This window comes from Somniosus microcephalus, chromosome 12 (assembly GCF_052327205.1).
Source record: "Somniosus microcephalus isolate GS21.2 chromosome 12, FLI_Smic_1.0, whole genome shotgun sequence".
In the NCBI taxonomy this organism is placed as follows: domain Eukaryota; kingdom Metazoa; phylum Chordata; class Chondrichthyes; order Squaliformes; family Somniosidae; genus Somniosus; species Somniosus microcephalus.
The window spans coordinates 200,453,632-200,519,083 of NC_140998.1; the positions used below are offsets into that span (position 1 = coordinate 200,453,632).

At 48.7% G+C, this 65,452-nt stretch overlaps 1 protein-coding gene across 7 annotated transcripts; it reads left to right on the forward strand.

Moving 5' to 3' along the window:
* Positions 1-19,707: 19,707 nt before the first annotated feature.
* Positions 19,708-60,265, forward strand: LOC147109884 (uncharacterized). Of its 7 annotated transcripts, none has more exons than XR_015080365.1 (5): positions 19,708-20,190; positions 45,023-45,133; positions 50,076-50,216; positions 52,934-53,256; positions 56,286-56,303. XR_015080365.1 is itself a non-coding variant. In XM_086003912.1 (5 exons), exons 1-5 carry the CDS (start codon positions 19,713-19,715, stop codon positions 56,344-56,346), a joined length of 879 nt encoding a protein of 292 aa, XP_085860038.1. In that variant the 5' UTR covers positions 19,708-19,712; the 3' UTR covers positions 56,347-60,265. The 7 variants fall into 7 exon arrangements, 6 of the variants coding, with proteins under 6 accessions (XP_085860038.1, XP_085860040.1, XP_085860042.1 ...); XM_086003912.1 differs by having other exon boundaries at positions 52,934-53,021; positions 56,286-60,265; XM_086003914.1 differs by having other exon boundaries at positions 53,195-53,256; positions 56,286-60,265.
* The last annotated feature ends 5,187 nt before the right edge of the window (positions 60,266-65,452 follow it).

Here is a 65,452-nt window from a genome sequence, read left to right on the forward strand (position 1 = left end):
TTTCACAAAAGAAGAGCACAGCATGGAAGCGAACGCCGTTTCGCTAAAGCTACCGCAGTTCTGGGAGCAGCAAGCGCCCTCGTGGTTTATTCAGGTCGAGGCCCAGTTCGCCCTGAGGAACATCGATGCGGATCAGACCAAATACCTTTATGTGGTCTCTGCACTCGACAGCTCTACCGCCTCTCTGATCGTCAGCCTCCTCGAAAACCCCCCAACGGAGTGAAAGTATGAAACCCTCAAAGCGCGGTTACTGCAGGTTTTCGGGCTCACAAAATCGGAGCGCGCCCGTCGATTACTCGCTATGCCCGGGCTCGGGGACTCCAAGCCTTCAGAGTTGATGAGCCAAATGCTCACACTCCTGGGCTCAGAACGGGAATGTTACCTATTCCACGAGATTTTCCTCAGCCAACTGCCTGAACAGGTACAAGCTGCCCTGGCCAGATCTGAAATTGAAGACTGCGCAACACTCGCTGCGGAGGCTGACAAAATTGTCGCTGTAACTCGGCAGTACTGCGCCACCACGAGGCGCCCATCCCCCGCAGACGCCGCCCCAGCTCGTCAGCTTGCTGGGCTGTGTTTCTACCACGCGCAGTTCAGCGCTAAGGCGAAGCGTTGCCGCCCTCCCTGCAGTTTTCCCCGAAAAAAACCAACATCTGACATTGCGACCACCGAGGAACGGGTCTAACGGGCACCCCGCGGCTGTGATGGCGGTCGGCAACGCGGGAAAATTGCGGTTCATCACCGATACTCTCTCCGGTCATCATTTTCTGTGCAACACCGGAGCGCAGTGCAGCATTTTACCCGCATCCGCCCTCGATGTGCAGACGGGGAATCACGGCCCCGCCCTTGAAGCAGCCAATGGCGGAACTATTCGGACCTTCGGCAGACGGCGAGTGGAGTTGTGCCTCGGGGGGGGGGGGGCAACGTTTTCACTGGGAGTTTGTTATGGCCAAAGTTTCCCAGCCCCTCCTTGGCGCGGATTTCCTGTGCGCCAACAGCCTCCTGGTTGACGTTAGGAACCGGCGGCTGATCAACACAGCAACTTTTAATTCTCTTCCGTGTTACCGCAGTAATACTACGTCACGCACCGTCTCCTGTGCATTCCCGACTCCTGAGGAGTTCACTCGCCTGCTCAGCGAATTCCCCGACCTGACAAGACCCACGTTCTCCTCCACAGCCACGAAACATGGTGTGGAATGCCACACCACCACTAACGGCCCCCCGGTCTACGCGCAGGCCCGGCACCTGGAACCTGGCGGTCACAAAGGCGGAGTTCACAACCATGGAACGGTTAGGGATTATTCGCCGGTCGAATAGTCCCTGGTCTTCGCCCCTCCATATTATCCCGAAGTCTGGCGGCGGATGGCGGCGACTATCGACGCCACCACTCCTGATCGGTACCCCATACCCAGGATTTCTCTGCCCATTTGGCAGGGAACAACATGTTCTCTAAAGTCGACCTCGTCCGGGGCTACCACCAGGTCCCAGTTCGTCCAGAAGACCGCAGTCATCACCCCATTCGGCCTCTTCGAGTTTCTACGAATGCCGTTTGGGTTAAAGAACGCCGCCCAGGCTTTCCAACGCCTGATGGACTCAAGTGCCTCTTCGTGTACTTAGATGACATTCTAATTGCCAGTCCTACTAAGGAAGAACATACCTGTCACCTATGCACCCTTTTTCGACGCCTCAGCCAACACAGCCCGATTATCAACCCGGCCAAGTATCAGTTTGGACTGCACCAAATTGATTTCCTGGGGCATTGCATCACATCACCTCCGAGAACGGTTCCTTTACCTTCGAAGGTAGAGCCGGTGACATCCTTTCCACGCCCGCAGAACATAAAGGCCCTGCAGGAATTCCTAGGCATGGTAAACTTTTACCACCGTTTCGTGCCTAAGGCTCATGCAGCCCCTGTACGAGGCCCTCAAGGGCAAGACTGGCAAGAACCCGGTAGACTGGACGGATGGCATGGCCCGAGCGTTCGCTGACACCAAAAGCGCCTTAGCCAACGCGACTATGCTGGCGCACCCGCTGCCAGGAACCACCATCGCCCTCACCACCGACGCGTCGGACTATGCAGTCGGTGCCATGCAACAGCAGTGGGTGAACGGGACGTGGCAGCCATTGGCATTCTTCAGCCGTCAACTACGGCAGAACGAGAGAGCATACAGCACGTTCGACCGGGAGTTGCTCGCCCTTTTTCTGGCCATCCGCCATTTTCGGTTCCTTCTGGAAGGACGTCCTTTCACCGCCTTTGTGGACCATAAGCCGCTGACCTTTGCCATGTCCAAGACCGCCGAACCGTGGTCAGCCCGACAGCAGCGTCAACTGACCTACATATCCGAATTCACCACGGATATACGGCACGTGGCCGGTAAGGACAACCTGGTGGCAGGCTGCCTCTGCCGCGCGATCGTCAATACGGTTCATTTGGGTATCGACTACGCCCTCATGGCAGCGGACCAAGCCTCAGACCCGGAAGTCCAGGCTTACAGAACGGCCATCACTGGCCTCCCCTTGGCCGACGTCAAGTTCCATTCAGCAGGTACCACGCTGCTGTGTGACGTCTCTGTACAGGATCCTCGCCCTGTCGTGCCAGTCGTCTGGCGCCGCAAAGTGTTTGACGCAATACATGGGTTGTCACACCTTGGAATGAAGGCCTCTCAGAAACTGATGTCAGCGAAATTCGTATGGCATGGCATGGACAAAGATGTCCGCGACTGGGCCAACACCTGCATGGTCTGCCAAAAGGCCAAGGTACAGCACCACATCAAAGCTCCGTTGGCCGCCTTCACAGTTCCGGAGCGACGTTTTGACCATGTCAACGTGGACCTGGTAGGACCACTCCCACCCTCCCATGGTTTTGCCACACATCCTGACCATGGTTGACCGCACCACCAGATGGCCAGAGGCGGTCCCCCTGTCATCCACTACTTCGGCGGACGTGGCCAGGGCGTTCATTTCCACCTGGGTCGCCCGTTTCGGAGTGCCCGCAGATATTTCATCAGACAGGGGACCGCAGTTTTCCTCCAAACTCTGGAATGCAGTGGCCCAGGGACTCGGTGTCAAATTACACCGCACCACAGCCTACCACCCACAGGCGAATGGCCTCTGCGAACGCTTCCACCGTTCAATGAAAGCTGCCCTGAGGGCGAGCCTCCAGGACGCTGGCTGGGCAGACAAGCTACCGTGGGTCCTGTTGGGCCTTCGCACGGCCCCCACAGAAGACCTTCACTCTTCATCAGCGGAGCTTGTCTATGGTCAGCCGCTGCGAGTCCCAGGGGACTTCCTACCAACATCAACAGAGCCATGGTCCGCGTCTGCCCAGCTTGCTAGTCACCCAGAGACGGCCAGATGTTTCGCACCGGTGCCCACTTCGCACCACAGGCTGCAGAGGTCACGCGTTCCCACGGAGCTTCACAAGGCGGAGTACGTTTTTATTCGCCATATTCCAGTCCTTTCCGCGTGTTGGAAGCAGGGGACAAAACCTTCACGGTAGATGTTGGTGGTAACCCGGACCACATTTCGGTCGACCGCTTAAAGCCAGCGCATTTAGACCCCGACCGCCCCGCCGAGACGGGGTCGGCCACCCATCGTCGTTACGGCAGATCAAGTGCGACTGCCCGCCAAACCGCCAACCAGCCTCGAGAGTACAGGAGTTGTTCTGACAGGCTTGTCAGACCCCCTCACCGTTTGACTTTGTCCGTTAAAGCTAATTCTGGAGGGGGCCGCATGTGGCAGAACCACTCAATGACTCTGGATAACTGTATATAATTCTCTTTAACGATGTTCTAACACCAGCCTAAACTTGTACCATTGTGTTAGGCATTACTGTGTTTTGTATATAGAGTTTGCATGTACGGGGCGTGGCCCCTTTAAGAGCACGGGAAAACGCGGGCAACTCGATGACGTCACGTCGCAAACCACAGGGCTGCCCAGGCAGTCCCTGTGGCATCTCTTTTGAGTAAAGACCTGTTTAATTGCTCTCCTGCGTCGATCTCAGTTATTCATAGGAATTCGTTAATTCCTACAAGACCAATTAAATACATATTTTGGTTCTGTCTTCACAAAGGAGGACACAAATAACCTCCCAGAGATGTCGGGGAACATAGGGTCTGATGAGAGGGAGGAACTGAAAGAAATCAGTATTTGTAGGGAAATGGTGTTAGGGAAATTGATGGGATTGAAGGCCGATAAATCCCCAGGGCCTGATAATCTACATCCTAGGGTACGTAAGGAAGTGGCCCTAGAAATAGTAGATGCTTTGCTGATCATCTTCCAGCATTCGATGGAATCTGGAACAGTACCCATGGACTGGAGGGTAGCTAATGTTACCCCACTATTCAAAAAAGGTGGTAGAGAGAAAATGGGGAATTACAGCCCGGTAAGCCTGACATCGGTAGTGGGGAAAACGCTAGAGTCCATTATAAAAGATGTAATAGCAGAGCACTTGGAAAACAGTGACAGGATCGGACAAAGTCAACATGGATTTACAAAAGGTAAATCGTGCTTGACTAATCTACTGGAATTTTTTGAGGATGTAACTGGTAAAATAAATAAGGGAGAACCAGCGGATGTGGTGTATTTGGATTTTCAGAAGGTTTGCGATAAGGTCCCGCATAAGAGATTAGCGTGTAAAGTTAAGGCACATGGGATTGGGGGCAAGGTATTGACTTGGATAGAGAACTGGTTGGCAGACAGAAAGCAAAGAGTTGGAATAAACGGGTCTTTTTCCGAGTGGCAGGCAGTGACTAGTGCGGTACCGCAGGGATCGGTCCTAGGACCCCAGCTATTCACAATATATATTAATGATCTAGACAAGGGAACTAGATGTAATATCTCCAAATTTGCAGACAACACAAAGCTGGGTGGGCGTGTGTGCTGTGAGGAGGATGCCGAGAAACTCCAGGATGATTTGGACGGTAGCACGGTGGCATATACTGTTGCCTCACAGCGCCAGAGACCCGGGTTCGAATCCGGCCTCGGGCGACTGTCTGTGTGGAGTTTGCACATTCTCCCCGCGTTTGCGTGGGTTTCCTCCGGGTGCTCCGGTTTCCTCCCACAGTCCAAAGATGTGCGGGTTAGGTTGATTGACTATGATAAATTGACCCTTGTGTTAGGGGGATTAAATACGTGGGGATAGGGTGGGATATGTAGGGGTTACGGGGATCGGGTGGGATATGTGTCGGTGCAGGCTCGATGGGCCGAAATGGCCTCTATCTGCACTGTGGGGTTTCTGTGTGTGACACGTTGGGTGATTGGGCAAAAGCATGGCAGATGCAATATAACGTGGATAAATGTGAGGTTATCAACTTTGGTGGCAAAAACAGGAAGGCAGATTATTATCTGAATGGCAATAGATTGGGAGAAGGGGAAGTGCAACGAGACCTGGGTGTCCTTGTGCACCAGTCACTGAAGGTATGCATGCAGGTGCAGCAGGCGGTTAAGAAGGCAAATGGTATGTTGGCCCTCGTAGCGAGAGGATTTGAGTACAGGAACAAGGATGTCTTGCTGCAGTTGTACAGGGTCTTGGTGAGACCACATCTTGAGTATTGTGTGCAGTTCTGGTCGCCTTATCCGAGGAAGGATGTTCTTGCCATGGAAGGAGTTCAGCGAGGATTCACCAGGCTGATACCTGGGATGGCAGGAATGACATACGAGGAGAGATTGGGTCGATTGGGCTTGTACTCGCTGGAGTTTAGAGGAATGAGAGGGGATCTCACTGAAACTTATAAAATTCTGACAGGACTGGACAGACTAGATGCAGGAAGGATGTTCCTGATGGTCGGGGAGTCCAGAACCAGGGGTCACAGTCTAAGGATAAGGGGTAGGCCATTTAGGACAGAAATGAGGAGGAATTTCTTCACCCAGAGAGTGGTGAACCTGTGGAATTCTCTACCACAGAAGGCAGTAGAGGCCAATACATTAAATATATTCAAGAAGGAGTTGGATATATTTCTTAAGGCTAAAGGGATCAAGGGGTATGGGGAGAAAGCAGGGACCGGGTACTGAATTTGGATGATCAGCCATGATCGCATTGACTGGCGGCGCAGGCTCGAGGGGCCGAATGGCCTACTCCTGCTCCTATCTTCTATGTTTCTAGGTTTGTCTCTTCCTCGACTCATGTCTGCATTTCTCAGTCTTTCTCAATTTGTTTGCATTTTGTCTGCACCTTACAGTATCTTGCTGCCTGCACCTCTCGACCTGTCTGCTTTCTCTCGGTCTCTCACTCACTTTATACACACCTCTCTCAGTGTATCTTTACTAACAGATGGAGTTGGCTCACAGTAAATGGTGCATTTATTTGAAAGGTGCTTGTACCAAAGTACCCAGGTCCCAGTGATGCTGAAACAAAGGCCCTCGAGCTCCAAGCAATAGTCCCACTGATTTATAAACTGATCCGCAATCACTCAAGGTAAACCTCACCTTAAGATGGAGACCCACATACTGCTTGTGTGTGAATCAGGGCTTTTCCTTACCAATGTTGTGACACACACTGCATGAAAAGGAAAACTATAAAAAGATAGAATAAATCAGCAAATAATCTGCTCACCTTTTTAAGAACCACTAGCAAATCTCCTATGGTGTTCCTTACATTAAGCTGGAGATTGCACTACTTTATCACGACAGGTGTAACCAAGGGTGACAGGGAAAGTGTTACAGGAAATAACACTTACAAGTGCACACTACATGCAAAACTACACAGTGAGTCAAAGGATACATTCCTTTGTCACATTAGGGGCATCAACAAGTTGTGACCGGAAATGTGGGACAGGGAAAGTACGAGGAAGCAAGTGTGACACAGAGAAGAACTCTTTCAAATATATTAGATCGTGGTCTCTTGTGCCAGTACGTCAGAGTGGACAGTCTCTCTTCAACCTGGCTGGCATCTCCAGGTTACTGCTGCTCTCCATGTCTACTCTTCAGCTTCACACTTCCTTTCTCCGCTTTACTCCTTCTCTCCGTATTTCTCCACTCTTCCCTCTCCATTTCCTCCTTTTCGGTGGGAGGTGATGGCTGGCAAGGAGCTGCCGAAGGTCACAGCCAGGTCCCAGTTTCTGGTGGTGAGTACTCATCAGGGAAGGCAGAAGTGGGCAGCAGGTATGGGTGGTGAGGGATCCATCCAGGGAAACAGAGTGACAGGTTGTGAGTGGGAGGGTCGGGGTGTGAGGGACACACACAGAGACAGGTTGTGAGTAATGTGGAAATTGACATTATACTTAGCATGCTGGGTAGAATAAAATGGCCAAGTAAAAGAACAAACTTGCTTAGGTTGTAGCTAAAGCAAGAAAAAGTAAATGTGTCACAGTGTCCAGGACCAAAAGATCTTTCATAATACCCACCCACATTGAGAATGTGATAACAGCTATAATTGACTCACTAGCACAAGGGAGGCACAAGGCTACAGAATAGATAAACTATTAATGATTGTCACTAGACAAAGAAGCAAAACTATTGAGTAAGCTAATCATCTTGGTAACAAGATGATCAGACATGAGTAAGTAAATCATTTTGGTAACAAGATTCAGACAGAACCTCCTGACAGAATATATGATTAACTAACCTTCTCTGGAGATATTTCTGTCCTGCTGACCTTTTGATTGTCCTTGTACAAACTCTGAATTTGTTTAAAATGATCCATAAATCATGTGTAATGGTATTGTATCGCTTGCTTGTTTGAGTGTATAAATATGCTGCATTCGCTGATGTCCTTTGGAGATGTTGGCCTAGCCTTTGTCCAGACAGCTCTCCCCTTGTGCAAGTAAAAATAAACTAACAATCTGACGGTACTGCTTGTGTTTTAGAGTCTTACTCGGAGTCGAGATTTCGACAGTGGGAGGGTCGGGTGTGGTTAGAGACACACACAGAGACAGGTTGTGAGTGGGAGGGTCGGGGTGTGAGGGACACACAGAGACAGGTTGCGAGTGGGAGGGTCTGGTGTGAGGGACACACACAGTGACAGGTTGTGAGTGGGAGGGTCGGTGTGAGGGACACACACAGTGACAGGTTGTGAGTGGGAGGCTCGCGGTGTGAGGGACACAGAGACAGGTTGTGAGTGGGAGAGTCGGGTGTGAGAGACACACACACAGAGACAGGTTGTGAGTGGGAGGGTCGGGTGTGAGGGACACACACAGAGACAGGTTGTGAGTGGGAGCCCAGTCAAGTGAGGGACCCAGCCAGGCTGCTTTGGGGTGGTAGTTCACAAGACATCCAGCGAGGGCTGCAAATCAACTTCACCATCACAGGCAATGAGATATCCCCAGCCTCAATGAAGAGAGGTTCGAGAAAGCAATGTGAAGGGGGCAGGGCTGTTACTGGAACCTCCTTGCCCGTTGACTGCTCCCCAGCCCTCCAAACCATCTCTTCCAGATGCCCAACACGGTCTCCTCCCCTACTTCTTCTGCCTCCCAGTGCCCCATTGCTCCCCCTATCCATTCTCCATCCTACTGCCTTTTCACCTCCCCTCATCATCCCTCCCTCCCCACCTACTAACTGCCCCTTCACCTCCTCTCTTCCACTTCCAATCACTGCCGAACCTTCAATCTCATCACACTCTCATTGAAACTTATAAAATTCTAACAGGACGAGACAGACTAGATGCAGGAAGGATGTTCCCGATGGCCGGGGAGTCCAGAACCAGGGGTCACAGTCTAAGGATAAGGGGTAAACCATTTAGGACAGAGATGAGGAGGAATTTCTTCACCCAGAGAGTGGTGAACCTGTGGAATTCTCTACCACAGAAGGCAGTGGAGGCCAATTCATTAAATATATTCAAGAAGGAGTTAGATATATTTCTTAAGGCTAAAGGGATCAAGGGATATGGGGAGAAAGCAGGGACAGGGTACTGAGTTTGGATGATCAGCCATGATCTCATTGAATGGCGGAGCGGGCTCGAGGGGCCGAATGGACTGCTCCTGCTCCTATCTTCTATGTTTCTGTGTCATCCTCTATCCTGCCCACCCACCCCCCATCCCATTGTAAAAAGTGCATATTGTGCCATAAACCTCCTCACTCCACATGCTGTCTTGCCCTGGTCAGCTTCCCCCTCCTTCATCCCTCCAATCCCGCTCATCTCCAAATGCCCTTACCCACCTCACCTCGCTGCCACTCCCTCTTCCCACCAGCCTGACCATAGCGCAATGAGCACTTTCAAAGACAAACTGTGGCACAACAGCCAGGAAATAGGCACCTTGCTCCAGGATGGCAGCAAGAGGAAGTGGGCGAGAAGGCCTTGTGGCGTGGAGCCCAGGCAGGGGGCAATGTTTTTTTGCATCGGGCCAGCAGCAGTGAATGCGGAGCCGCAGGGGCTGGATTTTGGAGCAGGCCCAGATACATTTCTTTTCATTTAGCAGGAGATTTGACAGAGCGGTTTCAAATCATGAAGGATTTAGATAGAGTAAATAAAGAGAAACTGTTTCCAATGGCTGAAGGATTTAAGGTGATTGGCAAAAGAACCAGAGGTGACAGGAGGAAAAACTTTGACACGACGAGTGGTTAGGATTTGGAATGCACTGCCTGAAAGGGCAGTGGATACAGATTCAATAATAGCCTTCAAAAGGGAATTGGATAAATACTTGAAGGAGAAAAAATTGCCGGAAAATGGGGAAAGAGCGGGTCAGTGGGACAAACAGAATTGCTCGATCGGCCTCCTTCTGTGCTGTACTACGCGATGATTCTATGATTTTGGCCAGAGCCAGGGCTAGAGACGGAGTGGAGAGGGCAGTTGGGCTTATTTTTAGGCCGGGGAGGCAAGGCACATGTGGTTAGCACTGTTGCCTCACAGCGCCAGGGACCCGGGTTCGAATTCGGCCTCGGGCGACTGTCTGTGTGGAGTTTGCACATTCTCCCCGTGTTTGCGTGGGTTTCCTCCGGGTGCTCCGGTTTCCTCCCACAGTCCAAAGATGTGCGGGTTAGGTTGATTGGCTATGATAAATTGACCCTTATTGTTAATGGGATTAAATACGTGGGGTTACGGGGATAGGGTGGGATATGTGTTGGTGTAGGGGTTACGGGGATCGGGTGGGATATGTGTCGGTGCAGGCTCGATGGGCCGAAATGGCCTCTATCTGCACTGTGGGGTTTCTGTGATTCTCTGTGATATAAAATGTGTCAAGGCCCAATAGGAAGGAAAGATGAGAGTTACAGCAGAGCAGCTAGTGACGACAGGCCCGTCATTACAATATGATCGTCAGGTGTTGACATAGGGTTTCTCATTATAACTTATAGGAGTTTTACATTAAAATAAATAGTATTTAATAACAGCCCCTTGATTCCAGCACTTTATATCAGCCCTTATAACAGCTTGCATTTATGTAGCACCTTTCACAGGTTAGTAGGATAGAATAGATTGGGAGAACATAAGAAATAGGAGCAGGAGTAGGCCATTCAGTCCTTCGCGCTTGTTCCGTCAATCAATAAGATCATGGCTGATCTTCTACCTCAACTCCACCATCCCCATATCCCTTGGTCACCCCCTAGAGTCCAAAAATCTATCGATCTCTGTCCTTAATATACTCAATGACTGAGCATCCACAGCCCTCTGGGGTGGAGAGTCCAAAGATTCACCACCCTCCGAGTGAAGAAATTTCTCCTCATCTCAGCCCTGTTCCTGGGACTAGGGACAGGGTCACTGGCAAGGTCTTGGAAGCTAAGCAGAGCCAGGCCTGGTTAGTACCTGGAGGGGTGACCATCAGGGATAGACCAGGTGCAGAAGGTCACGGAAGGAGCCCCGAGGAGGGGCGGTTGGTGAGGTCACGGAAGGAGCCCCGGGAGGGGTGGCTGGTGAGCAGGCCCGGGCGTTGAGCTGAAGATTGTCGGACAGGAGGAATGGTGGAAATGGAATGGCGGCGCGCACAGACGCAGCGGCTTTGCTTCTCCCAGGACGGTGCTATTTACGTTTAATGTTATTTGTACTGGACTCATGGGAGCTTGCAAGATCACATTTCGTTGTTCATTGTACAATGACAATAAAGTTGAATTATTATTATTATTATTAAATGGCCGACCCCTTATCCTGAGACTGTGACTCCCTAGTTCTAGACTCCCCAGCCAGGGGAAACATCTAACCAGCATCTATCCTGTCGAGTCCCTTAAGAATCTTATACCTTGAGATAAAGGCCAATATTCCATCAGCCCCTCCGACTACCCTCTGCACCCTTCCACCAACCCCCATGATCTGTATAGCTGGATACCCAAATCCCCTTCCTCCTCCAGTTTCTTGCCATTAAAAATAAAATTCCGATCCGTCTTTCTTGGATCCAAAGTGGTTGACCTCACACTTGCCCACGTTGAACTCCATCTGCCACAGTTTTGCCCAGTCGTGTAACCTGCCTCCGTCCCTTTGCATCTTCCTGCTCCTGTCTGCACAAGACACAAAACCGTTTCCACTGGCAGGAAGGTCAAAAACCAGAGGACAAAGATGAAAATAATTGGCAAAAGAACCAGGGGGAAGGGGAGAAATTTATTTTATGCAACGAGCCGTTATGATCATCGCATCAGAGAAATTTACAGCACAGGAGGCCACTCGGCCAGTCGTGCCTGTGCTGGCTCTTTGAAAGACCAGTCGTGCTCAGTCCCACATCCCCGCTTTTTGTCCGTAACCCCGTAAGTTCCTCATCCTCAACTACCTGTCCAACTCCCTTTTAAAATTATTGGTGGAATCAGCTTCCACCAGCTTTTCAGGGAGAGCGTTCCAGATCCCGACAACTCTCTGAGTGAAAAACTCTCTCCTCATCTCCCCTCTCGATCTTTTGCCAGCGATGTTAAATCTATGACCCCTGGTTATTGACCCACTCGCCAGAGAGAATCGTTTTTCTCTGTCTACTCTATCCAAACCGCTCATCATCTTGAAAACCTCAATTGGGTCACCTCTTCACCTTCTCTGTTCCAAGGAGAACAGTCCGAACTTTTCCAACCTCTTCACGTATCTGAAATTCCTCAACCCTGGTAACATCCTGCTAAACCTCCTCTATATCCTTTCCAAGGCCTTGATATCTTTTCTGCTTTTACATTCCATTCCTCTAGTTATAAACCCAAGTAACCTATTTGTTTTTTTTAACCACATTATCAAGTTGCCCTGCCATCTTTAAGGATTTGTGTATATGGACACCAAGGTCTCTCTGCTCATCTGCACTTTTCGAAATCGTGCCTTTTATAGTGTACTGTCTTTCCATATTAGTCCTCGCAAAGTGCACCCGTACAACCAGATTTAGGAACAGCTTCTTTCCCAGGGCTGTCATCCTACTGAACTCCACAAATAAACACTAAAGCCTGCACATCTGCCAATGCACTTTATTATGGTTATGTTTATGTATTACAAGCCAAATGAATGTTGAATGTTTAAATGTCTTAATCTAAATGTACACTCTCGGGAGCCGCAAGCCTACATTTCGTTGCACTGCACCTGTGCACTAACAATGACAATAAAGTTGATTATTATTATTATATCACTTCACACTCCTCCGCATTGAACTCCATCTGCCCTGCTCCTGCCCATTTCATCATCCTGTCTATGTCATCCTGAACCTATAACTATCTTCATCATTATCTAATACTTTGCCAAGTTTCGTATCATCTGCAAACTTTATAATGCTGCTCCCTTCAGCCGAGATTAGGTCGTTTATAAAAATGAAAGAGTAATGGACCCAAAACTGACCCTTGGAGAACACCACTGCAAACCAGCTCCCAGGCCTGAAAAACACCAGCCGCCACCACCCTCTGCTTCCCGTCACCGCATCCAAAATGTCACTTTCCCCTTAATTCCGTGGGCTTCCATCTCCTTAACAAGCCTCCTGTGTGGCACTTTGTCGAATGCCTTCCTGAAGTCCGTATATACATCAACTGCACTACCTTGATCAACCTTCTGTTACCTCAAAGAATTCAATCAATTTAGTCATTTTGCCTTTAACAAATCCATGCCGACTCTCCTTGATTAACCCATGCCTTTCCAAATGAAAGTTTAGCTTGTCCCGATAATAACTTATTCTGCGGCGAGTGTCTCACCTCCTGATGTTAGGCCGACAGGCCTGTAGTTTACTGGTTTATCCCTCTCCCTTTTCTTGAATAGTGGTATAACATTAGCAATCCTCCAGTCTTCCGGCACTACTCCTGTATCCAATGAGGATTACATAGAAACATAGAAGATGGAGCAGGAGTAGGCCATTCGGCCCCTCGAGCCTGCTCCGCCATTCAATGAGATCATGGCTAATCATCCAAACACAGTACCCTGTCCCTGCCTTCTCCCCATATCCCTTGATCCCTTTAGCAGTAAGAAATATATCTAACTCCTTCTTGAATATATTTAATGAATTGGCCTCCACTGCCTTCTGTGGTAGAGAATTCCACAGGTTCACCACTCTCTGGGTGAAGAAATTCCTCCTCATCTCTGTCCTAAATGGCCTACCCCTTATCCTTAGACTGTGACCCCTGGTTCTGGACTCCCCGGCCATCGGGAACATCCTTCCTGCATCTAGTCTGTCTAGTCTTGTTAGAATTTTATAAGTTTCAATGAGATCCCCTCTCATTCTTCTAAATCCAGCGAGTATAAGCCCAATCGATCCAATCTCTCCTCATACGTCATTCCTGCCATCCCAGGTATCAGTCTGGTGAATCTTCGCTGCACTGCCTCCATGGCAAGAACATCCTTCCTCAGATAAGGTGAACAAAACTGCACACAATACTCAAGGTGTGGTCTCACCAAGGCCCTGTACAACTGCAGCAAGACATCCTTGTTCTTGTACTCGAACCCTCTCGCTACGAAGGCCAACATACCATTTGCCTTTTTTGACCGCCTGCTGCAGCTGCATGCTTACCTTCAGCGACTGGTGCACAAGGACGCCCAGGTCTCGTTGCACTTCCCCTTCTCCCAATCTATTGCCGTTCGGATAATAATCTGCCTTCCTGTTTCTGCCACCAAAGTGGATAACCTCGCATTTATCCACATTATACTGCATCTGCTATGCTTCTGCCCAATCACCCAACCTGTCCAAATCATCCTGGAGTTTCTCAGCATCCTCCTCACAGCACACACGCCCACCCAGCTTTGTGTCGTCTGCAAACTTGGAGATATTACATCTAGTGCCCTTGTCTAGATCATTTATATATATTGTGAATAGCTGGGGTCCTGGAACCGATCCCTGCGGTACCCCACTAATCACTGCCTGCCACTCGGAAAAAGCCGTTTATTCCAACTCTTTGCTTCCTGTCTGCCAACCAGTTCTTTATCCAAGTTAGTACCTTGCCCCCAATCCCAAGTGCCTTAACTTTACACGCTAATCTCTTATGCGGGACCTTATCGAAAGCCTTCTGAAAGTCCAAATACACCACATCCACTGGTTCTCCTTTATCTATTCTACCAGTTACATCCTTGAAAGATTGTGACCAATGCCTCTGCTATTTCTACCTTTGCTGCTTTCACCAACCTAGGAGGCATTCCATCCGGACCAGGTGACTTACCAACTTTGCTAATATTTTTAGTACGTCTTCTCTATCTATTACTATCCTGCCCATAACTTCCCTCTCCTCTTTTAGTGTAACCTTCACATCATCCGCTTCCTTTGTGAAGGCAGATGCAATGTACTCATTTAACACTTTAGCCATATCCTCCGCCTCCACATGAAGATTTCCCTTTTGGTCTTTAAAAAGCCCAACCTTTTCCCTAGGATTACCCCATACACTTTAAATGTTTTAGGGTTCAATATAATGTTGCCTGCTAATCTTGTGTCTCAACCTCTCTTTGCCTCCTGTATTAACTTTTTCCAATTCCCTCCTGTACTTTATATATTCTAACAATATTTCACATTGGCCCCTATATTCTAACAATATTAAATATCAGTTGCTATACATTATTAAATATCAGCCCCTATATTTTAATATTAAATATCGGTCCATATGTTCTAAAGATATTGAATATCGGCCCCTGCCTTTAACATAGTACTCTGGAACTCACTGCCTGAAAGGGTGGTCGAGGCAGGAACCCTCAACATTCAAGAAGCATTTAGATGAGCACTTGAAACGCCACAGCATACAAGGCTACGGACCAAGTGCTGGAAAATGGGATTAGAATAGACAGGGCTTGATGGCCGGTGTGGACACGATGGGCCGAAGGGCCTCTTTCTGTGCCGTCTGACTCCATGACTCTAAAATGTCCCAAGGCACTTCACAGGAGCGATTATCAAACAAAGTTTGACACCGAGCCACTTAAGGAGATATTAGGACAGGTGACCAAAAGCTTGGGCAAAGAGGCAGGTTTTAAGGAGCATCTGAGGAGAGACAGAGATAGAGAGACCCTATATTCTAACAATATTTCAGATCATCAGACCCTATATTCTAATATTAAATTGCAGTTCCTATATTCTAACATTATCAGTCCCTAAATTCTAACAAAGGAGCAAAGGGATTTGGGTGTTCATGTCACTAAAAGCTAGTGGGCAGGTACAAAAATTAAAAGGGCTAATGGATGTTGGCCTTTACCTCGAGGGCTGGAATACACAGTGACATAAGAAAACTACCAGGCACTTGGTCGGAGTATTAAACAAGGCTTTAATCAACTGTTTCACAACATGGAGGTCTAGTTGTGTCCTTCACTAGTTCCTGTTTACAAAATGTCCTGAGCAAGCTGGGCCCACGCCCGAGTATTTATACTCTCCCTGGACAGCGCCACCAGCAGGCTGCCCAGTATTATTTCATAAGTCATTTCTACATGAATGGCAAGATTCATGTCACACGGGTGGAAGTTATGTTACAGCTGTACCGAGCTCTGGTCAGACCCCATCTGGATACTGCGTTCAGTTCTGGGCACCGCGCCTCAGGAAGGGTATCTTGGCCTTGGAGGGGGTGCAGCACAGATTCACCAGAATGATACCGGGGCTAAAAGGGTTAAATTATGAGGAAAGGTTGCATAGGCAGGCTGGATAGACCAGTTGGTCTTTTCCGGTGAAACTTGGCTTGAATTCCCTTGCATTCAGAAGGTTGAGAGGTGATCTAATTGAGGTGTTTAAAATAAAAGGTGTTGATAGGGTAGATACAGAGAAAGTATTTCCTCTGGTGCAGCGGGGGGGGGGGGGGGGAAAGGGGGAAAAGAGTCCACAACAAGGGGACATAACCTTAAAATTAGAGTTAGGCTGTTCAGGGGTGCAATCAGTAAGCACTATTTCACACAAAGGGCAGTGGAAATTAGGAACTCTGCCCCAAAAGCCTGTGGTTACTGAGACAATTGACATTTTCAAGACGGAGATCGATTTTTGTTAGGTAAAAGGTATCAAGGGCGGGTAAATGGAGTTGTAGTACAGATCAACCATGATCTAACTGAATGGCAGAATAGGCTGGAGGGGCTGAATGGCCTCCTCATCTTTCTATGAAAACATTTAAAACAGTATGGGAATGCATAGAAACATAGAAGATAGGAGCAGGCCATTCAGCCCCTCGAGCCTGCTCCACCATTTAATGAGATCATAGCTGATCATCCAAACTCAGTACCCTGTCCCTGCCTTCTCCCCATATCCCTTGCTCCCTTTAGCCTTAAAAAATATATCTAACTCCTTCTTGAATATATTTAATGAATGAATTGGCCTCAACTGCCTTCTGTGGTAGGGAATTCCACAGGTTCACCACTCTCTGGGTGAAGAAATTCCTCCTCATAGGTTCACCAGGCTGATACCTGGGATGGCAGGAATGACGTATGAGGAGAGATTGGGTCGATTAGGCTTGTACTCGCTGGAGTTTAGAAGAATGAGAGGGGATCTCATTGAAACTTATAAAATTCTGACAGGACTGGACAGACTAGATGCAGGAAGGATGTTCCCGATGGTCAGGGAGTCCAGAACCAGGGGTCACAGTCTAAGGATAAGGGGTAAGCCATTTAGGACTGAGATGAGGAGGAATTTCTTCACCCGGAGAGTGGTGAACCTGTGAAATTCTCTACCACAGAAGGCGGTGGACGCAAATACATTAAATATATTCAAGAAGGAGTTGGATATATTTCTTAAGGTTAAAGGGGTCAAGGGGTATGGGGAGAAAGCAGGGACCGAGTACTGAATTTGGATGATCAGCCATGATCGCATTGAATGGCGGAGCAGGCTCGAGGGGCCGAATGGCCTACTCCTGCTCCTATCTTCTATGTTTCTATGTTTCATAGGACTAAAAGGATAGCTCTTTCAGTGAGCTAGCACACGCATGAGGGCTGAATTGCCTCCCTCAAAGCTGTTAAAAGGAAAATCTGTGGTTGTTATCGAGGACAGCAGAACCACATCCTTCAGGACTAAAGCAGGAATCCTACCGTTTGTGGTCAGACCGCTATCAGAAGGACCACTGCAACTGTAGCTTGACAACACCCTTAAATCATTGAGATTCCCTGGTGCACCCATTAAACCCCCTCCTCCAACTGATAGCCATGGAACAAGAGCACACAGCAAACATCCCCTGGGTACGGAATCCTGCATAATACCGTGTGTAATGTGAAAGAGGATGTGTAGCCAAGTACCTGCCCTCGAAACAGTGCACACACCATCGGGATAATGTACAATTGCATCCCCCATAACAATGAGTATCCGCGATGCAGAACTGGCTGTACAATGTGGCATGTTCAAAACGCACACATTGCATGCAACAATAAAAAAAAAAATCACCTTTAGAAATTCGAGGGTTTAATGCATGTGGAAAGGGGGTTTGAAAGACAAAAACATCAGCATCAAAACAGACACAATAATGCACCTGGGTCCATTCAAATGCTCCTTTGCAAATAAAGAGCCGGGTTTGTCGGCAATGGGATTTGCCGCTTTAACTGCAAAGAAAAAACAGCGTTAGGAACAAAAGTAACGAGCCTGCCCCGCCGATTACAGGGACATTATGCTGAAGTTATTAAGGTTGCATTTCTCCAGCTCCCGGTGAATTACAATCCTGGGAATCTCGGCGGCCGAATGCACCACTCGCTCCCTCCCTGCCTTTCTTCCTCTGCTCTGCACAACAGCGGAAAGCTCACAACCCCCCAATTCCACACCTTTTAATTGATTTTTGAGGGGTAATATACAAGGCATTAAATTCCGTCCCTTGCCATTGATTTTCTTTCGTAAAAAAAAAAAAATATTTATAAACGAAACCTCCACGCGTTCCTGCGACCGAATGAATTACACTTGTTTGGCACCATTAAACCTACAAAATTATGTGTGCTCGTTCCATTACATTACATTACTTTCTAAAGTTTCATTAAAAATCCACCCTCAGAACGAAATCGTAAAAGTTTAGAATGAAATTAAATCCCATGCACAGACTACTTTAGATTAGATTCTTTGATCCTGGACAACACAATAACTGCTGATAATCCACCCAATCGCTTATTTCTATATAATAAAAGGTTGTGTCGCATCATACTTGGTTTGCATTCCACAGTAAAAGCACGCTGACTTCATCTATTGCAAATATTTTAATCTGTTAAAAATGTTTTTTTTCCCCTTTCCCCCCCTCCCAGCATCATTTTGTTGCAAGACATAAAACACCTCAGAGCTGGAGCAATCTCTGCTTAGCAACTGGAGAAGGAGAAAGCGTCCCCGGCTCCTGCATTAGCTAGTTTTTTTTTGGTTGGGGGCAATCAATAAAAAGGCGCCCTAAATTATGCAAAGAGCAGATATTAATATGCAAAAATTAAGAAGATAGGAGAGAGTGCACATTACCGGCGCTTCCATCGGTGGGCGCTGATTCCATTCAGGGCTCGCAAGGCGCCAGAGCCCGCCTCTGGCCGCGCGTCACCCGGCAACGAGCTGTCAATCACCGCCTCCCGGGACCCGGCGGAAAATAATCACATGCAAATAGCGTGACGTCGGCCATCCGAAACTCCGCCCCCCCTCCTCCACCCACGTCATCAATCGATCGATCGCTGCACGTCAATCACCTCCTCCAGGGACCCGGCGGAAAATAATCAGATGCAAATAGTGTGACGTCGGTCAGCTAAAACCCCGCCCCCCTCCGCACGTCATCAATCGATCGAGCGCTCGCGGCCGGGCCGGACCGCGCAGGCGCGTCCGAGCGGGCAGCTGAGAGGCTGGAGCTTCATGAAGGGGACATTAAATATATAATTTTTTTTTAATTTTTTTTCGCTCCTCAAAATCTTGTTTTTGTGAAACTCTGTGCCGGATTATTTCTGTGAGGCCGGGGAGCAGAAAGAGAGAGGAAAAACGGAAAAAACAGCGAAGGAGGACCGAGCAACGCCACAGCCACCCATCAACCTGTCGCCGCGGCCCCGGCGGCCGTTAATAACGGAAATAACAGTTTGCTTTTAAACTGCGCCAGGTCGACGTCACAGAGGCTGGTCGACGTCCTAAAGAGGGGGAACGCGTGCGCAATAAAAGCTTAAGACCCGCCCCCTCGCTCCCTCGGAGCGCGCACGCGCAGAGACAAGCGGCGAGCGAACGCATTCGCGGAGTTGCGGGTTTGGCGCATGCGCCGCAAGGACGTCTGGGAGAGAGAGGAGAGAGAAAAAAAACAAGACGACGACGACGATCCCCGTCGGAGCCGAAGCGCGATCCTGAACTCGACTCGAAGCCGAGCCACGGCCTGAGGAGAGCCCGAAGCCGAGCCGAGACACGGCCTGAGGAAAGCCCGAAGCCGAGCCGAGACACGGCCTGAGGAAAGCCCGAAGCCGAGACACGGCCCGAAACCTCCCCCGATCGGGCCCGAGAGACGCAACCAGCCGAGGCCGAAGCCGCGGGGTGGAGTGGAGGATGGCGGCCGTCAAGCGCTCACTGTGGGACGAGGAGGAGGCGCTGGCCTACTACCGCATGCTGTCGCTGCACCAGATGTTCGAGCTGGTGGGCTCGCAGCTCAGCCACGGCGACGTCGAGGCGCTGTCCTTCCTGCTGGACCAGGCCTACCCGCCGGCCGAGCCGCCGGAGCGGGCCCTGTGGGCGGCGGTGGCCGCTGCGGAGGAGGAGGAGGAGGGTGGAGAGGAGGAGGAGATGGGGGACGAGGCCGCCGCACCGACACCACCACCACCGCCGCCGCCGCCACCACCACCTTTGGACAGCTGGCTGGAGAGCGGCGACTGGCTGCGGCGGCCCAAGAGCGGGGTGCGGCTGCTCTTCGAGCTGGAGCGCCGGGGCCTGTGCGACGAGAGCAACTTCCGGCACCTGCTGCAGCTGCTCCGGGTCCTCACCCGGCACGACCTGCTGCCCTACGTCGGCCAGAAGCGGGGCAGAGCAGGTAAGGGGGCAGCGGCGGCCGGAGCCAGTAGCCACCACTGTACTGTCTAATATTGATATTCACCAAGAGAAAGGCTGAGCAGGCTGACCTGATTGAAGTCTTGTCAAATTATAGAAAGGGCTTCAATCCGTAGAGAAGATGTCTCCACTTGTGCTGGGGTGGGACCAGAACTTGGAGCCATCAACAACAATTTCTTAAGGCTAAGGGGATCAAGGGATATGGGGAGAAGGCAGGGACAGGGTACTGAATTTGGATGATCAGCCATGATCTCATTGAATGGCGTGGCAGGCTCGAGGGGCCGAGTGGCCTACTCCTGCTCCTATCTTCTATGTTTCTATGTAACAGCAATCTGTATTTATCCTCTTCTTAGGCAGTCCCTCGGAACCGAGGATAGAAACAAAGAAGATAGCAGCAGGAGTAAGCCGTTCGGCCCCTCGAGCCTGCTCTGCCATTCAATGAGATCATGGCTGATCATCCAAATTCAGTACCCTCTCCCTGCCTTCTCCCCATATCCCTTGATCCCTTTAGCCTTAAAAAATACATCTAACTCCTTCTTGAATATATTTCATGAATTGGCCTCAACTGCCTTGTGTGGTAGAGAATTCCACAGGTTCACCACTCTCTGGGTGAAGAAATTCCTCCTCATCTCTGTCTTAAATGGCTTACCCCTTATCCTTAGACTGTGACCCCTGGGTCTGGACTCCCCTGCCATCGGGAACATCCTTCCTGTGTCTAGTCCTGTTAGAATTTTATAAGTTTCAATGAGATCCCCTCTCATTCTTCTAAACTCCAGCGAGTATAAGCCCATGGGTAGCTAATGTTACCCCACTATTCAAAAAAGGTGGTAGAGAGAAAACGGAATTATAGACCTGACATCGGTAGTGGGGAAAATGCTAGAGTCCATTATAAAAGATGTAATAGCAGAGCACTTGGAAAACAGTGACAGGATCGGACAAAGTCAACATGGATTTACAAAAGGTAAATCGTGCTTGACTAATCTACTGGAATTTTTTGAGGATGTAACTGGTAAAATAGATAAGGGAGAACCAGTGGATGTGGTGTATTTGGACTTTCAGAACGCTTTTGATAAGGTCACGCATAAGAGATTAGCGTGTAAAGTTAAGGCACACGGGATTGGGGGCAAGGTACTGGCTTGGATAGAGAAGTGGTTGGCAGACAGGAAGCCAAGAGTTGGAATAAACGGGTCTTTTTCCAAGTTGCAGGCAGTGACTAGGGGGGTACCGCAGAGATCGGTGCTAGGACCCCAGCTATTCACAATTTATATATTAATGATCTAGACGAGGGAACGAGATGTAATATCTCCAAGTTTGCAGACGACAAAGCTGGGTGGGCGTGTGTGCTGTGAGGAGGATGCCGAGAAACTCCAGTATGATTTGGACAGGTTGGGTGATTGGGCAGATGCAGTATAATGTGGATAAATGTGAGGTTATCCACTTTGGTGGCAAAAACAGGAAGACAGATTATTATCTGAATGGCAATAGATTGGGAGAAGGGGAAGTGCAACAAGACCTAGGTGTCCTTGTGCACCAGTTACTGAAGGTAAGCAAGCAGGTGGTAAAGAAGGCAAATGGTATGTTGGCCTTCATAGTGAGAGGGTTTGAGTACAGGAACAAGGATGTCTTGCTGCAGTTGTACAGGGCCTTGGTGAGACCACACCTTGAGTATTGTGTGCAGTTTTGGTCGCCTTATCTGAGGAAGGATGTTCTTGCCATGGAGGGAGTGCAGCGAAGATTCACCAGACTGATACCTGGGATGGCAGGAATGACGTACGAGGAGAGATTGCGTCGATTGGGCTTATACTCGCTGGAGTTTAGAAGAATGAGAGGGGATCTCATTGAAACTTATAAAATTCTAACAGGACTAGACAGACTAGATGCAGGAAGGATGTTCCCGATGGCGGGGGAGTCCAGAACCAGGGGTCACAGTCTAAGGATAAGGGGTAAGTCATTTAGGACAGAGATGAGGAGGAATTTCTTCACCCAGAGAGTGGTGAACCTGTGGCATTCTCTATCACAGAAGGCAGTTGAGGCCAATTCATTAAATATATTCAAGAAGGAGTTAGATATATTTCTTAAGGCTAAAGGGATATGGGGAGAAGGCAGGGACAGGGTACTGAGTTTGGATGATCAGCCATGATCTCATTGAATAGCGGAGCAGGCTCGAGGGGCCGAATGGCCTACTCCTGCTCCTATCTTCTATGTTTCTATGATTGAAGTCTGTCAAATTATGAAAGGGCTTCAATCCGTAGAGAAGATGTCTCCACTGGTGGTGGGGTGGGACCAGAACTTGGAGCCATCAACAACAACAATCTGTATTTATCCTCCTCTTAGGCAGTCCCTCGGAACCGAGGATGACTTGCTTCCACATTAAAAATGAGTTCGCAGGTGACTGATGAGTCCAATGCGGGACCTACAGTCTCTGTCACAGGTGGGGCAGACGGTGGTTGAAGGGGCGGGTGGGTGGGGTTCTTGGGTTGACGTGCGCTCCTTGCGCTGCCTGCGCTTGGCTTCCGCTTGCTCCCGGCGAAGAGACTCGAGGTGTTCGGTGCCTTCCCGGATGCTTCTCCTCCACTTTGTGCGGTCTTGGGCCAGGGATTCCCAGGTGTCGATGGGGATGTTACACTTTTTCAAGGAGGCTTTGAGGGTGTCCTTGAAGTGTTTCCTCTGCCCACCTGGGGCTCTCTTGCCGTGCCGGAGCTCCGAGTAGAGCACTTGTTTTGGAAGTCTCGTATCGGGCATGTGGACGATGTGACCCGTCCATCGGAGCTGATCGAGCGTGGTCAGAGCTTCGATGCTGGGGATGTTGGCCTGAGCGAGAACACTGACGGTGCGCATATCCTGCCAATGGATTTGCAGGATCTTGCGGAGGCAGCGTTGGTGGTACCTCTCCAGTGCTTTGAGGTGCCTGCTGTACATGGCCCATGTCTCTGAGGCATACAGGAGGGTGGGTATCACTACTGCTCTGTAGACCATGAGCTTAGTGCCGGGTTTGAGGTCCTGGTCTTGAAATACTCTTCCTCAGGCGACTGAAGTCTGCACTGGCACACTGAAGGCGGTGTCGTCGACGTCTGCCCTTGTTGACAGTAGGCTCCCGAGGTATGGAAAGTGGTCCACATTGTCCAAGGCCTTGTCGTGGATTTTGATAATCGGGGGGGCAGTACTGTGTGGCGGGGGCAGGTTGGTAGAGGACCTTTGTCTTACGGATGTTTAGTGTAAAGCCCATGCTCTCGTACGCTTCGGTGAAGGTGTTAACGACGGTTTGGAGCGCCTGTAACGTAGTAATACATCCCAAGGCGCTTCACTGGAGTATTATAAGGCACAAAATTTGACACCGAGCCACATAAGGAGAAATTAGGACCGGCGACCAAAAGCTTGGTCAAAGAGGTAGGTTTTAAGGAGCGTCTTAAAGGAGGAAAGCGAGGCGGTGAGGTTTAGGCAGGGAATTCCAGAGCTTCGGGCAACCGAAGGCACGGCCGCCAATGGTTGAGCAATTTATAATCCGGGATGCGCAAGAGGGCAGAATTGGAGGAGCGCAGATATCTCGGAGTTGTTGGGCTGGAGGAGATTACCGAGGTAGGGAGGGGCGAGGCCATGGAGGGATTTGGAAACAAGGTTGAGAATTTTGAAATCGAGGCGTTGCTTAACTAATAGAATCGTAGAATGGTTGCAGAATGAAGTTCGTCATTCGGCCCGTCTTATTATAGGCTACTATTGAACCTGTATCCACCACCCTATCAGGCAGTGCATTCCAAATCCTAACCAATTTCATGTCGCCTTTGGATCTTCTGCCAATCACCTTCAATCTGTGACCTCTGGTTCTCGACCCTTCCGCCAATGGGAACAGTTTCTCTCTCTCTGCTCTGTCCAGACCCCTCATGATTTTGAACACCTCTATCAAATCTCCTCTCGATGCGCTTTAAAATCGAAATGACATAAACTAGGGTTCTGTTCCCTGGAATATACAAGGTTGAGGGGTGATTTGATTTGAGTTTTTAGGATTTTGAAAGAAATTGATAGGCTAGATAGAGAATTTTTTTCTACTGGTGGGGGGAGTCCAGGGCAAGGGGATATAACCTTAAAATCAGAGCTAGGTCATTCATGAGAGGAGTTAGGAAACACATCTTCATGCAAGGGGTGGTAGAAGTGTGGAACTCTTTCCCCCCCCAAAAAAAGCAGTAGATGCCAGCTCAATTTAATTTTGAAACTGAGATCGATAGATGTTTGCTAGACAAGGGTATAAAAGGATATGGAGCCAAGGCTAGTGGATGGATTAAGATGCACACCAGCCAGGATCTCATTGAATGGCGGAATAGGTTCCAGGGGCTGAATGGATTCCTCCTGTTCCTAGGTTCATAGACACTCTGACTGTGTAATCTTGAGGTTAAGCATGGTTAGAGATGAAATGTACTTGGGACTAAGTTTTTTTTTATTGATGTAGATTTATAATATGCATGTTCAATCTCTATTTTAAAATCATAGAATCTTACATTCACCGTCTTTTTATTTTTGTTTAATACTTTGAGTTTGCATTATGTATAGTTAAATAGGCAAACTAACAGCAATTTGTGAAGCAGAGAAATAAAGGCCCAGAATTTGCGGTGGGTAATAACAGTGGACGAACAGCGTTCGCTGTTGTTGCCCCTTTGAAACTGACCGCAACGTCGGGATGTAGCGCATGCGCATCCTAACGTGGAAATCCTGAAGTTGCGGTCAGTCACTGGCTGCGCTGTGGAGTCCCCTCCCCACCCCCAAATAGCCGGCAATCAGTGTACAGGAAACTCTTTATTATACGGCACCGACGGGACCGGCGTGGTGCCGGTTTATCAAAAAGTCCGGATTACAGAGAGGTATAGTTTAAAAGGTACGAGAGCTCCGTACACAGCAACAAATCCAGGCTTCCCTGTTGCTCAGCAACAGGTGCAGGAACTCCGGCCCCAGACCAAGCGTCCCTGTTGCTTAGCAACAGGTGCAGGAACCCCGGTTACACGGCCACAGATCCAGGAACGGCCACTAATATGAAGTAAAACTTACCTGAACCTACTCCTGAATTTTGCCGGTTAACAGAGAGTTTCTTGTAATCTGTCAAATTAGGGAAACTGACGTAAACCTTGGCTCTTCCGCAGTAATATCGCTGTTAAATACCCCGTTAAAGGTTAAACCCTTTTGGATTAAGTGTAACTGGGGTTTTAACAGAATATTGACTGCTAAACAAACCTTTTCCCCCATGAGAGCCCCAATCTTTGGAAAAAAAAGTTAGAACCAAAAGCGCTTACTCACTTCCTGGTTCTCGGTCTGTGAGAATTCTGCATCGTGATTGGCTGAACGACAGCTTGTTGACGTCGCAGCAGCTCGCGTTCGGGATTCCCTACTAACCGGCGCTGATTTCGATTGCGCGACGGGAAAACCGACCTCCTCGCCTCCGAGATTGCGAGATCTTTGTGGGAAGCTCACTTCAGGGCCGGCGGCGAATGCCTTTGCTTCGCCACTGACTGCAAATTACAGGCCAATGTTTTAAGTGCCGGGTGCAAGTTTCTCTGCATTCCAGACTGGGGAGCTGGCAATGCCGCGCCACCACTGGTGAGCGGGTGTACAAGGGCAGTTTCCATTATAAATGTGCACGTAAGAATTTCTCATAGAAACATAGAAGATAGGAGCAGGAGTAGGCCATTCGGCCCCTCGAGCCTGCCCTGCCATTCAATGAGATCCTGGCTGATCATCCAAATTCAGTACCCTGTCCCTGCTTTCTCCCCATATCCCTTGATCCCTTTAGCCTTAAAAAATATATCCAACTCCTTCTTGAATATATTTAATGAATTGGCCTCGACTGCCTTCTGTGGTAGAGAATTCCACAGGTTCACCACTCTCTGGGTGAAGAAATTCCTCCTCATCTCTGTCCTAAATGGCTTACCCCTTATCCTTAGACTGTGACCCCCTGGTTCTGGACTCCCCCGCCATCGGGAACATCCTTCCTGCATCTAGTCTGTCTAGTCCTGTTAGAATTTTATAAGTTTCAATGAGATCCCCTCTCATTCTTCTAAACTCCAGTGAGTACAAGCCCAATCGACCCAATCGCTCCTCATACGTCATTCCTGCCATCCCAGGTATCAGTCTGGTGAATCTTCGCTGCACTCCCTCCATGGCAAGAACATCCTTCCTCAGATAAGGTGAACAAAACTGCGCACAATACTCAAGGTGTGCTCTCACCAAGGCCCTGTACAACTGGGTGATTGGGCAGAAGCATGGCAGATGCAGTATAATGTGGATAAATGCGAGGTTATCCACTTTGGTGGCAAAAACAGGAAGGCAGATTATTATCTGAACGGCAATAGACTGGGAGAAGGGGAAGTGCAACGAGACCTGGGTGTCAACTGCAGCAAGACATCCTTGTTCCTGTACTTGAACCCTCTCGCTACGAAGGCCAACATACCATTTGCCTTCTTAACCGCCTGCTGCATGGGGGGATAGGTTTCTCGGCATCCTCCTCACAGCACACACGCCCACCCAGCTTTGTGTCGTCTGCAAACTTGGAGATATTACATCTAGTTCCCTTGTCTAGATCATCATTAATATATATTGTGAATAGCTAGGGTTCTCGGACCAATCCCTGCGGTACCCCACTAGTCACTGCCTGTCGCCGATTATCTTTTCGCCACCAGTCACTTTTCTTTCTTCCATTTTTTCCCCCCCGTCAGTGGCTGAAATCCTTAACGTTCAGAATAAAAGTGCAAATAAAATGACAATTCACTACATCTATCAACGATTTCATATCTTTCAATGCCATCATAAGAATTAGGAGCAGGAGTCGGCCATTCGGCCCCTCGAGCCTGCTCCGCCATTCAATCAGATCACGGCTGATCATCGACCTCAACTCCACTTTCCCGCCCGATGTCCATATCCCTCGATTCCCCTATTGTCCAACAATCTATCGATCCCAGCCTTGGATATACTCAATGACTGAGCATCCACAGCCCTCTGGGGCAGAGAATATCCAAAGATTCGCAACCCTCAGTGAAGAATTTCCTCCTCATCTCACGTCTTAAATGGCCGACCCCTTATCCTGAGACTATGCCCGCTAGTTCTAGACTCTCCAGCCAGGGGAAACAACCTCTCAGCATCTACTGTCAATCCCCCTCAGAATCTTGTTTCTCAATGAGATCACCTCTCATTCTTCTAAACTCAGGAGAGTATAGGCCCCCCAATCGATTCATAGAAACATAGAAGATAGGAGCATGTGTAGGCCATTCGGCCCCTCGAGCCTGCTCCGCCATTCAATGCGATCATGGCTGATCATCCAAATTCAGTACCCTGTTCCTGCTTTCTCCCCATAGCCCTTGATTCCCTTTAGCCTTAAATATATCTAACTCCTTCTTGAATATATTTAATGAATTGGCCTCAACTGTCTTCTGTGGTAGAGAATTCCACAGGTTCACCACTCTCTGGGTGAAGAAATTCCTCATCTCCGTCCTAAATGGCTTACCCCTTATCCTTAGACTGTGACCCTTGGTTCTGGACTCCCCCGTTATCGGGAACATCCTTCCTGCATCTAGTCCTGTTAGAATTTTATAAGTTTCAATGAGATCCCTTCTCATTCTTCTAAACTCCAGCGAATATAAGCCTAATCGACCCAATCTCTCTTCATACGTCATTCCTGCCATCCCAGGTATCAGTCTGGTGAATCTTCACTGCACTCCCTCCGTGGTAAGAACATCCTTCCTCAGATAAGGCGACCAAAACTGCACACAATACTCAAGGTGTGGTCTCACCAAGGCCCTGTACAACTGCAGCAAGACATCCTTGCTCCTGTACTCGAATCCTCTCGCTATGAAGGCCAGCATACCATTTGCCTTCTTAACCACCTACTGCACCTGCATGCTTACCTTCAGCGACTGGTGCACAAGGACACCCAGGTCTCGTTGCACTTCCCCTTTTCCCAATCTATTGCCGTTCAGATAATAATCTGCCTTCCTGTTTTTGCCACAGAAGTGGATAACCTCGCATTTATCCACATTATACTGCATCTACCATGCATCTGCCCAATCACCCAACCTGTCCAAATCGTACTGGAGTTTCTCTGCATCCGCCTCACAGCACACACGCCCACCCAGCTTTGTGTTGTCTGCAAACTTGGAGATGTTACATCTAGTTCCCTCATCTAGATCATTAATATATATTGTGAATAACTGGGGTCCTAGCACCGATCGCTGCGGTACCCCACTCATCACTGCCTTCCACTCGGAAAAAGACCCGTTTATTCCAACTCTTTGCTCCCTGTCAGCCAACCAGTTTTCTATCCAAGTCAGTACCTTACCCCCAATCCCATGTGCTTTAACTTTGCACGCTAGTCTCTTCTGCGGGACCTTATCGAAAGCCTTCTGAAAGTCCAAATACACCACATCCACTGGTTCTCCCTTATCTATTCTACCAGTTACATCCTCAAAAAATTCCATTGGATTAGTAAAGCACGATTTACCTTTTGTAAAGCCACGTTGACTTTGTCCGATCCTGTCACTGTTTTCCAAGTGCTCTGCTATTACATCTTTTACAATGGACTCGAGCATTGAAAAAGCTGTCACAAAAATGTGACAACATAAACTAATGTTTTGTTAAGCTACTAATCCATGCCAAGCAGCTACAAGGAGTTTGAAAGTGCCCAAATCTGCTTGGATGTGCTGATCAGGCCTAAAGGAGCATTGTTGCAGAAACCCTGTCTGTAAATATTCAACAAGGATCAGGTGGTAGCACAAAAACAGGAGCCTTTTGTGAGCTATCAATTGTGCAAGATATTCAAATGTACACAATCCTTGCCTGTGTGACCGTATAGATAAAGTTGCCTTATTTCCTAGTTCATGTGTAATCAATCCTGAGAAGTCAGTAAATAGTCAATAAGAGAGAGGAAAATGATCAAATTGCTTAAATCTTTTGAAAATCCTTTCCGCAGCCATTGAGCACTTATTAGAAATAAGGTCTGTAACATTTACAGAGAAAACGTGCCTGTAGGACAATTATGTTTTCCATCCGTGGCTTATATTTGTGAGAAGCCTGAACCATCTCTTAACAATGGCAAACAGAAAAAGACCCACTGTATCTTCAGGCTGTCCCACACAACAGCAATGCCTTGTGCGTCACAATATATACATCCCCCCCCCCCCACCCTACCTGAAACCATGTAATCTCCTAGGAGAGGTGAAAAAACAGACACGAACCCAGACCAATTGGGGGGGATCTGGGAAATTCCTCTCCAACCCCTGTGGGTGATCAAGACTAGTCTAGACCACCACTCTGGCCCTGATTAATCCTATTTTTCTATATGATTTTATCCACGCCAGCCAGAAACAGGTCCAGCTCACGCTTGAAGGAATTCAGTGAATCAACGTTCACAACACGAGCTGGCAGCCTGTTCCACAGGTCCATTATTCTCTGGGAAAAGCACCACTTCCTAACATCTAACCTATATCTGGCCTTGTATAACTTGAGATTGTGACCATTGGTCCTCCCTAACCTATTTAGTTAAAACAAACTCAATCTATTTCCCTCGTCATCTTATAAACCTTGATCAAATCATCCACAAGTCTACGCATCTCTAAAGTGTAGAGACCCAGCTCTTTGAGCCTATCTTGGTAACTATGATGCTTTAAAGTAAGAATTAATCTTGTGGCCCTCCTCTGCACCCTTTCCAAAGCCTCAAGATGACCCACCATATGAGGAGACCGAAACTGCACACGGTCTTCTAATTTGAACCTAACCAAGGCACGAACTAAGTGAGTTCAGCGAGCAGATTAAGCTCCCAGCATGCACTCGAGTGTGCAACTTCCAGAATCTGATTGACAGAATGACTAGCCAATCACAAACCGCACCATAACTTGCTGTTGGTAAGGCTGCCCCCTTCCTCCATTGGCGTATTACTGGGCAATTACTGAGCATGAAATCCTGTGGGGAACCATTTTTAGGACACCTAATAACTGGCATTTTTTGGTACTTGTATAAAAACATGAAAGATGAGAGAACACTTGAACTTTTTCTTAGGGAATATGTAGATATAGTATTTTATTTACCTTGCGTTAAGTGTAGCAAATGGAATTTTTAACTGCCAAATTTTAAATCGATTTTATTTGCAATGTATTCTAAATGTTTATAGCCGCTGCTTTAATTTATATTTGGAACTCAAATGCCAGCTGTTTTATGAAAAGCAGGTTGCAAACTGCAATACAATTATTGGAGGCAGGTTCTGAATTAGGAGTCTTGAATTTAAAAAGTGGCAACTCCTGTAACAGGTATTCAGTGAGGGAGGAAAGACGCAATTAAGAAAAAAAGGTGGTATTGTTTGGCATAACCTAAACAAATAGACAGAGGTAAGAATAGGGTTGCAAAATTCTGGGAATTTTTAAAAGAGGAAACTTTCCATGGGAATTTTCGGGAATTTATGGGAATTTTGAGTTTTTTTGCACACTGATGGTTTCTATCTCTGACCCTTATATTATCTTTGTCGTCAAAATAAACATACTGTTCCATACAAATAAAAACAGGCTTTCAAAACTTTATTTAGGTTATAATTTTGAACTTTATTGAACCCCCACAAAAAAGACCCATCTAAAATAAAATAAAAAGAGCGTCAGCTTATTTAGCCTGTAATTTGTCCTTATTTTGTCCCTTTGAGTCTTCTACTCATGAGTCTTCTGAGTCTTCTACTCCTCATTGCTCCTCCTGATTCTCTGACTCTGGCTCTGACGTGTCCATTTCCTCCTCTGTGTCAATGTCTAGCTGTGTGGTGGACACTTCTGTATCTGGCTCAATAAGTTGTAGGTTCGCCCGGATAGCCACCAGTTTCTCCACTCTCTTGTTAGTCAGCCTGTTGCGCACCTTTGTATGCGTATTCCCAAAAAGTGACCAGTTTCGTTCAGAGGCCGCTGATGAAGGTGGGATTTGGAGTATCACCGATGCAATAGGTGACAGGGCCTCAGATGCACAAAGTCCCTTCCACCAGGTATGTGCACTGATATGCTTGCATGATTCCCATATCCCGTCCCATTCCAAAGACCTTGCTTGGTAGAGAACTTTGCCAGACTTCCCAGAACTTTGCCCACATCCAGATTGAGATGGTGTGAGAGGGTAGAAATCACACTAAGCGCTGTTGATCTGTTCTCCAGAAAGTATTGGTCTCCCAAGATGCTTTGGGTCCAGCATGTATGCTGCAGCATGAATCGGCTTGACACAAAATTCTTGACGCGTCTGTATGAATTGAACAATTGCCTTCTCCTCTGCTTTGAGCAGCAGGGATGTGGGTAGGGCAATGCTGATTTGTTCTTTTAAATCAGTAAAAAGCCTGAGAACATCTGACAAGACAGCGTCATCTCCTTCAATCTGAGCAATTGCAGATGCTACTGGTGAGAGTAGTTTAAGGCTGCTAACCACTCTCTCCCAAAACACATCATCCAGCAGTATTTTCTTGATGGTGGTTTCCATATCCCCAGACTGGGATATTGCCATTTCTTGCAGCGACTCCTTACCCTCCAGAAGGCTGTTGTACATTATGACAACACCACCCCATCTAGTGTTGTTGGGCAGCTTCAGTGTGGTGTTCTTGTTCTTTGTCATTTGCTTGGAGTTGTAGGTTGCTGCAACTACCTGTTTTCCCCTGACATACTTAACAACTTGCTTGGCTCTCTTGTACAGTGCTTCCATGGTTCTCAAACCCATGATGTCCTTGAGGAGCAGGTTAAGCCCATGAGCTGCGCACCCAATAGACGTAATATGAGTGAAGTTGTTGCATTTGGATAAATGCTGCTGCATCTTTGTGGCATTCTTTACATATGGTTTTCTAGTGTTTGCACATGTACACAGTCTTTCCATCTTTAATGCCTGGGGTAAAATGCTTCCACACATCCGACGGTAAACGTGACATTGTTCTATGCAGAGAAATAAAGGGCATTCATCTCTGTGTCGAACTGCGGTCGATCAGCACGATTGCAACAGGGTGAGTACATTTTTGCTGATGCTCCATGTGATGGAAGCATGACCTGTACACACACGACGCTACATCACCAATAGTGTATTATTTTGTATATTTTTAATTGAAGGACAACAGAGTTCAACAAGTAACTGGTTTATTTGGTATAAAGTCTGATTTACTTACTGCATCATCACAACATCAGCAGAAAACAAAATGACTTCCCTCAGGACCCCTAACCTGGATCTTAAAAAAACTATAGCAGTCTTACAGATGCCTGCAGGCCAATCACAATTCGATAGGCAAATATTACAAATAGAGGGAGCTAATCGCTCATCCACTCATCCAACCAATCAGGACACATTTGTTCACAGTCACACACAAAACTTGTAATGATTAAAACAAGCCAAGTAAGAAGATAAACATATATTGATTAAGAAATTCCTTAATAATTAAGATTCCATCTCTGTTAGTAATTTTAAGAGAGGACCTGTGGGGGAAAAAAAGAAAGAAATACAAAAAAAACAATATTATGCTAGCATGTGCTTTTTTGGGTAAAATTCCCAAGCTAAACTTCCCGTGGAAATTTACCGGAAACTTTCCACCCCTTTGCAACCCTAGGTAAGAAGCTGCTCTTTCTCTTCCCCCCCCCCCACCAGATTAATACAGTTTGTGCAACTCTGGTATCTGAAAGAAAACACTTCCCTATCTCTAGGAAGATACTGTAGTCGACAATAAGGAAATGGCAGATTTGTTAAATTAGTACTTTGTATCTGTCTTCACACCAGCAGTACAAGGTCGCCAAAAATAAGTACAGGGGGTGGAACTTTATTTATTAAATATGGTTTTTATAAATGGTAATGGAGAAAATAGTGGAACTTAATACCAATAAATCTCCAGGACCTGACTGTCTCCACCCTAGGGTGTTAATAGAAACAAGCGGGGAAATTGCAGATGTGTTGGTAATAATTTTCCAAAGCTCCCTTCATTTGGGAATTTACAAAGGGACATAGACAGATTGTGAGTGGGCAAAACTGGCAGATGGAGTTCAGTGTGGAAAAGTGTGAGGTTATTCACTTTGGATCCAAGAAAGACAAAACAGAATATTTTATTAATGGTGAGAAACTCGGAACTGTGGAGGAGCAAAGGGATTTCAGTGTTCATGTACCCAAATCATTTATCACTAGTACACAGGTACAAAAAGTTATCAAACAGGCTAATGGAATTTTGGCATTTACCTCCAAAGGGGCTGGAATCCAAAGGGGGGAAAGTTAAGCTTCAGTTGTACAGAACCATGGTCAGACCCCATCTGGAATCAGTCATAACGGCACAGAAGGAGGCCATTCGGCCCATTGAGACCGCGCCGGCTCTCTGTAGAGCAATCCAGTCAGTCCCAGTCCCCGCTCTATCCCCATAGGCCTGCAAGTTTATTTCCCTCGAGTGTCTATCCAGTCTCCCCTTGAAAACATTGAGTGTCTCCGCTTCCACCACTTCCGTCGGCAGTGAGCTCCAGGTCCTCACCACTCGCATCCTCCCTGTAACTCTTGCCCAAATCCTTAAATCTGTGTCCCCTAGTCCTTGTACCATCAACTAGTGGGAACAGCCTTTCCCCGTCTAGCCTATCCAAACCCGTCATAATCTTGTACACCTCTATCAAATCACCCCTCAACCTCCTTTGCTCTAATGAAAACAAATCCAGCTTCTCCAACCTATCCTTGTAGCTAAGATCCCCCATCCCCGGAACCATTTTGGTAAATCTCCTCTGCATCCTCTCAAGGGCCTTCACATCCTTCCTAAAGTGTGGTGACCAGAACTGGATGCAATACTCCAGTTGTGGCCTAACCAACGGTTTATAAAGGTTCAGCATAACTTCTCTACTTTTGTACTCAATACCTCTATTTATGAAGCCCAAGATCCCATATGCTTTGCTAACCACTCTCTCACTATGTCCTGCCACCTTCAGGGACCAACGCACATTAACTCCCGGGTCTCTCTGTCCCTGCACACTCTTTAAAACTGTGCCATTAAGTGTATATTGCTTCTCCCTGTTGCTTCTGCCAAGTTTGGTGTCATCGGCAAATTTAGAAATTCTACTCTGTATTCCAATGTTCAGGATATATATATCAAAAAAAGCAGTGGCCCCAGCACTGACCCTTGGGGAAACAACACTGTTTACCATCCTCCAGTCTGAAAAACAGCCATTTACTACAACTCGCTGTTTTCTATCCTTAAGCCAGTTCCTTAACCAAGCTGCTGACTGACCCAACTATTCCATGAGTCTCAATTTTGTTAAGCAGCCTTCTATGTGGTACTTTGTCAAATGCCTTCCTAAAATCCATGTAGACAACATCCATCGCATTCCCTTCATCAATCCTCCCTGTTACTTCATACTTTATGGAGTACGGTGTTCAGTTCTGGGGACCGCACCTCGGAAGACAGAATATAATAAATAGTCAGCATGGACTTATAAAAGGAAGGTCATGTTTAACCAACCTTATTGAATTCTTTGAGGAAGTAAAAGTAAACAAGGATAATGCAGCGGATGTGGTATATATGAACTTGCAGAAGGCCTTTCATAAGGTGCTACTCAAGAGACTCCTGACAAAGGTCAGGGCATTTGGAGTCTGGCCAGGAAGGAAAATGGATTGAAAGACGAGTACAAAACTGAAAACTGAGTCGGGATTAAAGAAAGAAAGACTTGCATTTATATAGCGCCTTTCATGGCCAGCAGACGTCTCAAAGTGCTTTACAGCCAATTAAGTACTTTTTGAAGTGGAGTCACTGTTGTAAAGAAGGCTTTCAATAAGGTCCCGCATAAGAGATTAGCGTGTAAAGTTAAGGTACATGGGATTGGGGGCAAGGTACTGACTTGGATAGAGAACTGGTTGGCAGACAGGAAGCAAAGAGTTGGAATAAACGGGTCTTTTTCCGACTGGGAGGCAGTGACTAGTGGGGTACCACAGGGATCGGTCCTAGGACCCCAGCTATTCACAATATATATTAATGATCTAGACGAGGGAACTAGATGTAATATCTCCAAGTTTGCAGACGACACAAAGCTGGGTGGGTGTGTGTGCTGTGAGGAGGATGCCGAGAAACTCCAGTATGATTTGGACAGGTTGGGTGATTGGGCAGATGCAGTATAATGTGGATAAATGCGAGGTCATCCACTTTGGTGGCAAAAACAGGAAGGCAGATTATTATCTGAACGGCAATAGATTGGGAGAAGGGGAAGTGCGACGAGACCTGGGGTGTCCTTGTGCACCAGTCGCTGAAGGTAAGCATGCAGGTGCAGCAGGCGGTTAAGAAGGCAAATGGTATGTTGGCCTTCATAGCGAGAGAATTCAAGTACAGGAACAAGGAAGTCTTGCTGCAGTTGTACAGGGCCTTGGTGAGACCACACCTCGAGTATTGTGTGCAGTTTTGGTCACCTTATCTGAGGAAGGATGTTCTTGCCATGGAGGCAGTGCAGCGAAGATTCACCAGACTGATACCTGGGATGGCAGGAATGACGTATGAGGAGAGATGGGTCGATTGGGCTTATACTCGCTGGAGTTTAGAAGAATGAGAGGGGATCTCATTGAAACTTATAAAATTCTAACAGGACTAGACAGACTAGATGCAGGAAGGACGTTCCCAATGGCAGGGGAGTCCAGAACCAGGGGTCACAGTCTAAGGATAAGGGGTAAGCCATTTAGGACTGAGATGAGGAGGAATTTCTTCACCCAGAGAGTGGTGAACCTGTGGAATTCTCTGCCACAGAAGGCAGTTGAGGCCAATTCATGAAATATATTCAAGAAGGAGTTGGATATATTTCTCGAGGCTAAAGGGATCAAGGGATATGGGGAGAAGGCAGGGACAGGGTACTGAATTTGGATGATCAGCCATGATCTCATTGAATGGCGGAGCAGGCTCGAGGGGCCGAATGGCCGACTCCTGCTCCTATCTTCTATGTTTCTATGTAATGTGGGAAAGTTTCTTAGGCTGGCAGAAAGTGGGAAGTGTTGCCCCACAGGGATCTGTATTGGGAGCACTGTTTGCCATATGCATCAATGATTTAAACTCATGAATTGGAGGTTATGGCATCACCATTTGCAGATACCACCAAATTGGGTATCTAGCAAATAATGTGGAAGACTGGCAAAAGAACCAGGAGGCGATGAGAATTTGTTTTGCGCAGCAAGTGGCGATCTGGAATGCACTGCCTGAAAGGAGATTCAACAATAACTTTCAAAAGGGAATTGATAAAGTACTTGAAAAGGAAACATTTGCAGGACTACGGGGAAAGAGGCGTGGAGTGGGGCTAATTGGATAGCTCTTACAAAGAACTGCCACAGGCACGATGGGCCGAATGGCCTCCTGTGCTGTATGATTTTATGATCCTGCACCAAAATTCAGAAAGACGTAAACAGGCTCGCACAGTGGGCGGCCTAATGGCAAATGAAATTCAATATATGTGAGTTGGTTCATTTTAGTAGGAGGACTGAGGAGGCCACTTATGCCTTGGAAGGTAAGAAACTAAATGGGGTGCAAGAGCAGAGAGATCTGGGAATACAGATATCTAAATCGCTAAAAGTAGCAACTCAAGTTAAGATCATAAAGCTCAAATGAAGTAACGGCCTTCCTTTCTGGAGGAATAGAATACAAAAGCATGGAGGAACTGTTAAATTGAGTTAGACCACACTTGGAGCACTGTGTGCAGTTCTGGTCTCCATACAATGAAAAGGATATTGAAGCACTGGAGAAAGTGCCGACAAGATTTACAAGGATGTTACCAGAACTGACAGTTGCAATTACCAAGAAAGATTGAGCAGGCTAGGGCTTTTTTCTCTGGAGAAGAGATTAGCAGGCAAGCTGATAGAAATCTTTAACACGATGAAGGGGTTTGATAGGATGTGGAGAAACTGTGGTTGAGTCCAGAACAAGGAGCATAAATATAAGATCGTCACTAACAGATCAAAGAACTTAAGAGGAATGTCTTTCCACGGCGTGGTGAGAATGTGGAACCCGCTGCCCTTTGGAGTGGTTGAAACAGATATTGGACACATTTAAGGGGAGGCTTGAAGTATGCATCGGAGAGGTGGGATGATCAGTCGTTGAGTATATTTAAGGCTGAGATCAATAGATTTTTGGACTCTAAGGGAATCAAGGGGTGTGGGGTTGGGGCAGGAAAGTTGAGTTGAGGTTGAAGATCAGCTGTGATCCAATTGAATGGCGGAGCAGGCTACAAAGGCCGTATGGCCAACTCCTCATTTCTTTAGCCTCTATTCCCATAAGAACATACGGGGGCAGGATGGGAAGAGGTAATTAGAGTGGGAGGAGCCTCGTGTGGAGAATAGACCAGTTAGGCCAAATGGCCTGTTTCAGTACTGTAGGAAAGATGCAAAGGAATTTAATCTTAAATTGTGTGTTTCATGACCGTCGCTATAAAAGCCTACACCCTGCAACAGATGGATAGGAAGGGTGGAGATGCTCTCCTATGTTCGATGCAGAGATTTACTTGTTTAATTGGCGTGTGAGAGGGGGACATGTTTTAATCTGCTTAACAAGGAAATCTCTATTAGGAATCGATTATAAAACAGTCTCTGCATTATCTCTGAGGAGATCTCTTGTATGCCTATTCCCAAATGCTCTTATTGTGGCACTGTTTTCCTACTTCCACATCTCGGCACTCCACGTTTGCAATAACACAACTTTCTGACTCGCTTGGAGAAATGCCGCGGCGATCTGCCACTTCATAGAAACATAGAACATAGAAGATAGGAGCAGGAGTCGGCCATTCGGCCCCTCGAGCCTGTTCCGCCATTCAATGTGATCATGGCTGATCATCCAAATTCAGTACCCTGTCCCTGGTTTCTCCCCATATCCCTTGATCCCTTTAGCCTTAAGAAATATATCTAACTCCTTCTTGACTATATTTAATGAATTGGCCTCAACTGCCTTTTGTGGTAGAGAATTCCACAGGTTCACCACTCTCTGGGTGAAGAAATTCCTCCTCTTCTCAGTCCTAAATGGCTTACCCCTTATCCTTAGACTGTGACCCCTGGTTCTGGACTCCCCGGCCATCGGGAACATCCTTCCTGCATCAAGCCTGTCTCTAGTCCTGTTAGAATTTTAAAGGTTTCAATGAGATCCCATCTCGTTCTTCTAAACTCCAGCGAGTATAAGCTTAATCAACCCAATCTCTCTTCATACGTCATTCCTGCCACCCTAGGTATCAGTCTGGTGAATCTTCGCTGCACTCCCTCCATGGCAAGAACATCCTTCCTCAGATAAGGCGACCAAAACTGCACACAATACTCAAGATGTGGTCTCACCAAGGCCCTGTACAACTGCAGCAAGACATCCTTGTTCCTGTACTCGAATCCTCTCGCTACGAAGGCCAACATACCATTTGCCTTGTTAACCGCCTGCTGCACCTGCATGCTTACCTTCAGCGACTGGTACACAAGGACACCCAGGTCTCGTTGCACTTCCCCTTCTCCCAATCTATTGCCGTTCAAATAATAACCTGCCTTCCTGTTTTTGCCACCAAAGTGGATAACCTCGCATTTATCCACATTATACTGCATCTGACATGCATCTGCCCTGTGGTGTATGTGCCTTTAAGAGCCCCAGGTGTGCGTAATGCCGGTAATTGCCACTTGGGCTATATAAGCCTGTGTATTGTGTATATCCTTTAGAAACCGCCCCCCCCCCCCCCCCCCCCAGACTTGCTTAGTAAATACCTATGAACCAACTCCTGTCTTCAGTGTCTTTATCTACACACGGACACTACAGTGGCGACGAAGTGGAAACGGACTTACCTGCAATTCGGCAGCACCTCAAGGACATCGATTCCTCCAGCGTCCAGAAGACTCAAGGAAGTAAGAGAAACTGTGGTTTCACCAGCTGGCCAAGCTGGTGACAGGTACTGCGCTAATCCTTCCTGGGCGTCAGGCTGGAGCTCCAGCGGCGGGCTCTACAGCTGAGACAGGCAGCGAAATCGGAGGCAAGCAATAACGGACTGGGAGGGTGCACTCGAGAGACGGCCGGCGCGGCAAGCAGGTCAGCGTTTAGACCTCCGTCGGGAACGAGTCTCCAACAGTGAATAAACGGAAACCACAGTAAAACAGCGTTGTTATCGGTAGCAGCGGCGGGAAAGCGCGGGAAGCGCCATATCGTTGCTACAGAGAGAGAGAAAAAAAAGAAGGGAAAAAAAAAGCGCGGGAAGCGCCATATCTTTTCTGAAATACCTAAATCTGGTAATATTTAGGCTTTTGATGGCGAAATAGAAGATTGGACCACATACGTGGAAAGAGTAGAGGTTTATTGCACTGCAAATGGAATAACAGATGAAAAAGAAGCTTCAGTACTTCTGAACTTAATGGGCGCGAAGACATACGGGCTGTTACGAAATTTAATCACTCCAGCCAAACCAAAGGACAAGACTTTTAAAGAAATTGTTGATACCCTGCAGGAGCATTTAAACCCAACACCGCCGCTGATAGCGGAACGATTCAAGTTCTTCAAGAGAAATCAACACAAGAATGAAAGTAACGCTGATTACCTAACCGAATTAAGAAAGCTATCAAAGTACTGCCAATTCGGAGCAGGACTATCGGATTATCTTCGAGACAAATTTGTTTGCGGTCTCTTAAGTGAAGGAACACAAAAAAGACTGCTTTCTGAAAAAGATTTAACATTGGACAAAGCTTTCAGTATGGCTGTATCATACGAAGCAGCAGCAAAAGGAGCTGCAGAGATACAACAAGAGACACAGGACTTCGGCACCCATAAAATGACACAGGAGTTCGGAAGATGTTATCGCTGCGGCAGATCCACCCATAACCAGAGGGACTGCTGGTTCAAGGGCAAAGCATGCAGGCAATGTGGTAAGATTGGACACATTGCACGGGTATGCCAATCTGGACAAAATAAATCCACTGACAGAAAACAAAAAATCAATAAAGAAAAGTACAGGAAGGTACAAATGATGACGGACAATAGCTCCGAAGACCAGAATAGCGATAGCGACTCCGGAAACAAGAGACTAAGCTGTCTCAAATTACATAATGTACTTGCCAAAGAGGATTACCAAACCATTTGGGTTACCCTCACAATAGCAGGGTCCCCAGTTAAAATGGAGCTAGATACAGGATCAGCTCTAACCGTAATAAATCGACGAGATTACGAGAGGCTATTTTCGCATATACCTCTAAAAGACACATCCATTACCTTAAAAACATATACGGGGCAGAAAGTCTACCCCAAATGAAAAATAAGGGTGCCTGTGGTATACAATGGCAAAGAAATACAAAAGTTGTATTTATACATTCTACAAGATGATGGTCCACCGTTGTTGGGACGTGAATGGATAAGGAAGATACGTTTAGACTGGCACTCCATTCAGGCACTGACGATGACCAGTAAGGAAAAAAACAATGATGACATCATACCTGAACGATTAAAAGACATCTTGGCCAACGCCAAAGAAGTGTTTCAAGAGAAACTAGGAACCTTGAAAGGCATCACCACCTCAATAAAAGTGGAAGATACAGCAATTCCAAAAATTTTTAACGCAAGACCGGTGCCATACGCAATACATCCGGCAGTCGAGGCAGAGCTGAAGAATTTGGAAAAGGCAGGCGTATTATCCAAAATAGATTGGAGCGAATGGGCAACACCCATCGTTCCAGTCATGAAAAAAACATTGAAAAATAACACTGAGGAACAGAAAAAAATTCGCATCTGTGGGGACTTTAAGGTGACTGTAAACCCGGTCCTTCACACGGTACAGTATCCTCTTCCGAGGATAGAAGATATTTTCGCCTCACTATCCAGAGGGAAACGTTTCACAAAAATTGACTTGGCACAGGCATATCTACAGATGGAGGTTGAGGAGACCTCTAAAAAGTATCTCACAATAAACACACACAAAGGCCTGTACCAGTACAATCGACTGGTTTTTGGAATAGCATCAGCTCCAGCTATCTGGCAAAGAGCTATGGAGCAAGTCCTGCAAGGGATTCCGGGGACTCAATGCTACCTAGACGACATCCTTATAACAGGAGAAAACGACAACGAGCACCTTGCCAATTTGGAGCAGGTGCTCACTAGGCTGAAAGAACGAGGCCTACGAGCAAATCGCCCCAAGTGCGAATTTTTCCAAAATCAAATATCATATTGTGGCCACATAATTAATAAGGAAGGGTTGCATAAGTCACCTGAAAAAATTGAAGCAGTTATAAAAGCCCCAGCACCTGAAAATGTTTCACAATTAAGGTCATTCCTGGGATTAATAAATTACTATCATAAATTTTTACCGAACTTATCAACTATTCTACACCCTCTTAATGATCTTCTACAGACAGGAGTGATTTGGAAATGGAACGAAGACTGTAAACGTGCCTTCCATAAATGTAAAGACTTAATCACATCCGAGAAAATTTTGGCTCATTACAACCCATCACTACCAATCAGACTGGCGTGCGATGCATCCCCTTACGGCATAGGAGCGGTATTGTCCCATAGATTCCCTGATGGCTCGGAACGGCCGATAGCTTTTGCGTCACGCTCATTGAACTCAGCTGAGCGTAACTATGCCCAGATAGACAGGGAAGCACTCAGCCTGGTATGGGGAGTGAAGAAATTCAACCATTACCTACACGGACAAAAATTTACCTTGCTGCCTGACCATCAACCCCTCATCTCCATATTCAACCCTAAAAAAGGTGTCCCCATTATGACGGCACAAAGACTACAGAGGTGGTCCCTTTTTCTAGGGGCACACCAATACAACATTGAATACAAAGGGTCAAAACAGCATGGGAATGCTGACGGTTTATCACGCCTGCCGTTGCCAACGATAGAAGAGGCACCTACAGTAGACCCAGTAGAGATATTCCACTCTACCATAGTGGAATGTCTACCGGTGACAAATTCTGCCATTGAAAGGGAGACAAGAAATGACCCTACTCTCTCACGGGTCTACGATTTAACAGTGAAGGGATGGCCAGCACATGGCAAACCACTGTTGCCAGCATTCTCGCAAAGAAGAGAACAGCTGTCAGTGTGCCGAGGAACCTTGATGTGTGGATCCAGAGTGGTGATTCCACCCAAACTCCAGGATAAAGTGCTAAAGCAGCTTCACGAGGGGCATCTGGGTGGAGTGAAAATGAAGAACCTAGCTAGGGCGTTTGTATGGTGGCCAGGTATCGATGGAGACATCGAAGACATGACCAAGAGCTGCCTAGGATGCCAGAAGGTCCAAAATGCTCCGCCACAGGCCCCTCTACATCCATGGGAGTGGCCCTCATCTCCCTGGCAAAGGGTGCACATCGACTTTGCTGGTCCATTTATGGACTCAATGTTCTTAATCGTGGTTGATGCACACTCCAAGTGGCCGGAGGTAATAAAGATGTCCTCCACCACCACGGAAAAAACCATCACAGTATTAAGGACCATATTTGCCAGGAATGGGCTGCCGGAGCAGATATGTTCTGATAATGGACTGCAATTTGTGTCCGAAGAATTCAGAAAGTTCTTAAAGAACAATGGGGTAAAGCACTACACGTCCGCCCCAAACCATCCCGCCACCAATGGATTGGCTGAAAGGTTTGTCCAGACCTTCAAGAAGGCCATGGGTAATGAAGACAAAACTTCAGCACAAGGTGGATAACTTCTTATTTGCATATAGGAATGCAACGCATATGGTTACTAACCAAACTCCCGCCATGATGTTCTACAATAGAAACCTAAGATGCCGGCTGGATTTGGTCAAGCCCAACATCCGAAGGGACGTGGAGAACCGGCAGTTTCAGGGCATGAATGAAAGGCCAACTAGGGCCTTCCAGATATTTGGCCCGGGACTACCGTACCGAGAAATGGCAGCCTGGAACTATCTGCACACGATTAGGACCACTGATGTATACCGTGGACATCGGAGACAGCATAATAAGGCGCCATGCTGACCAAATCATCAAGTCATCCGAAAAGGGACAACCTACACCACCACTCTATACATCTAACGATGAAGTAGAGATACCCATATCTACCTCCGATCCGGTGATACTGGAGCCCGATGAACCCGACACTGGCCTTCAAGCCGAATCAGCCTTGCCAGAAGAACCTACTACACCACCAGAAACTACTACACCCCCGAGGCGTTATCCGGACCGAGTCAGGAAGCCTCCTGAGAGACTAACTTATAATTAATTAATACAGCAATGTATATTATTTTGCATATAACATGTAATTAATAATTACTTAAAATATGATATACTAGTTAGCTGGAAGGGGAGGAATTGTGGTGTATGTGCCTTTAAGAGCCCCAGGTGTGCGTAATGCCGGTAATTGCCACTTGGGCTATATAAGCCTGTGTATTGTGTATATCCTTTAGAAACCCCCCCCCCCCCCCAGACTTGCTTAGTATATACCTATGAACCAACTCCTGTCTTCAGTGTCTTTATCTACACACGGACACTACATGCCCAATCACCCAACCTGTCCAAATCATACTGGAGTTTCTCGGCATCCTCCTCACAGCACACACGCCCACCCAGTTTGTGTCATCTGCAAACTTGGAGATATTACATCTAGTTCCCTCGTTTAGATCATTAATATATATTGTGAATAGCTGGGGTCCTAGGACCGATCCCTGCGGTACCCCACTAGTCACTGCCCGCCACTCGGAAAAAGACCCGTTTGTTCCAACTCTTTGCTTCCTATCTGCCAACCAGTTCTCTATCCAAGTCAGTACCTCACCCCCAATCCCATGTGGTTTAACTTTGCACGCTAATCTCTTATGCGGGACCTTATCAAAAGCCTTCTGAAAGTCCAAATACACCACATCCACTAGTTCTCCCTTATCTATTCTACCAGTTACATCCTCAAAAAATTCCAGTAGATTATTCAAGCACGATTTACCTTTTTGTAAATCCATGTTGACTTTGTCCGATCCTGTCCCTGTTTTCCAAGTGCTCTGCTATTACATCTTTTATAATGGACTCTAGCATTTTCCCCACTACCGATGTCAGGCTTACCGGTGTATAATTCCCCGTTTTCTCTCTACCACCTTTTTTGAATAGTGGGGTAACATTAGCTACCCTCCAGTCCATGGGTACTGTTCCAGAGTCTATCGAATTTTGGAAGATGACCAGCAAAGCATCTACTATTTCTAGGGCCACTTCCTTAAGTACCCTAGGATGTAGATTATCAGACCCTGGGGATTTATCGGCCTTCAATCCCGTCAATTTCCCTAACACCATTTCCCTACAAATACTGATTTCTTTCAGTTCCTCCCTCTCATTAGACCCTATGTTCCCCGACATCTCTGGGAGGTTATTTGTGTCCTCCTTTGTGAAGACAGAACCAAAGTATGGATTTAATTGGTCTGCCATTTCTTCATTTTAGCTTCTCTAACCAGGTTTTGTTTAGAAGAGGAAAAGACCGTTCGCTCCAGCAAGGATCGGCTTTCATAGATTAATTCCACTGTTTGCTTTCTTGTTGTTTTCCTCAATTCTCACGGCCACTGTTTTACCTATTAGAGTTGATGTGAGTTAATAGTTCTCCCCACTGTGTGGACTGTGATACCAAAAGCATTGGTCTATTGTTTCCCTCTTGCGCTGACTACATCGACTTGTGTTCAGCTTTTGCACAGTTGCATCGTAGTATGACTCAACAATAGCCGCATTATGATGCTGCCAGATTTATTTGGTGACTCAGAGGTTAATCCTGTATCAGCCATTATTAGATTGTGGAGCTTTGCTTAAAAATACTATGCAGAGAATTTAAATGGTTGTTTTTCACCTATGGATTAGCTAACAGGCGGGTACTGTTGCGGGTTGCTTTTCCAACTTAAGTTTTTATTTTCTCCCCACCCCTCCAGTGTCTCCTGAGAGGTGCACTTACGGAAGTCCTGTGTCAGGATTTGGAGAGCAGATGGAAAGCTGTTTGACTTCTGAGCATGCTGGCACAGCGCGGAGCGAGTTCGAATCCGGTAAGTCTTGCTGGTCTTCTGGCTATTCTGTTAACAAATCCTGCTGTCAGGGTGGCTGCATAGTTTATCCTGTGAGTGAGTACCCGAGAGATGCCACAGCTTGGACTGCTGACATACTTCTCTGGTGTCGAGGAGTCGGAGGTGAGATAGTGTGTGCTGAACGTAGAAAAAAGAGTGAGCAAGACAAATTGCGTGAGAGGGCTGAAGGCACTGTAAAAGGGAAGGGTTTCAGGAGGCTTTTGCAAAGGAGCTTGAAGGTAATGACTGAAAGAGTGGCCAGCGATGGAGCAGTGAGAATGAGGAGCGAGGAGTAACCTGATCTCCGAGGGGGGGCGGGAAGGCTATGGAGGATTTTGAAAGTGAGGATGTACGGATAAAATTAGTTAAGGCTTCTGCTCCTGATTGCTATCAAGTGATCCCTGCTGGAGGTGGCAGGTGTGAAGTTGAGTCCTGGCTGTGGTGCCTTCTATGGTTGAACAGCCTGCTGATGCTTTTTGGCGAGGCGCTCACCTATAGGGGCCACCTGGTGAGATGGTTATATCCATTGAACTGTACATCAGCGAGGGATTGTTGCCATAAGAAAGGAGGGGAGAAAATTGTTGAGGTGGGAGCTGATCAACTGAAACAAATACTGCGGATGCTGGAAATCTGAAATAACAACAGAAAATGCTGGAAGCACTCAGCAGGTCAGGCAGCATCCGTGGAGCGAGAAACAGAGTTAACGTTTCAGGTCTGTGACCCATCGTCCGAACCCTTCGTTTCTCTCTCCACGGATGCTGCCTGACCTGCTGAGTGTTTCCAGCATTTCCTGTTGTTCTTGCTGATAAACTGATATTGCCTTGGTGCTATACCAGACTGGGCCAGGCATAAATAAGATACTACATTCTAATCATTACATAAAAAGGAATCTCTTACCATATTGTGAGTGCATTATAGATTACCAAATGCAACAACTCGCAATTTATATTGTGCCTTTGAAATGTAGAAAAATGTCCCAGGTTGCTTCACAGAGCCATGGGGGGAAAATGGCCACCGAACCAAAGAAGGAAAGATTAGGAGGAGTGAGCAAAACTTGGTCAATAAGGGCCTTAAAATAAGACAGTTGAAGTGGAGAACCAGAGTGATTTAGGGAGGAAATTCTCGGGTGAGGGGCCGAGGAGGCTGAAGGCATGGATGCCAATGGTGGGACAAAGGGGAATGTGCAAGAGGCCTGAGTCAGTGGTAGAGAGAGTTGGGGTAGTTTTGTCGAGCTGGAGAAGGTTATGGGGCGGGATGGGTGAAAGAGGCCATGAAGGGATTTGAACGCAACTTGAGAATTTTAAATCGGAGGTTTTGGGGCACTGCCAGCGTAGGTCAGAACGGACAGGGTGATGGGTCAGAAGGACGGTGGAGGATAGGATACGGGCAGCAGAGTTTTGGATGAGCTGAAGTTTATGGAGGGTGGGTTGATGGTCAAGAGAGCATTAAAAGAATCGAGTCTGGAGGTGACGAGGGCATGGTTGAGGGTTTTGGCAGCATGTGAGCTGAGGTAAGGGTGGTGGTGGGAGATGTTAGTGGAGGTGGAAGTAGGCAGTCTTTGTGGTGGAGAGGATATAGGGACGAAAACTCCGCTTGGGATTAAACTTTGTGAACAGCCTGGTTCAGAGTGAAATGGAGGCTGGAGTCAGTGGCGAGTCATGGGAAAGAAAACACGGATGAATTTTTTTTTATAATCAAGTGGTTTACAGTAACATTAACTGTTAATAGTTACTGGGATAAGACAAAAGCTTGTGATGCGAATAGGGAAGCATTTCTTATAATGCATCTGACATGAATCAGTCATTCATGAAAGAAAGACTTATGAAATAATACAGGAAACTTTTTTTTATCTGGGACCGACGTGGTGCCGGTTCATCAAAAATTCCGGATAACCGAAAGCTATAGTAAACGATACGGAGCTGAGAGCTCCGTATAAAGCAACAAACCCTGTTGCTTAGCAACAGGTTCAGAACAATGGCCACAAGTTCCAAGCATCTCTGTAGCTTAGCAACAGCTGCAGCCACACCCTTGCACAGCAACAGATCGAGGAAGGCAAGTAATAAAACTTACCTGAACCTACTCCTGAATTTTGCCGGTTAACCGAGATTTCCGGTTATTTAGGTGCCGGTAAATCGAAAGTTTCCTGTACTGAGCGGCCTGCGGGTGGCGCTGTCCAGGGAGAGTATAAATACTCGGGCCCAGCTTGCGCAGGACATTCTTAACAGGAACTAGTGAAGGACACAACTAGACCTCCATGTTGTAAAACAGTTGATTAAAGCTTTGTTTAACGCTTAGACCAAGTGCCTAGTAGTTTTCTTACGTCCGCATCCAGGGCGGTTTCCTTAATCAGTTTGTTGCACGACCAACAAGGAAGGAAGCAGAGCTGGATTTAATTCTGGGGAATGAAGCAGTGCAAGAAAGTGACCTAATTGGAGAAGAACACTTGAGTCCCAAATAGAGGTGTTGGAATGGAAATTAACCAATTTTAGTGGGCTTGAAAGGCAGTGGAGCATGTTTCAGTGGGAGAGCATTTGGGAAGCAGTGATCACAGGTTTAGAGTAGTTATGGACAAGGAAAAATCAAATGTGAAAATATTCAACTGGAAGGGGCTAATTTCAGCGATTTGAAAAGGCATGTGGCTCAGGTGGATTGGAATCAAAGATTGGCAAGTAAAACAGTAAGTGAGCAATGGAAGGCCTTCAGAGAGGAGATATTTGGGGTACAGACTAGACACAGTCCCATAAGGGGGAAAGGGAGGACATTCAAAGCTAGAGCTCCCTGGATGACTGACTAAGCAATGGTGAACATTTAAAGAAATGTCATAATTCTCAGTGAATATCCATTTGAGAAATAAAAACTCCACAGGAAAAGTGATCCATCCATGGTTAACTAAACAGGTTATGGATAGTATATTAGATTAAAGAGGCTTCTAATGTTGTCAAGAAAAGTAGTAAGCCTGAGGATTTGGAGAGTTTTGTAAACCAGCAAATGATGACCAAAAGATTAATAGAGGGAGAAAATCGAATACGACAGTAAACTAGCAAGAAATCTAAAATCAGATTGTAAGAGCTTCTACAAGTATGTAAAAAGGAAGAGAGTAGCAAAAGTAAACGTGGGTCCTTTAGAGGCCGAGACAGGAGAAATTATAAAGGGGAATAAGGAAAAGACGTGAAAACAGATACAAAATATTTGCTAAACAACAGAAGACTCTCAAAAATTCCAGAAATAGTGGGGAGCCAAGGGTCTAATGAGAGTAAAATCCTGGAGAAATTAATGGGACTAAAAGCTGACAAATCCCCTGGACTTGATGGCCTCCACCATAGGATTCTAAAAGAGGTGGATGCATTGGTTGTGACCTTCCAAAATTCCCTAGATTCTGGAACGGTCCCAGTGGATTGAAAGGCAGCAAATGCAACACCACTATTCAAGAAGGGAGGAGAGAGAAAACCGGGAACTACAGGCCAGTTAGCCTGACATCTGACGTTGGGAAAATGTTGGAATCCATTACTAAGAAAGTGGAAGGGAAGATGCTAGAATCTATGATTAAGGACGTGGTAACAGGGCACTTAGAAAATAATAATAGGATTGGGCAGAGTCAACGCAGATTTATGAAAGGGAAATCGTGTTTGACAAATCTATTAGAGTTTTTCAAGGTTGTAACTAGCAGAATAGATAGGAGGGAACCAGTGGATGTGGTGTATTTGGATTTTCAGAAGGCATTCGATAAGGTGCCACATGAGGTTATTAAACAAAATTAGGGCTCATGGGATTGGGGGTAATATACTAGCATGGACTGAGGATTGGTTAACGGACAGAAAACAGCGAGTAGGAATAAATGGGTCACTTTCGGGTTGGCAGGCTGTAACTAGTGGGGTACCGCAAGGATCAGTGCTTGGGCCTCAGCTATTCACAATCTACATCAATGATTTGGATGAGGGAACCAAATGTAATATATCCAAGTTTGCTGATGATACAAAGCTGGTTGGGAATGTAAGTTGTGAGGAGGATGCAAAGAGGCTTCAAGGGGATAGCGACAGGCTAAGTGAGTGGGCAAGAACATGGCAAATGCAATATAATGTGGAGAAATGTGAAGTTATCCACTTTGGTCGGAAAAATAGAAAAGCAGAGTATTTTTTAAATGGTGAGAAATGGGGAAATGTTGGTGTTCAGAGGCACCTGGGTGTCCGTGTACACGAATCACTGAAAGTTAACATGCAGGGACAGCAAGCAATTAGGAAAGCAAATGGTATGTTGGCCTTTATTACAGGAGGATTTGAGTATAAGAGTGAAGACGTCTTACTGTAATTATATAGGGCCCTGGTGAGACCACACCTGGAGTATTGTGTATAGTTTTGGTCTCCTTACCTAAGGAAGGATATACTTACCATAGAGGGAGCGCAACAAAGGTTCACCAGACTGGTTCCTGGGATGGGGGGATTGTCCTATGAGGAGAGATTGAGTAGACTAGGCCTATATTCTCTAGAGTTTAGAAGAAGGAGAGGTGATCTCATTGAAACATACAAAATTCTTACAGGGCTTGACAGGGTAGATGCAGGGAGGATGTTCCCCCTGGCTGGGGGAGTCTAGAACCAGGGGTCACAGTCTCAGGATAAGGGGTCGGCCATTTCGGACTGAGATGAGAAATTTCTTCACTCAGAGGGTGGTGAATCTTTAGAATTCTCTACCCCAGAGGGCTGTGGAGGCTCGGTCGTTGAGTATAATCAAGACCGAGATCGATAGATTTTTGAATATTAAGGGATATGGGGATAGTGCAGGAAAGTGGAGATGAGGTAGAAGCTCAGCCATGATCTTATTGAATGGCGGAGCAGGCTCAAAGGGCCAAATGGCCTCCTGTGATTTTATCTGTTTGCTCTGAGTTCTATTTGGACTGGAATTTGTGTTGAAGGCAGTGTTTTCTGTACAGGTACATCTCGGAGCAAGCGGCAGAGTACAAGTCGCAGGAGAGGTCAAGGTGCCGGTAAGAGAAGGGGGCGTAAGAGAAATATGCCCCATAACCGTAAAGAAAGAGAGCAGCAGTCGTCCCGTCAACAGAAAGCGACCTGTGGTGAGTATTTGCCCCCGTGTGCTTATTTAAAAAATTTTTAATATATAGATTCCAGCCCCTGCAAAGTTTAAGTAGAAAGGGAAGTTTCTTATGGGGTGCTGCAGGCTAAGCACTATCTAGGTGGTTGAATATTCACTGATCAAGTTGAGTGATGTGTTGGGCAGCAAGTGCTGCCTACTTCTTTTTTAAAAAAAAACACAAATATCCTCTCAACGTGAAATGGAGGTACTGTAAAATTGAAAGATCGGGGTAGAAAGTACAAGCTGATCAGTGGGTCTAATAATAAACGGGACCAGCACAAGAAACAGCATTATCGGCAGCAGGTACCGGCAAAGGCATGTCTTGTTAACGACAATCAATAAACCTAGCAATTACAAATAACCCTACCACCCCCAAAGAAAGAACTGGTTAATGCAGAATCATTTTCAGATGTGTGCCAGATAAAACTGACCTTTCATGGGCATTGGAGTCCCAAGTATTAGAAGAAACCAGTCACTCCAGCAAAACAAAACTTCAGTAAATTTGATGCATTTTTGCATTGAGGAGGGGCTAGTATTTTGGAGAGGAAAACTGTCACTGTACCTTTTGGGTGGTGGTACCTAATGTTCGATGTGCATTGTAAAGTTTGAATCCATTTTAGAAGATGTGGAATTCCATTTTTATTGGCATTGTGTACAAGTGGGGTCCGAATATTCATGTGGGTCAGTGAGGAGTGACAGTGCAATGAGTTAGTCTCTCTGAGGGAATGATGCAGTCTTTAAGACCTTCCTGCTGTCAAATGAGCTTCCCACAGTAAAATCCTCATTGTATCATTTCTCATCAAGTTTAGTCGCTGTGGGGTTTTTTGGGGGGAGGGGGGGCATTCACTACTTAAACTGTACCTGTAAGAAATTTTAAGCAGTGTGTGGGACTGACCTGGAATGACAATCCCTAGAGAAGTCCTGGAAATGTGGGCTGCTCTGGTGAATCGCATCCACAGGTCAGTACTTTGCATGGTATCCATCTTGGAACAACCAGGAGTTATTTTTTTTGTCCTTATCAGTCCATAATGTTCCTCAATCCACTTCAAGCACCACAGTATGAGATTGCAATCTGTAAACAACTGCAGGAGTAAAGCCTGCACAAGAAAAACAAGTGTCAGAACTGAACTGTCTCAGCATGCCTCTGGGTAACTCAACTGTCACGAACGTACTCAAATGCTCACAGACTGGTCTTCGATAGTATTGTGTGAATGGTCCCATACTAATTCTCTCAGTCCAATGCTGTTTAATATTAAACATGCATTATTTTTACAGTGATATACTTACAGTAACCTTAAGATCTTTGCTCATGCGACCTTCACCTCGTTAATCTGTATCTTGACTCCCGTTGGGTGGGCGGGTGCATGACTCCTTACTCTGCTCAAAGTTCAGCCGCACGCAAGCAGCATGCCAAGAGTTCTTGAAGTTTCAATAGCTTCTCTTGGTGGGTCAGCGCGTGAATACATCCCCCCCCAGTGTAGTACTGAGCCAGGCAGAGAAAGAAGGCCCCGCTTTAGTCCCTGGCTTGAGGAAGCTGTTAAGAGTTACAGCTCCTGATCGATATCCTGTGGGGAAAGTGTATCTGTGTGGCTATCGGGCGAGGACAGGATCAGGCTCGACTATAATGCCCACTGAGCAATAGAAATGTCAGATCTCTCCATTACTTGTCCAGCTCATCGTGTCAGGAGCATTTCCAGACTGTAGCAGATGTGCTGAAGGCCATTAAGGCTGTTTTGTGAGACTTTTTGCCAAAGGACACTCGATGGAATTTTGAAAGAAGCAGCTTCTCGAATGGAAGGTTGAATTTCCTGAATAACATTCTCTTGCATTCTGTTCCTGGGTGTACTAGATTTAATCCTCCATAACATCTCTGTGTTCATTGTGTTGTAAGACGTGACACTAAAGTGGCTAGTCTATATGTCCTCTACCCACAACGCATCCCCCACCCCATCCCAAAAAAAACAGAGCCTATGTGGTACTGCACTTACTGCACTAGGGTAGGACTGTTGAAGTGACGGGCAGCCCCAGGATTCAGATTTACCAGCCTGTGTGGGAATCGAGCACGCCGCTGTTTGTACCTCAGAGACCAGAGCGAGTTTGATTTATCTGATGTACTCTCTCTCAAGCCACAGAGCAGTTACAGCTGTACTGACACCTTATAAAGCTGCAAATCCTCTAACATCCCATGGCAGTGACCAAGGCTTGCCCCTCAACCTTTCCATTACTCATTCAAACTAGCAACTTTGTACCAGTCTGTGAGCATATTGTAATAATCTACACAGTAAAGAGCTTCAGCATGTCATGTTCCTTGAATGAACTGGGATTATCGCAGTATATTGGTCAAGAGTTCAACTGTAATGTTGCAGTACTCTGTCACTGCTAGTGAATTGAGGATTGTAACCCTACAGTCAGGGCACCCTGTCAATTTGCGTACTGGTATCTACTTGAACAATGGTGGACCCCCTCCCTCGGAGTTGCTTTACTTGCATTTTCACACTTGAGTGTTAAATAAATAAATGGTGTGAGGAATTTTGTGGAACAAAAAAACGTTGCTTTACAAAAGTCTGGTGAAATGTGTTGATCCTGTTTGTGTCCATGTTGCCTACGTGACAGCAATCCTACCCTCTGAGCGATCCGCAGGATATGTGTTCTAAAGAAGAGTCTCTCTATGCACACGTTCTTTCAAAAAAAACATAGGTTGGCTCTCTTGTACAACAGCTTCCTTCATGATGTGGCAACAGAAGTTTCGGGTAGGTCCGAGCACAGCATCAACGACAAAAAAGCAGTATGTGATTTTCTTCAAATATTATTCGCAAAAAAAAAAAAACCTTAATTCTTTAAAAGCAGTCCAAGGACTCTTGTTTTATGTACATACTATACTATAATATAACAGTAGAATCTAACTGTACGTTACTTTGAAAAGTAGTGTAACCTGTTTTATACTTGAACACTCTTCAGCTTCTGTCGTGAGATCTGTTTTTTTTTCTGGAGGACTTCTGTGATCAAACATTTAATTGCAGGTATACCACTCAAAGGTTGGTAATGAAAGAGAGTCTCTCTCTCGCTCTCTCTCTCTCTCTCGCTCTCTCTCTCTCTCTCTCTCTCTCTCTCTCTCTCTCTCTCTCTCTCTCTCTCTCTCCCTCTGACAAAGATTCAACTTTAAGGAAATGTTCTGACACCAGAATAGGAAAAGGTAAACCTTTAAACTTGAGGGGGAAACAGACACTCGCAGTGGCCAGCGTGCCGAAGATGGCAACCAGACTAGTCCCTGTAGATGGAACAGAGAGTCCTGTCCTCGTTAAAAGCACATTCTGAACTGTGTCCTCAATGTCTACGTGAAAGGCCAGAATTACTTCAAACTAAAGAAAGGGACAATTGGAATTGTTAACTACCCTCAATCCTACCATAGCAAACAGAGAGGATGTAAAAGATCATGAGTCTATTACTCCCATCTAAAAAGAAGTCTCCATTCTAGTGTTGTATGTCCCAACAACTGGCCTCAATCCCAGATCTGGGTTTAGATTTTACTTGGTGCTAATATGGAGTGGCCTTTGGTTACCTGGTTGCTGCATTATCCATTATAAAGTCCCCGGGCAGTTTGTAAGTGAGCATCTCAACAACTCTCGCAACTCCCCCAAATGTGTTGGTGACAGGTCTTGAGGGGTGGGAGAAGGTTGGTGAGAAGCTGCTGATGCTTCTGGTAAACAGACTCGAGTTTTTGACTTCCATTTTCTGGTGGGGTTGAATATCCAGATGAATTGCTGAAGCAAACTGAAATCCCTGTGGAAAATGTTCTGGTCGGAGCTGGGGTGAGGGCTGATGGGAGTCTGGTTTCCACCCGCTACTGGAGGGTTCACTGTCCCTTCGAGCGAATTGGTAGACGTTTGGGGTTGCCCATCCATGGACCGGGTGCCTGAGCTGTACCTGTTTTCTGCTATTCACAATATATATTAATGATCTAGACAAGGGAACTAGATGTAATATCTCCAAATTTGCAGATGACACAAAGCTGGGTGGACGTGTGTGCTGTGAGGAGGATGCCAAAAAACTACAGGATGATTTGGACAGGTTGGGTGATTGGGCAGAAGCATGGCAGATGCAATATAACGTGGATAAATGCGAGGTTATCCACTTTGGTGGCAAAAACAGGAAGGCAGATTATTATCTGAATGGCAATAGATTGGGAGAAGGGGAAGCGCAACGAGACCTGGGTGTCCTTGTGCACCAGTCGCTGAAGGTAAGCATGCAGGTGCAGCAGGCGGTTAAGAAGGCAAATGGTATGTTGGCCTTCATAGCGAGAGGGTTTGAGTACAGGAACAAGGATGTCTTGCTACAGTTGTACAGGGCCTTGGTGAGACCACATCTTGAGTATTGTGTGCAGTTTTGGTCGCCTTATCTGAGGAAGGATATTCTTGCCATGGAAGGAGTTCAGTGAAGATTCACCAGGCTGATACCTGGGATGGCAGGAATGACTTATGAGGAGCGATTGGGCTTGTACTCGCTGGAGTTTAGAAGAATGAGAGGGGATCTCATTGAAACTTATAAAATTCTGGCAGGACTGGATAGACTAGATGCAGGGAGGATGTTCCCGATGGTCGGGGAATCTAGAACCAGGGGTCACAGTCTAAGGATAAGGGGTAGGCCTTTTAGGACAGAAATGAGGAGGAATTTCTTCACCCAGAGAGTGGTGAACCTGTGGAATTCTCTACCACAGAAGGCAGTAGAGGCCAATTCATTAAATATATTCAAGAAGGAGTTGGATATATTTCTTAAGGCTAAAGGGATCAAGGGATATGGGGAGAAGGCTGAGTTTGGATGATCAGCCATGATCGCATTGAATGGCGGAGCAGGCTCGAGGGGCCGAATGGCCTACTCCTGCTCCTATCTTCTATGTTTCTATGTTGTATGAAACTAGTTTCAGCGCACACTTTTTTTAATGCCCTAAAGGATTAACTCCCAAAGAACTTGAATGTTCCAGGAATCTGCATGCCATTATTGGTCAAAGCTTACTGTTAAAATTTGGAAAAATTAAACGCAGTTGGTTAGCGGCAGTCGTGAGACTTTTGAGATGCTCTCTGAGATGGACATTATTGACTTGAAGTTCCATGATTACACTCAGTTATCAGACTTTGCACAGAGGCCTAAAGCCAAAAGCCCTGTCCCTTCCTCTGCCCCTGCCCATGATGCATATTGGAAAGTAGTCCTGGGCTCCTTATTTTTAACGGACGGATGGAATGACTCAGTCCATTTGTTACACTACTCCAGACTTCTAACATCACTGTATACTTTCTAAATTGCACTGAAAGCATTTTATTGGGAGGGTAATTGACTCCAGGGCCGAGTCATAGAACCACTAAGAATGCCAGGATCTGAATGCGGGAACTGCCATCTCATTATGAACGCTACCTCCAGCCTAAGCACTAATATCCTTTTTACAGCTTTCTTAATAGCACTTGTGACGTCTGCGTCTCTGTACATTTCTGATTGGACTACTATGTACTGAGCCAGTTAGTATTCTGAGACCGCAACCCAATGTTCGAATTTGTGTTTCTTTTGGTGCCCTGAGAGTGACCCTTGCCCACCCTTTGGTTCATTGTTTGTGTTGTCTCCCCATTTCCGAGCCACGCCACCTGGTCCGATAAAACTGGTGCGGTTCCCTTGGACTAAGAGCACTGGTTCCGGTGTCCGTCGCTTGTTCTCCCACACTTCAGTGAATAGCTGCAAGTTGGTGGCTGAATAGGTGTCTGAGGAGGGAGGAATAATAATTCTTGCATTGCATAGTGGCCAATCACACAAAGCAACAGTAGCCCTGGGTGCTGTGGTCATTGTGTTCTCCAACATGCAGCACATGTGTCTTGGAGGTACAGCAACTGGCATTCCTGCCACTGTTTGCTCTGAGTTTAGTGTGGGTGTGTGGTTGTGAAGGTGAGGCCTGCCTTGTCTGTGTTGCTGATTGTATAGTCCGAGCTGTGTATGCGTAACTGTTCTGTTGATGAAGCATTTATCAAGTGGCGGAAATGTTTTAAAAGTCAAAACCTGTCTCTCTCAGTTCACAGTTAACACTCCAGCAAGATGATAAAGTAGACGCAAAGAAAGAGCTGGTGGGCTAATTGTCACCAGCAAAACGCAGGAATTAAAACAAACGGGGGTCCCCTCAGCCTCAAGGAAATCAACTTACATAGGAATTACTCTCTCAAAGCAATCTGCTCTCCTGTATCTACGTTGTCTTTTGGACTAAGGTGCACATCTCCTCACAAAATGAAGCTTGAGATTCAGAGCTGGAATTGGGGATGCTCTTTGTCCCCACAATAACCAAAGGTTGGAAAATGCATGAACCGAGGTGTTTGTCAGTGAATTCAACTGGCGTGTCCGTCTCGCAATGTTGTGTTTATGTCAAGGATACATCTGCTGGGTGCTGTTCGGTTGCCAAATGGGTCCCATCCAGTAGGGAGGAGAACAACCTTGTGACAGGATATAAAGTTACAGCCAGTTAATGATGCTGTGCACCTTTCCTACTGTACGCTCAGGATTATACAAGTACTTCGAGAAATGTTGGATTAAACAAATTCAGACGAGGCTTTCCTGTCCAGATATGCACCTGGTTCCCAGTCGTAACGCAGCGGGTGTAAATTCAAATTCAGAAGTGTTTGGTCCAGCTGCAACCATTTTAAGGTCAAAAAGCAAGGCTTGAATTTGCAAGGAAATGACTCTTAATACTGTTATATAATCCACTGGGGTTTGATTAAATGTGTCCGGCCCAAATAGTCCAAAGTATGTGTGCGTTGTGAGGGCCGGATCTCTGGGCATTAGCTGGGAAGGCCCTCCGACGCTTGGGAGCTCTCCCGCCTGGGAGGCTGCAGTGTATTGATCGACCGGCATGTGATGTAATTACTGTTCTCAACTGTCATGGCCTCTCCGGGGAAGTGGGCTGGAAGGAGTTAATGCTCCAGAATGCTGTGCTGAACTGCAGACAGATGCTTCCTCTGGGTATCGCTGTGTGTGATTCCAAGATTCTGCGACTGAAGCAAAGCCAGGCACCTGGAGTGTGCTGTCTAACTAGCCCAATCTGGCTCGGCCTTGCTTTGTGGTGTGCGTGTGTCTCTCTCTCGCTCTCTCTCTCTCTCACACACTCTAACCTGATGTGTCTAATGTGCACGTGAAGTGCAGAGCTCACTGCTGCTGGTGATTTCTGACTTTTTTTTATTGTATATACAGCCCGAGTTAATTTTAAACGTTCCCCAAAAATAGTGAGAACCCCGCCCACCACCGCCAGAAAACAAATTATACGTCAGCCATGGATGTTCTGTTGCAAGACCCGCACGCCTCTTGCTGCTTTCGGTACATGTGCCCCGCTCGTTACAAAAGGAAAAGCCCCGAGAGTCTGATTGTTGTACAGAAAGCTCGGGTTCCTGCACGTTCCATGTTGGCAGGGTGGAGGACAGAGTGGAATCTCTGAACCGCCCTCACATTTGCATATGGGTGACTGTGTAAAGATCACCTCTCTGTTTCTGGCCAGAACTTTTCAATTACCGAAAACTAGTTGAACCAACTCCACTGAAACAAAATCCAAGAAAAGTAATGCTGACCGGTCGGTCGATGGTGCTTGGTGAATTTCTGACCAGTGATCCATGCTGAGGCTATATAGATGGATATATGATTTTCTTTTATGGTGACTGTTTCACTGACCAGCGTGCTCATTGTTTAGAGGTTTAGAGATTCCACTCTTTCAAAACCTGTGCAGTTCTCAACAGTGTTCCCAAACTGTGACTGTGCTCCGAGTACCCACCTATATTTACTTTCGGGGCCTTTAAGAGTGCTATCTGTCTCCCCTCCCCCGCCCTTTCCCTCAGCTGGTCTGTGTGGTGGGAAGCCCACCAGTTTTAACCCTTTGAGTACTGTTTTTGGTGTATGTGTTCACATATTTTATTTTAAAGAGCAACTTGTTTTTCAAAAAATTGGTCATTAAGCTGTGTCCTGGCTCTCCTCTCATTGTGGGCACTGATCGGTGTTGGCCGGTCCGAGAGAGACTGTACTCAAAGGGTTCTGTTGTAATTCTGGCTCTGTACATTACTGACGAGTGGGGAGCAGTATGACTTCCTTCCCTCCAGCAGGCCATGAGCATTTTACGAGGGCTGCAATGTACCCCTGCAGTGCTGGGTGCTGAAAGCCCCCTTCGTATTATTAGATATTGTTAATCCAAAGTGTCAAACGGAATCTGCTGTATAATGGAGACCGCTCATATCCTGTTCATTTTGTTACTCGACTTGTCAATGGTAAATTTTGTTATGATAAATGTCACTGTTGCTGAACCCGCTTTCTGCCTGGTGGGAGGGGGTCAGAGATGTGATTATGCAAGTTGCTGCTTCCACAGGTGTCCGTCCATGAGGGGAAAGTGATGTAAAGAAAATTCATGATGGTGCTCAGCGTATGTAAAATCCTTCAATCACCTGCATTTCTTCACTAGATGGTATTAACTGACTTGCTCGTCCTGTTCTTCACTGTTTAAATGAAAAGGGAGTGAGAGAAACAGGAGCCCTCGGTCTGTGCAACTGTGGCCAAAAGTATAGGTACTATCAACGTAACAACATAACTCCACCCAGTATTTGGCTGTGACTTCAGATGTAGTTAGCAACGTCAAACAATGCTGCCCCAAGCTCCAACACAGCAAAATGCTTTGTTCTAAAATAATTCCTGGCACAAATTAGTGACTTTGGTCTGTAAAAGTTGAATATTGTACAGGTATTTGAAAGAGGGTTTCTAATTTTACTGAGAACTCTAAATCCACAATAAAGGCACAGTTTCTCTCAGCCACAGAATCCTTTACTCTTTTCTTTCTCCAACCCAAAGTTTAGTAAAACATTTGCTGGGCCATTTTTGCAGAGACTGCTCCAGTCTCTGGCTGGATCTAGTGTGAAGTGGAACAGCCTTTGTTATCGCCACTTTTTTCCCAAGCTCAACTTTACATAGAAACTGAAAAGGATCTGGTCCCCATTCCACATGATTGCTCCCTAAACCAGTGGGAGAAAACTCATTGGGATTGATCCAATCTTAAAGAACACTTTGATTTTGCCAAAGTTACTGTATAGCTTCCATGGTTCTAAAGGCTATCATTCGTACTTCTAAATCCAGAACCATTCCTGAAAGTTTAATGTGCTCTTGATGTCGGAGCTCTTGTGTTAATGTTTCCTTACTATACATGGGAGGGAAATAGTAGTGTAGCCAAATTAGACACAATAATCCAGTTGTGTGAAAGTAAACGTTGCATCATTTCCATTCGGTGCTCACATTAAAGAGTGTAGCCCGTTGGTGGAGGTCAGATCAGTAATGTGCTGACTATATGTCCCAGCCATTGACTTGCATTTACTGTACAGGCTAGTCATTGTGCGAATACACAATTTAAGGATCTTTCACTCGGAAGGAAGGGTCCGAGCTGGAGATGTGAGGGTCTGTTAGCGGCCTCCAACTCTCAAATTGTCCTCTTCGCTGTCAAACAACTATGTTCAGGTATAAAGTTGCACTTTGACATGACGGAGCGCAACATTGCATGTAAGGCATCATAACTGAAAGCAACATGACACCTTCCCCAACACCGATCACAAAGTGTGACTGAGACTTGCGAGTCCTTTGTACATGCACTCCGTACACCGCGCAGTGCAGAGTAAAGGCAAATGGCATTTTCTCTTTGTCTGCTGGTTAATTTGTTTAAGCCTGAAGGTGTCCTTGTGGTAGTGGTTCAATCATAGCATGTGAAGTGCTTCGATTGCTGCGTGACCTCCTGCACTCGAGGGAGCAGTTTTCATGTCTTGTGGCTGTATCCAAAAGAATGGCAATCATTGGCTCACTGTAAAGAGATGGCAACCCTTGTCTGTCTCAAAAGTAATTGAATGCAGAGAAAAAGGAGAAATTACATTTCTCTGTCTGTCTCTTTCTGTCACTCTGTCTCCCTCTGCCTGTCTGTCACACTCGGCCTCTTTCCCCCCCCGCGCTCTCGGCCTCTTTCCCCCCCGCGCTCTCGGCCTCTTTCCCCCCGCGCTCGGCCTCTTCCCCCGCGCTCTCGCCTCTTTCCCCCCGCGCTCTCGGCCTCTTTCCCCCCGCGCTCTCGGCCTCTTTCCCCCCGCGCTCTCGGCCTCTTTCCCCCCGCGCTCTCGGCCTCTTTCCCCCCCGCGCTCTCGGCCTCTTTCCCCCCCGCGCTCTCGGCCTCTTTCCCCCCGCGCTCTCGGCCTCTTTCCCCCCGCGCTCTCGGCCTCTTTCCCCACCGCGCTCTCGGCCTCTTTCCCCCCGCGCTCTCGGCCTCTTTCCCCCCGCGCTCTCGGCCTCTTTCCCCCCGCGCTCTCGGCCTCTTTCCCCCCCGCGCTCTCGGCCTCTTTCCCCCCCGCGCTCTCGGCTCTTTCCCCCCGCGCTCTCGGCCTCTTTCCCCCCCGCGCTCTCGGCCTCTTTCCCCCCCGCGCTCTCGGCCTCTTTCCCCCCCGCGCTCTCGGCCTCTTTCCCCCCCGCGCTCTCGGCCTCTTTCCCCCCCGCGCTCTCGGCCTCTTTCCCCCCCGCGCTCTCGGCCTCTTTCCCCCCGCGCTCTCGGCCTCTTTCCCCCCGCGCTCTCGGCCTCTTTCCCCCCGCGCTCTCGGCCTCTTTCCCCCCGCGCTCTCGCCTCTTTCCCCCCCGCGCTCTCGGCCTCTTTCCCCCCGCGCTCTCGGCCTCTTTCCCCCCCGCGCTCTCGGCCTCTTTCCCCCCGCGCTCTCGGCCTCTTTCCCCCCCGCGCTCTCGGCCTCTTTCCCCCCCGCGCTCTCGGCCTCTTTCCCCCCGCGCTCTCGGCCTCTTTCCCCCCGCGCTCTCGGCCTCTTTCCCCCCGCGCTCTCGGCCTCTTCCCCCCCGCGCTCTCGGCCTCTTTCCCCCCGCGCTCTCGGCCTCTTTCCCCCCCGCGCTCGTCGGCCTCTTTCCCCTCTTTCCCCCCCGCGCTCTCGGCCTCTTTCCCCCCCGCGCTCTCGGCCTCTTTCCCCCCCGCGCTCTCGGCCTCTTTCCCCCCCGCGCTCTCGGCCTCTTTCCCCCTCCCCCCCCCTCTCGGCCTCTTTCCCCCCTCCCCCCCCTCTCGGCCTCTTTCCTCCCCCCCCCCCCCCCCTCGGCCTCTTTCCTCCCCCCCCGCCCCCCCCCTCGGCCTCTTTCCTCCCCCCCCCCCCCCCCCCTCGGCCTCTTTCCTCCACCCCCCCCCCCCCTCTCGGCCTCTTTCCTCCACCCCCCCCCCTCTCGGCCTCTTTCCTCCACCCCCCCTCTCTCGGCCTCTTCCTCCCCCCCCCCCCCCCTCTCTCGGCCTCTTTCCCACCCCCCCTCTCTCGGCCTCTTTCCTCCCCCCACCCGGCCTCTTTCCTTCCCCCCCCCCCTCGGCCTCTTTCCCCCCCCCCACCCTCTCTCGGCCTCTTCTCCTCCCCCCCTCTCTCGCTCTCCCTCCCCCCCTCTCTCGCTCTCCCTCCCCCCCTCTCTCGCTCTCCCTCCCCCCCTCTCTCGCTCTCCTCCCCCCTCTCTCGCTCTCCCTCCCCCCCTCTCTCGCTCTCCCTCCCCCCCTCTCTCGCTCTCCCTCCCCCCTCTCTCGCTCTCCCTCCCCCCCTCTCTCGCTCTCCCTCCCCCCCCTCTCTCGCTCTCCCTCCCCCCTCTCTCGCTCTCCCTCCCCCCCTCTCTCGCTCTCCCTCCCCCCCTCTCTCGCTCTCCCTCCCCCCTCTCTCGCTCTCCCTCCCCCCTCTCTCGCTCTCCCTCCCCCCCTCTCTCGCTCTCCTCCCCCCTCTCTCGCTCTCCCTCCCCCCCTCTCTCGCTCTCCCTCCCCCCCTCTCTCGCTCTCCCTCCCCCCCTCTCTCGCTCTCCCTCCCCCCCTCTCTCGCTCTCCCTCCCCCCCTCTCTCGCTCTCCCTCCCCCCCTCTCTCGCTCTCCCTCCCCCCTCTCTCGCTCTCCCTCCCCCCCTCTCTCGCTCTCCCTCCCCCCCTCTCTCGCTCTCCCTCCCCCCCTCTCTCGCTCTCCCTCCCCCCCTCTCTCGCTCTCCCCTCCCCCCCCTCTCTCGCTCTCCCTCCCCCCCTCTCTCGCTCTCCCTCCCCCCTCTCTCGCTCTCCCTCCCCCTCTCTCGCTCTCCCTCCCCCCCTCTCTCGCTCTCTCCCTCCCCCCCTCTCTCGCTCTCCCTCCCCCCCTCTCTCGCTCTCCCTCCCCCCTCTCTCGCTCTCCCTCCCCCCCCTCTCTCGCTCTCCCTCCCCCCCTCTCTCGCTCTCCCTCCCCCCCTCTCTCGCTCTCCCTCCCCCCCTCTCTCGCTCTCCCTCCCCCCCTCTCTCGCTCTCCCTCCCCCCCTCTCTCGCTCTCCCTCCCCCCCTCTCTCGCTCTCCCTCCCCCCCTCTCTCGCTCTCCCTCCCCCCCTCTCTCGCTCTCCCTCCCCCCTCTCTCGCTCTCCCTCCCCCCCTCTCTCGCTCTCCCTCCCCCCCTCTCTCGCTCTCCCTCCCCCCCTCTCTCGCTCTCCCTCCCCCCCTCTCTCGCTCTCCCTCCCCCCCTCTCTCGCTCTCCCTCCCCCCCTCTCTCGCTCTCCCTCCCCCCCTCTCTCGCTCTCCCTCCCCCCCTCTCTCGCTCTCCCTCCCCCCCTCTCTCGCTCTCCCTCCCCCCCTCTCTCGCTCTCCCTCCCCCCCCTCTCTCGCTCTCCCTCCCCCCTCTCTCGCTCTCCCTCCCCCCTCTCTCGCTCTCCCTCCCCCCCCTCTCTCGCTCTCCCTCCCCCCCTCTCTCGCTCTCCCTCCCCCCCTCTCTCGCTCTCCCTCCCCCCCTCTCTCGCTCTCCCTCCCCCCCTCTCTCGCTCTCCCTCCCCCCCTCTCTCGCTCTCCCTCCCCCCTCTCTCGCTCTCCCTCCCCCCTCTCTCGCTCTCCCTCCCCCCTCTCTCGCTCTCCCTCCCCCCCTCTCTCGCTCTCCCTCCCCCCCTCTCTCGCTCTCCCTCCCCCCCTCTCTCGCTCTCCCTCCCCCCCTCTCTCGCTCTCCCTCCCCCCCTCTCTCGCTCTCCCTCCCCCCCTCTCTCGCTCTCCCTCCCCCCCTCTCTCGCTCTCCCTCCCCCCCTCTCTCGCTCTCCCTCCCCCCCTCTCTCGCTCTCCCTCCCCCCTCTCTCGCTCTCCCTCCCCCCCTCTCTCGCTCTCCCTCCCCCCCTCTCTCGCTCTCCCTCCCCCCCTCTCTCGCTCTCCCTCCCCCCCTCTCTCGCTCTCCCTCCCCCCCTCTCTCGCTCTCCCTCCCCCCCTCTCTCGCTCTCCCTCCCCCCCTCTCTCGCTCTCCCTCCCCCCCTCTCTCGCTCTCCCTCCCCCCCTCTCTCGCTCTCCCTCCCCCCCTCTCTCGCTCTCCCTCCCCCCCTCTCTCGCTCTCCCTCCCCCCTCTCTCGCTCTCCCTCCCCCCCTCTCTCGCTCTCCCTCCCCCCCTCTCTCGCTCTCCCTCCCCCCCTCTCTCGCTCTCCCTCCCCCCCTCTCTCGCTCTCCCTCCCCCCCTCTCTCGCTCTCCCTCCCCCCCTCTCTCGCTCTCCCTCCCCCCCTCTCTCGCTCTCCCTCCCCCCCTCTCTCGCTCTCCCTCCCCCCCTCTCTCGCTCTCCCTCCCCCCCTCTCTCGCTCTCCCTCCCCCCCTCTCTCGCTCTCCCTCCCCCCCTCTCTCGCTCTCCCTCCCCCCCTCTCTCGCTCTCCCTCCCCCCCCCTCTCTCGCTCTCCCTCCCCCCCTCTCTCGCTCTCCCTCCCCCCCTCTCTCGCTCTCCCTCCCCCCCTCTCTCGCTCTCCTCCCCCCCTCTCTCGCTCTCCTCCCCCCTCTCTCGCTCTCCCTCCCCCCCTCTCTCGCTCTCCCTCCCCCCCTCTCTCGCTCTCCCTCCCCCCCTCTCTCGCTCTCCCTCCCCCCCTCTCTCGCTCTCCCTCCCCCCCTCTCTCGCTCTCCCTCCCCCCCTCTCTCGCTCTCCCTCCCCCCCTCTCTCGCTCTCCCTCCCCCCCTCTCTCGCTCTCCCTCCCCCCCTCTCTCGCTCTCCCTCCCCCCCTCTCTCGCTCTCCCTCCCCCCCTCTCTCGCTCTCTCCCTCCCCCCCCTCTCTCGCTCTCCCTCCCCCCCTCTCTCGCTCTCCCTCCCCCCCTCTCTCGCTCTCCCTCCCCCCCTCTCTCGCTCTCCCTCCCCCCCCTCTCTCGCTCTCCCTCCCCCCCTCTCTCGCTCTCCCTCCCCCCCTCTCTCGCTCTCCCCTCCCCCCCTCTCTCGCTCTCCCTCCCCCCCTCTCTCGCTCTCCCTCCCCCCCTCTCTCGCTCTCCCTCCCCCCCTCTCTCGCTCTCCCTCCCCCCCTCTCTCGCTCTCCCTCCCCCCCTCTCTCGCTCTCCCTCCCCCCCTCTCTCGCTCTCCCTCCCCCCCTCTCTCGCTCTCCCTCCCCCCCTCTCTCGCTCTCCCTCCCCCCCTCTCTCGCTCTCCCTCCCCCCCCTCTCTCGCTCTCCCTCCCCCCCTCTCTCGCTCTCCCTCCCCCCCTCTCTCGCTCTCCCTCCCCCCCTCTCTCGCTCTCCCTCCCCCCCTCTCTCGCTCTCCCTCCCCCCCTCTCTCGCTCTCCTCCCCCCTCTCTCGCTCTCCCTCCCCCCTCTCTCGCTCTCCCTCCCCCCTCTCTCGCTCTCCCTCCCCCCCTCTCTCGCTCTCCCTCCCCCCCTCTCTCGCTCTCCCTCCCCCCCCTCTCTCGCTCTCCTCCCCCCCTCTCTCGCTCTCCCTCCCCCCTCTCTCGCTCTCCCTCCCCCCTCTCTCGCTCTCCCTCCCCCCCTCTCTCGCTCTCCCTCCCCCCCTCTCTCGCTCTCCCTCCCCCCCTCTCTCGCTCTCCCTCCCCCCCTCTCTCGCTCTCCCTCCCCCCCTCTCTCGCTCTCCCTCCCCCCCTCTCTCGCTCTCCCTCCCCCCCTCTCTCGCTCTCCCTCCCCCCCTCTCTCGCTCTCCCTCCCCCCCTCTCTCGCTCTCCCTCCCCCCCTCTCTCGCTCTCCCTCCCCCCCTCTCTCGCTCTCCCTCCCCCCCTCTCTCGCTCTCCCTCCCCCCCTCTCTCGCTCTCCCTCCCCCCCTCTCTCGCTCTCCCTCCCCCCCTCTCTCGCTCTCCCTCCCCCCCTCTCTCGCTCTCCCTCCCCCCCTCTCTCGCTCTCCCTCCCCCCCCTCTCTCGCTCTCCCCTCCCCCCCTCTCTCGCTCTCCCTCCCCCCCTCTCTCGCTCTCCCTCCCCCCCTCTCTCGCTCTCCCTCCCCCCCTC

What these genes read in the sequence shown, in the direction of transcription:
- LOC147109884 (XM_086003910.1), top strand. Translation starts at nt 19,713, where the DNA reads ATGGCGGCCGTCAAGCGCTCACTGTGGGACGAGGAGGAGGCGCTGGCC. An exon ending in GCGGAGCGAGTTCGAATCCG is followed by an intron (nt 45,134 to 50,075) that starts GTAAGTCTTGCT and finishes TTTTCTGTACAG; the next exon opens with GTACATCTCGGAGCAAGCGG. An exon ending in TCAACAGAAAGCGACCTGTG is followed by an intron (nt 50,217 to 52,933) that starts GTGAGTATTTGC and finishes AAAAAAACATAG; the next exon opens with GTTGGCTCTCTTGTACAACA.